General features: G+C 32.0%; 4 protein-coding genes and 1 long non-coding RNA gene across 15 annotated transcripts in view; all 5 read right to left on the bottom strand.

Moving 5' to 3' along the window:
* The window catches only part of LOC105335379 (uncharacterized), a 9,565-nt gene extending 8,120 nt beyond the window's left edge, over positions 1-1,445 (bottom strand). The window contains exon 1 of one of the 6 annotated variants that reach the window (XR_010711200.1): positions 1,047-1,445. This is a non-coding gene — a long non-coding RNA (uncharacterized lncRNA). The remainder of the gene's footprint in view (positions 1-1,046) is intronic. The other 5 variants (XR_010711192.1, XR_010711194.1, XR_004604108.2 and 2 more) reach the window with 5 other exon arrangements.
* A 16,127-nt stretch (positions 1,446-17,572) lies between these two features.
* Positions 17,573-44,178, bottom strand: LOC109618485 (receptor-type tyrosine-protein phosphatase gamma). Of its 5 annotated transcripts, none has more exons than XM_066076559.1 (26): positions 44,009-44,178; positions 43,040-43,243; positions 42,611-42,770; positions 42,169-42,335; positions 41,581-41,808; positions 28,416-28,547; positions 27,946-28,083; positions 27,315-27,476; positions 26,698-26,806; positions 26,171-26,274; positions 25,329-25,567; positions 24,502-24,589; positions 24,094-24,161; positions 23,851-23,887; positions 23,510-23,607; positions 22,672-22,800; positions 22,298-22,455; positions 21,824-21,959; positions 21,548-21,664; positions 21,390-21,447; positions 21,226-21,269; positions 20,654-20,782; positions 20,339-20,458; positions 19,960-20,111; positions 19,027-19,162; positions 17,573-18,654 (listed from the first exon to the last, which is right to left on the bottom strand). In XM_066076559.1, exons 1-26 carry the CDS (start codon positions 44,085-44,087, stop codon positions 18,556-18,558), a joined length of 3,291 nt encoding a protein of 1,096 aa, XP_065932631.1. In that variant the 5' UTR covers positions 44,088-44,178; the 3' UTR covers positions 17,573-18,555. The 5 variants fall into 5 exon arrangements, with proteins under 5 accessions (XP_065932631.1, XP_065932636.1, XP_065932638.1 ...); XM_066076564.1 differs by lacking the exons at positions 41,581-41,808; positions 42,169-42,335; positions 42,611-42,770; positions 43,040-43,243; positions 44,009-44,178 and adding exons at positions 28,642-28,869; positions 29,056-29,222; positions 32,929-33,082; positions 33,403-33,606; positions 33,774-33,975; XM_066076566.1 differs by lacking the exons at positions 41,581-41,808; positions 42,169-42,335; positions 42,611-42,770; positions 43,040-43,243; positions 44,009-44,178 and adding exons at positions 28,642-28,869; positions 29,056-29,222; positions 32,929-33,079; positions 33,403-33,606; positions 33,774-33,975.
* Positions 44,179-45,680: 1,502 nt separating this feature from the next.
* LOC105346643 (multiple epidermal growth factor-like domains protein 10) lies at positions 45,681-50,042 on the bottom strand. Its single transcript, XM_066076746.1, has 8 exons — positions 49,576-50,042; positions 48,874-49,074; positions 48,033-48,269; positions 47,663-47,794; positions 47,116-47,253; positions 46,814-46,954; positions 46,292-46,412; positions 45,681-45,952 (listed from the first exon to the last, which is right to left on the bottom strand). Exons 1-8 carry the CDS (start codon positions 49,634-49,636, stop codon positions 45,904-45,906), a joined length of 1,080 nt encoding a protein of 359 aa, XP_065932818.1. The 5' UTR covers positions 49,637-50,042; the 3' UTR covers positions 45,681-45,903.
* Positions 50,043-50,486: 444 nt separating this feature from the next.
* On the bottom strand, positions 50,487-65,639 carry LOC117688025 (multiple epidermal growth factor-like domains protein 11). Its single transcript, XM_034465659.2, has 30 exons — positions 65,563-65,639; positions 65,263-65,466; positions 63,731-63,890; positions 63,055-63,224; positions 62,094-62,327; positions 61,693-61,827; positions 61,414-61,551; positions 61,169-61,309; positions 60,789-60,926; positions 60,439-60,579; positions 59,794-59,931; positions 59,478-59,618; positions 58,766-58,903; positions 57,994-58,134; positions 57,530-57,667; positions 57,180-57,320; positions 56,727-56,864; positions 56,158-56,379; positions 55,717-55,854; positions 55,490-55,630; positions 55,218-55,355; positions 54,855-54,992; positions 54,293-54,433; positions 53,713-53,850; positions 52,912-53,052; positions 51,983-52,123; positions 51,642-51,753; positions 51,260-51,372; positions 50,909-50,978; positions 50,487-50,703 (listed from the first exon to the last, which is right to left on the bottom strand). Exons 1-30 carry the CDS (start codon positions 65,636-65,638, stop codon positions 50,640-50,642), a joined length of 4,209 nt encoding a protein of 1,402 aa, XP_034321550.2. The 5' UTR covers position 65,639; the 3' UTR covers positions 50,487-50,639.
* A 1,699-nt stretch (positions 65,640-67,338) lies between these two features.
* Positions 67,339-71,750, bottom strand: LOC105346636 (uncharacterized). Of its 2 annotated transcripts, none has more exons than XM_011455313.4 (4): positions 71,600-71,750; positions 69,577-70,224; positions 69,078-69,150; positions 67,339-68,465 (listed from the first exon to the last, which is right to left on the bottom strand). In XM_011455313.4, exons 2-4 carry the CDS (start codon positions 70,193-70,195, stop codon positions 67,835-67,837), a joined length of 1,323 nt encoding a protein of 440 aa, XP_011453615.3. In that variant the 5' UTR covers positions 70,196-70,224; positions 71,600-71,750; the 3' UTR covers positions 67,339-67,834. The 2 variants fall into 2 exon arrangements, with proteins under 2 accessions (XP_011453615.3, XP_011453614.3); XM_011455312.4 differs by lacking the exon at positions 71,600-71,750 and adding an exon at positions 70,872-71,075.
* Positions 71,751-72,089: the final 339 nt, after the last annotated feature.

The raw sequence follows: 72,089 nt of genomic DNA, 5'->3' as shown, positions 1-72,089 counted from the left end.
AGATTAGCACAATAAATTAATATAAAATACATTAGCTTCACAAACACAATAAATACAAAAATATACTGTGTGTATTAGCTAGATAATAAAACTTATATGTGTTATTTGTTAAATTTCAAGCCGTATTTTCCATTTCATACGTGATAAATTTCAGTAATTACATGGTAAGTGCTTCATCCCATTGCAAGTTGTAAACTGTCGAGTGACAAAAATTTTAAGTCATATTTAAAAGGAAACATTGATTTAATAATCAAAAAATTTAAGTCATATTTAAAACGAAACATTGATTTAATAATTTATATAAGAATGGAATTAATCAGAAAGCCACTTTAGATATCTTGAACCCCTTGATACTTGTATCTCGAAATTTTGTTGAAGTCACCTCAATTAAGTTCAAGATACCAATGTTTACCTGTATTTTCAATCTATTACCATTTACAATTTTCCCGAAATGTTTCTATGTTAGACCCCAAGAAGTGGTTATATAGTTGATTTGGAACAGCTAAAGAAATTTAATCATTGAAACAATGTCAATTTTTAAGACAAAAAGTTAATTAAACAATTAATCACTATGAAAAAAGTATTAAAGGGACAATGTCACGATTTTTGTCATAATTTATTTTGCTGTTTTGAATGCACAAATAAGGCATTTAAAATGATTAATCGAAATAATTGTCAGTTGTTAAGTTTTATGCAAGATAGTTCACTGTGACACAATTTAAGGCTTTGTAATGTAAACAAGGGTTGTGCAATGATTTTGTTTACATACATTAAAGACCAGTTTTAAAACTGAAATCAATGTGTAAAACGATTGGAAATGAAAATTAATGCCAAAAACAAACTAGCAGATAGAAAAAATCTTCTTGATGGAAAGTTTTACAATAAAACTTCTTTATAACAAACACAAGAAGCATTGACAAACTTGTTGGGTACTTAGACTAATTCTTCCATATCAGTAGTGTTGTTTATGATTAAAATAGATTTTGTCAATATATCTTTAGAAATATGAAAAGAAAAGAAATATATAAGACTTTAAAATAACTTACATTCTTATCCAGATAGCAATAAGGCCTTGAATGAGTTTTTTCTAGTTCCAGGTGATATGTTCATCTAGCATCTGTTTCAGTAGCCATTGCTACTTTCTGATTGGATAATCTTATCACATGTCATAGTTGTTTGGAACTCTTCTGAATTCTTCATTGTTGATGATAAAACCAAAGGCATTCCGAAAGAATTTGATTTCAACAAACAGTAAAGTCCATTAGATGGACTAGATTTCATAGACAAATCTCAGACAAACATTTATTGGGTTTGTGTTATCCAATACCCAGTTAATGTCTCTGGAACACAATGAAAGCAATTGGATTATTGGGTATACCCAATAAGTCAAAAGTACCCAATAAGTGTTCCAATGACATAAATTGAACCCAATAAATATTCTCTCGTGAACACAGACGGACAGACGGACGACAGACAAAATGTGATCAGAATAGCTCACTTGAAATGAAATCAAAAATTATGTTCTAAAAATGCTTACTTTTGCTCTTTTTTTTGCTCTATCATTTTTAGGCTTTATATATATATATATATTTTTAAAGTTAATATAGAACAAAAGTTGGGCAAAATCGAAAATTGTTTTCAGTTGATACTATTAAAAAGGGACTGTCTTTTAAATATTAAGAGGTCTGGAGCCCTTAAAAGGGTTTTTTAATATCGATAATATGCTATGCTAGATAATTGTTGTTTGAGATTACAGGAAACTGCTCTTTTTTTGTTGGGCATTATATATATTATATACATTTATGTTATTTATGTCTCTGGTAAAAGTATATGGCATAAATATTGATTCTGACTACATAGCATTATACAACTCATCAGGAAAAGGGCTTTATTATGTGTCCTGTTATTATTGATTTAAGGTTTTAACGGAAGACATTTTGCTAATCTATGACTTCTTTTTATCATTATTATTTTTTTCCAACTGAAATATTTAAGAAATTGTTTGATTGATCATTTTGAAATTTGCAAATTCTAAATTCTAAATGATCTCTTTTATTTCAAAACAATAGCATCACGTTCGTTATTAACTGACGTTTTTCAAATATTGAATTTTTATAATGCTATTTTACAACACACCTCTGTGTTTCTCATAGATACAAAAGTACGTTTTACCCGGAAAGGTAGTTTCTGATAGAGTATATGTAAAAAAAAATAACACTTGTAAATCATCTTTTAATACGTTTAATTGTCTCTAAAACATAACTGTATGCTTCAAGCATGTTTAAAGGTAAATATTCTAAATGACGACATCATTTACGACCTTTGCTATGTAGACACATAAATTTCAAATTTAATTACCATTAAGTTTGAACACTGGTGATGGTTGACTTCAAACGTCGGGTCTTGAGTATGAACGCAACACAATTTATATATTTTTAAACAATAGGAGGTTGAATTACAGATAAATAAATTGGCGTCATTTAAATTTAATTTTAAAAGTTATCAAAATACGCTCTAATTTATTTTATATTTGCATTGAGTAATTGATGGATATGATTTAAATAATGAGTTTTTAACTTACATACATGTTATATTGAACAATTATTTTGTGCATATGAGAAATGGAAGACCTGAATGATTTTTTTCATGAGTGTTTCATGCTTCCTTAATTGAAATGAAATGAATTTGAAAGGAAATTATCAGTGTAGTTAACATGCAAATCTATGTGGTAAATGTAATAAAAAAGTTTTAAAATATTTCAATGAGAATAAAAAGAACAGTTTATGTGTAAATAAATATTGTTTTCTTATACATGTATTATAATATAAAACCTCCAGATTTAAGTATAGTTATGTATAATTAGTTTTTGATTAGGCATATTATTAAGCGTTATTAAACTTTTTTGTCTTTCAATGACATTAATGAAGAAATTAATTTTTTATGTACAGTTTTCTAATTTTATCTTACAAGCTTTAATTATATTGATGAAATAAAACAGTTCACTTTTATTTGTATTTCGTAATCCAAAACGTGACAATAATTGAGTCTTACATTTACAAAGAAGCTCTGTCCTACTTCCAAAATCATTTATTGAAGGACAACGATGACTGTTTCTTGGACAGTCATTTATGACTGCTTCAAGTCCAATACAATCATAATTAAAGTTTTCAATATAATTTCCAAATTTTCCTCTTTCTTCACCAATGTATCCGTTGTCTCTATTTGTAGAAAAAAAAGTTCAGTAAAGAAAAATATGATATGAGATTCAAAACAGTCAGCTCCCATACAGTATATTTTCTTTTATTTTCTTATGTTTATTTAATTAAAGGTGACTTTAAAAAAAAAAAAAACAATTAAAAAATAATAATATACCTTATCTATACGAAGTCCCTTTTTTTATGTTGAAATTAGGGGCAATTGATCAAAAATCAAACCTTTTTTTACGTTTAATGTTTGATAATCTGAAATTATACTTTTCACTTTAATAATACCGATTTACATAGCAAAAATAGTATGTAAAATGTTAAAAGATGATTTAAATTAAAGATATATATATTTGTAAGCAAACAGTTCTATATTAATAGATCTGAGGAGAAAACTAACGGTAAAAGTCCCCAAATCAAACACACAACTTTAGCGTCATTGTCGGTGAAATATTCATAGCAGATATATCTGTTTCCAACGGGGCTTGTTTCCACTGTGCTTGATGTTCCACTTCTATATATACCCGATGTTGTATAATAAATCGGTTTCGCATTCGTTCCTACTGTTAAATAAAGGAAAGGATATTTTCCTGAAACAGTAGTAATGTAGTCATAATTTATAACATTTTCCTTGATAAAATTAAGCTTGTGATTAAAGAATTATGAAAATGAGATGTGAAAACCGACTTCCAATATAAAACTTACAACCGCCATGTGTGAATGAAATAGAAGCAATGTTTTTCTCCTCTTCGAGGTCCACGGTAAGGCACGCTACTTTCTTACCGGAAGCAGTTAGTAAACACTTTAATAGGTCCGTACTGTGGTTACCATCCACAGCGAGGCTGGGGTCAAAGTCTTTGTTGTTGTATCTCTGACTCACTGTCACCGTCTTACCGAGAGCTAGGTTTTCTTAAACAAAATGATGAAACTTTAGTATTTTCTTTAAAGAAAACAAATTGCGTTGTTAAGATTGCAATTTCGCATCTGAAATGAAGTTGCAGCTTATATCAATTACAAATGGTATTCCGTTTGTATGTAATGTTATAAAAATAGTTTAAACTTACTGTATTGATAAGCATTTTGTATAACTATGTTATACGTTATTGTCCAAAATATATTGCGGTTATCCATTAACTATTACATATAATGCTAAGATATACAAAGTTTCACTTCTATAAAATCAACCCTGATCAACACAAACGCTCTGTATATCCACCTCGATATAAGGCGTTTTCAAATCGGGACTGTAAAAAAAAAGTTTGTAATTGTTCCTGCGTATCGCTTTTTAACAGTTTCACTCAGGCGTAAAACTACCCTGTATCGTTCTAGTCGAATAACCCATCAACTATAGTGTTCTATAATCTGTTTTCATTGATGAAAACTCAAAAGGGAAGTAATTTAAAAGAAGGGCAGTATTTTATTATATCTTGACTTACTATTTTGGTGAAATACTGGTATGTTTCACGTTATTTTAGCTAAATCTAGATGAGCCCTTTTTTAAAAATTTGTCTGTATGTTTTCGTAGAAAAATTGATGTGCGATAAAATTGTCTTCTTTATACTTTTTTTTTGGCCAGATCAAAAAAAAATACACCATTCTTTTGAATACGCGACCGGGTCATACTTTATTTTTAGCTCCGGGCACGATCTACACTTATTATAAGATCCGATGATGTCTAGCACAGTTTTTATCTCTTAATATATATTCTAATTTTAAAAGTTAATAAAACTCATTACACAAGAACGGTTAACTTTTGTCGTGCAATTGCATAAAAATACAAATAAATATTTGAAACATGCTATCCTGCCAATGGTTTTACTGTTTTTTTTATTAGCTAGTGCCAATATCATTGACCCTGTAATAGCAGCTTAAATTTAGAAGTGATCAAATCTTTTATATCGACTCGATATATCCCAGTGAACTTGAAATGAAGATACCACAGAGTCTGCATCATCTGTTTCATATTTGGATATTTTACTTGATATAGACATTGATAATAACCTAACAACAAAACTTTATGATAAATGCGATAACTTCATTTTTTCTATAGTTAACTTTCCTTACTTATGTACCTTCATCACCTGCATATGGGGATTTCGTCTCTCAGTTGATTCGATACGCAAGGGCATGCTCTTCGTATGAACAGTTTCTATGACAAAGCAAGCTACTTACAAACAAAATGATAAAACGGGACTATCAACAGTCTCAATTAAAGTCATCTTTTCGTTAGTTATATGGTCGATACAATGACCTTGTCAGCAATCTTCCACTAGGTCGCATGCTAACTGACGTTTTCATACTAATTGTTAGACCATAATTAATCACCTAATAGTCTACGGACTTTTCCAATTGTTTTTCCCGATTACGACAAAGAGCACACGGCGGTTGTGACCGGTCAGCCGAGGATGCTCACTCCTCCAAGGTACCTGATCCTACCTCCAATATAATGGATGTCCGTGTTGTCTTAATGTTTGTATTTGACCATGACATACGTTTCGTTTCGTTTCCCCCCCCCCCCCTAATATGACATTTTCCAGATTTTGACATTTACTTTGATTATGACATGCCCAATTGTTACAAAGAGCACACGGCGGGTCTGACCGGTCAGTAGAGGATGCTCACTCCTCCTAGGCTACCTCTATCTTTTTAAAGGTCCGTGTGTTGCTCTGCTTTCAATTTGTATTTCGTTTTATGGATTTTTGAGATAGTTCACGGTTTGTTATTGTCATTTTTTCATGTATGAATTTTCAGAATTATACATATTACAGGACTTTGAATGCAATTACACTGGATGTTTTTGCTATGACGTGTCATAAGAGCATTCATTAGCCATATCACACAATACCCGAGGCTATTCTCGACGGCGTTATAGCACTCAAATTAATTTCAGGTACAAAGAGACAATTCTGATGGCCCAGTAAAAAATGTTGAGTAAAAATGAATAGTTAGTTGAATTCTAAAGGTGTTAGAAATAAGACGATATATTTCGCAACGATTAAATTTCGTTCGTTTACCTTTGCTTAGAAACGGGTTTTTTTTTTATCGAACCCGACTAAAATAATATGTAGAATACGTAAAAACATACGAAAAATAACTATATGGATACCCAATTCAAATGATTTGGCACCCCCCCCCCCAAAAAAAAAAAACAAACTCCAAAGACGGCATTTCCTGTTGACAGTCAGCAGTTTTCTTGACAAAACACATGCTTTCATGCACTTAATGTCTAAATAACCTTTACTGTGTAACTCTACAATTATTGCTGTTTTGAGATCAATACGACGAATTAGCTACCCAAGAGGAACAATATTTTTTAAGGGTAGCATAGTTATCACATTTATCAAAAAGTAAATTTATTCAATATATATTCTGCAACACATTAATACATGCATATAATACTGAGTGTTATCGAGCGAAGAAAACTGTATTTCTTATTTTGAAGTCCCAACCGAACAAATGAAAAACAGGGCGACCTGAAAAATGATCAATTACTCATGCCATTGTGAAATTTACTGATTTATTTTTAGTTCAATGTACAAAAAAAATCTAATTGACATTTTAGATTTTGTGCAAGTAAATTTTAGGTTTTATTTTTTTCTTAGATAGTTAAATATATAAGCAAAAAAAGACACTAATTAATCATAAATGACTTTGAATATCAATGAAAAAAACCACTATTCGCTTTACACACGATTTAAATTGTATCACATTGTGAATAGTATATGTGCACAAGAGTCTAGATTCAAGCCTAGGCTGGCTTTTGAATAAGTAATATGGTTTCATTGTTTGCCAACAATAATGCTAAAATGTATTTTTAGCAAATTGTATTTTTAAAGGATATATTATTAAACTGTACTATGGGAAATATATAAATGGTGCTTATGTCAGTGTATGATCTAATCTGATTATCAAAAAGTGTAATTGATATAAAAATGATATTCTATGCAACGTAAATGATTATTGAAATTAATACACAGTTTCACAACAAGATAGTAATAATTTTGTCGAAATAATTTTTCAATAGAAAAGAATAATGAAAACCGCCCCTGGCGTAGTTTTGTGTTCTTAAATGTAACAATTAAAATCCATCACACAAAATTTTGTTCTCATTATAAACATCATTTGAATTACATAGGACAGGTGTGTCGCCATTAACAAATCAATGCTCTACTCTTTATTGTGTTTACATTTGACTTCCTTTTTTAATTTAGTTTATATCAAAGGTCGAAGAGAAAACAGATACAAAATCATAAAACTTCAAATCATATTTGTTGTTTATGTGCTTCAAATAGACTATTCCATGTTCAAATCAATGTCGTCAGAGGTAATAGCTGATATTTCCATGTACTCTGTTGCTTTAACTCTGTCTATTTCCATGTATTCCCCCGGTGTGTGGGTGTCAACTTCACATGTGACTTTCTTTCTTTGTAGTGTTTCATATTTACTGTCAACAGTTATTACCTCCGAAACATCGTTATTTCGTTCTGCTGTTTGTCTTGAAGACATGTATTTCCGTTTCAATTTGTACAGTGAATATGCAACAACTAATGCTGATAAAAGAACAGTTGTTGCAATTAAGAATGAAACAGTATCAATACTTGCTGAAAAAGGAAAGAATGTTTGAATTATTAATTTTACTGTTCTTTTATTTCATATAATTCAACTTTCTCTTAATAATATATCAAGTTGCATTCATTTAATATTCACATTCAAAACCTGAATGTTTACTCCGAATAATAGAATTAATATTTGTACCTTGCAGGAGTTGTTCATTTTCACATAAATTACCAAGGCGAGCTCCATTACACGCGAAACAATATCCGTTTGACTGATTACATGTTCTGTTTTGACAATGTTCACTACAAAACAAATTACAATTGGGTCCATAGAGCGTGGAAGGACATTCTGGAAAAGCCAAAAAAAAGTTAAATAGTTTTTATGCTGTTCTAGTACATCAAGGCATCAGTATTTGCTAGTAAAACTAGGAAATAAATGCATAATGAGCATGTTTAGAAATGACAACCGTTTGGTTTTATTCCCCAAATGAGTACAAGGCTTATTAAAGATGCATCGTCTGCATCGATTGTAAACAAACAAACTTTTGAAATAGTAGGAAACAAAATTTATAGTGGTTTATTTGATTTCCAATCACTGTATGGCTTTATTTTTAGCTATATCAATGTCGGAATTCAATCATATCCACCTCGACTTCGGAGGCAAATGTAATACAATGCAAAATTACGCGGTTCCTTTCATATCAAGTTTGTAAACAAATTGTCTACATCATTCTTATTTAAATAAAGCCTAACTGACCAGAAATAGTGCTGCAATATCTATTATATTATACATTCTTAGCATAGCCATAATTCAAAAGCATACACAATTTAAGATTTGATATAAAATCGGACCAAGCAGCTTTGAGGGCTAGATGGTTATGACGATTTTTGTTTAAAATTGGTTTGATCTTTTTATAAACTCGATTAAACAATATAGGTGAATATTTACATTTGCAAATATGTTTCCTTATATGAACCTATAGAATAGAAAAACATTCAACTATGTATGAACATTTTCGTGACATCACAATGATCATAGCACGCGCTAATCGCTTGTCGTTTGGATTATTGTAAACCTAAAATCTCGGTAATTTTAACATATCTGAACGATTTGTCTATTTCACACGTAAATAGAAGTAATTAACAGCAATGTTAAAAAGTTCACCGGGATATAATGTTGGTTGATACGTGATCAAATCCACAGAGAAGCCTCCCGGGCTTCACAGGCTTTGGTCACGTGTCCAACCAACTTCATATCCTGGTGATATTTTTTAATTGCTTTATATTTCTTAAATAAACGTTTAAAGATACATGTAAAGCATTTTGATTTTTTTTTTCGACTTAGTAATAGTAAATAGCTAAGAATTATCGGTTGAAATTAAAGTAAGATCTTGGGGTTTATTTATTGATTATCCAGTTTTCTTAATATGATATAAATCATTGGCTTTTTTGGACAGTAAAACTCGTTTAGTACAAACACAGATTCTCGGATATAAGGAAGTTAATTTAAGTCCAAAGTAAAATGCTTAACAAATCTTTGCATAATTGTACGGTTATAACAAATTCGGATATAACGAATTTACGAATATAGCGAACTAATTTTGAGCCCCGTAGAGGTGAATAATAACGAAATTTAACAGTTTTAAACGAATTTCTTAACAATTTTAAAAAGTTTGCACTACCATTTTAAAAAATAGTTTGAAAGAACTTATTTTCATATATTTTTTCAATTCACAATCCAATTATTCAAGGTATCATAGTAATGTATTTTAATTTAGGCATCAATTAGTAAAAGATACAGTCTGGTGAAAGAAACCTGTATATAGTGAATTCGCTAAAGATGGTATTACGAATTCGTTATACGGCTATAACGAATTACGGATATAACGAAGTAATTCCATAGGTCCCTGGGACTTCGCTATAACCGAGTTTTTCTGTACCTATAACTCGTAGTAGATTTATTACTCACTTTGCACACATTTATCACCCGTCCATCCAGAAGAACAACCGCCATGACAAGTTCCGTTGAAATAATTACATGGCATCTGATTTAGACAGTTTCCACACTGAGAGGAACATGCTTTGCCATATTGGCCATGGGGACACTCTGAAAAAAAATATAGTTTGTTTATTTTCCGGCATTATTTTGAGTACATTAATGCAGTTTAAAGCAATATGAATATTAAATATTAACATAATGACTACAAATAGTGCCCCACCTTCGTCACACATTCTGCCGCTAAATCCATCTTTACAACAAAAACAATCTCCGGTTTGAACTTCACAAGTTTCATTTAAGCAGTTGTCTGGACATTTTGTGCAGTTTTCTCCATAAAACCCAACATCACAACCTTATTCAAAATATAAAATATACTAGTACATTGATCTTTTTTCATATATTGCAGTATATTGAGTAAGAAGCATATTACTAGAGTTTGTTATTTTTTTAAAACTAGAACAAGTGTTACCTGTAATATTTATTTCACATATATTGATGTAAGCAAATTCTGACAAAAGAGGTACAACTGTAATGTTTCTTGAATTATAAATGGTGACGTAACGACCAGAGGTAAAACAGTCGACAATGACGGTATTATTTAGAGGTTGTTTAATATCGTGCTTATAACATAGTGTTCCTGCTTTCCAGTCTGTTGTGTCAGAAACATGCACTGAAAATCCTGCCAACGTATCTCCTTCTGTAAGGAAATTCAGAGATTGATATTCAAGCGTAAAGAAGTATTGTTATAAGAAGCTAACCAAGATTTTTTTACCTATTCATCTACACCTTCAGATTACATTGAACAACCCCCCCCCCCCCTCGAAAGAAAAATACAGCTTTTGGGGTTCTACAGCAAAACTCGTTTAGTACGAACACGGATATAGCGAACTCTCGGATATAGCGAATTTTTTTCGAGTCCCCGGTAAAATGCTTAACAAATCTTTGCAAAATTTTATGGTTATAACAATTTCGGATATAACGAATTTACGGATATAGCGAACTGATTTTGAGTCCCGTTAAGGTGAATACTAACGAAATTTAACACCTTTATAACGAATTTCTTTACTGTTTAAAAAGGTCTGCACTACCATTTAACATAATAGTTTTGAATGAATTATTTTCATATATTTTTTTTCAATTCTCAATCCGTTTATTAAAGGCATCAAAGTAGTGTATATTTAATTTAGGCATCAGTTAGCAAAAGATACAGTCTGGTTAAAGAAAACATGTATATAGTGAATTCGCTATAACTATTATAACGAATTCGTTATACGGATATAACGAAGTAATTCCATTGGTCCCTGGGACTTCGCTATAACCGAGTTTTACTGTATTTGTTTATATATCAGATAGTGCAAATTGCACTTGTGTATTCAGATTCAAAGTATGTTGGCATTCGATGAAAATGCGATGCGTGTTTGTGTTTAGTGGAATTTAGTAATGTTGTTACCAGCATCGAATAAATCCTTTTGAAATGAAATTGTGATAAAAAAATTGTCTAAAAACTTAACAAAACACAAGCTTTTTGCGGGTTGTTTTTTTTATTTGCATTGTTTATGGGAGTTGTGGGTATCTTTGTGGGTTTAAGGATGTTTTGTTTTCCAAAGGGGGTTATTGTACATTGTTTTGTTTTCGAATTCGTTTTTGCTTGTAGTAGGGTTGTGTTGTTTTGATTTGTTTAGTTTTTTTTCGCAAAATGTTCTTCTTATTATGCCAGCTTCTTCTTATATTTCAGTAAGAGAAGCATAAATAAGACATTGTGAAAATTTCTTATGCATTTTGAAAGTTTTAGACAATCAACATTTAAATGACTTAACCAATATTCAAAACAAAATTGTTCTTACGTGTACAATTTAGGTTAGTCCTTTTCATCCTTCCACTTGTTAAAGAGGAAGGACATGATTTAACATTATATCGACATTCGCGTATGGTTGCTTCATTACCGACACAATCATAATTGTGTATAGCAAATAAATCTTCAGCTGTTGAAGATGCAAATGAGATGCGGCCGTTGTCTCTGTAAATGAAGATTAAGATTAAGTAAATATGCTTTAGAGATACAATGTGATAAAAAAGAACAATGCTTGTCAGGCCATTTCGTTTACTTATATTAATTAGATTAAATTCAGCACTACTTCAATTGTTATACAATACGGTAAACAAGCTATCACTTGCGAGCGAGACATTTTTCGAGATTTGCTAATGTTGCTATGTTGTGTGATTGTATTATCAACTCGAGTTTTACTTGCGAAAACAAGTTTATGACCAATACACCGCGAAATAATGCCGTTACTTATAAAAGTTAACAGTAACAAATTTTAATCATAAAGTCATTTTGGTAAAACTTGGTTTTAAAAAGAAAAAAAAAGAAAAAAAAGACAAGTATAACATTACAAGCAATTGTCCTATAAATGTATAACTTATAAAAAAAAGCACATAAATAAATTGAAATATACAAAATAAGTAAGCAAAACTTTTTTAAACAAGTAAGATTAATATAAACTCACGGTAAAAGTCCCCAAATCAAACACACAACTTGAGCGTTCTTGACAGTAAAATGGTCATAACACAGCCACCGACGACTACTTGCGCCTGCGTATACTGTGGTAGAAGTCCCGCTCCTATATATGCCTGATGTTCCGTAATCTATTGGTTTTGCACTGGTTCCTACTTTTTTAAAAATAATATACGTTCTTTATTATTAACTTAAACAAATAAGATACAACATTGTATAAAAATGCCTGTTTGGGAGGGTAACAGATGGAATTGACACTCAGAGAAAACCATTGTCAACCGACTCAAAGCGAGGGGTCAACTATTTATTATTTTTTTACTGGTTTTATTTAAAGTGACATGAATTCTTCAACGAACCGTACGTGCATACTTTACGTGCATGTAACAAATTTTTGTGTTACCAGTTTCCAAGTGTGTTGCTTACGCTGAGGGTAATAGAATAAATTATAAACTGCGTCTAAACCATTCAGATTTCAATATTTAACATGAAAATAAGATAGAAAACAATGATACACAAGTATCATTGAAAGCAAAAATGCAATATTTAACAAAATATCTGAATACTTACAACCACCGTGTATGAAAGAAATAGAAGCGATATTTCTCTCCTCCCCTAAGTCCACAGTAAGCCACGCCTCTTTCTGACCGGAAGCAGTTAGTGAACACTTTAACAGGTCCGTACTGTGGTCACCATCCACAGCGAGGCTGGGGTCAAAGTCCTTGTTGTTGTATCTCTGACTCACCGTCGCCGTCTTATTGAGAGAGAGGTTTTCTAAATGAACAACATTTAAAATCTATTCCCTAAGCTACAACGTCTTTTTGAGGGCCGGATTTTCTAAACAAAACATTTATCTACAGTTTGAATGTTTGGTTTTTTTTATTAAAAAGAAAATAAATGATTGCAAAAGGAAACTCTATATAAAACATTTTTGTTTTCTGTTCTAATACACTTTATGTTTTCTAAAAAGTAGCCACTATCTCTAATACTAACCCCCCGTTTCGTTTAAGGTACTAATTATTAAACGTCATCGCGAAAGTAATTACAGTTCTATTTAGTTTTTATGAATATTTAATAAAAAAGTATCTTACCATACTGGTCAGTTTTTTGTATCAATATAAAACTCAATACCGTGACAAATATATGGCCGAAATTCATTATAAATAGTGACTCAATTAAAAATATACACCGAAATGTTTTTATGAAGAAGTGCTGACTATATAAATCCCAATGAACATAGACACGTTCTTTATCCACGCTGATGTAAAATTTCTTTTAAAATCCCGACAGTAGATACAGCCAATTTAACCTATAACAATACCCTCTGTGATAATGAACATTGCTTTAAAAAATCATTTGAACCTTGATTTTTTTTTTTAGATAACCCCCTTGCGGTTATTTCAAAGGGAATTTTCTATTTGCAATCTACTGATTTACTTTTTGATAAATTTAAGATAAATACAAGTAAATCTGACAAGGAAATAAGACGAGTACAAAGAACTGGATACACTAAGTATTAAATATCGGCCCTGTTGGAATGTATGTGAAAAATCAAACCCAGGATATCTTCAATATGTTTGCCTAAAAATATGTATGACACCTCATGTACTAAAAGAAAAAAAAACTTTTGTCATTTTAAAATTCATTTACAATTGATGATTGTTATCTTTGTAGTAGAACTTTGTAAAATACTTTTATGAAATAAATGGGCGTGTGTCTTCTTTGATCTGATATTTCTTTATTGTAACATTTAAGTACATACTTCTTAATTTCAGAAAAGCACAATTTTAGGGTGTTATTAATATAAAAACGGAATTAAATATACGAGGGCTGTCCAAAAACTTTATGGATATTCGCGTTTTTGTCATTTCTAATGGGTTTATCTATTCATATTGAATGTCGAAATCTTTGTCTTAAAATTTCAAATCAAACTAAAGTGGTTTTGAATGTTTTCCATAGAAATAAACTAAAATTGTCATGTATCAAAGGATCGCGGAATATATGCACGGCCCAGGGTAAAAATTGTTCAAAATTTGTAATTGAGTTCTTAGATATGAATATTTACAATTAATCTTCTATTGTGATGTAGTCTGTATGGTGTACGTCATTTTTCATACGTCGTTTGAAAATATTTTCAAACCAGCAGAGGACTTTTAAAAGCAATTACTGAAGAATATGTGTTTAAAAACGCCTGGAAAGGCAACGTCATCTTACCGCACGTAACATCATAACATTGTGTCGACTGAGGTAAAACAGCGATAGAAACAAAACAAACGATTAAGGAAACAGGAAAAACATCAAAATAGTTCGAGTGTACTTATCCACAAGTGGCACAAACACCCTCTACCCAAACGCTGAATGCGGAATATTACCCTCAGGTAGACCCAGGATTACGACGTTATAGAAACGTCGTTATAAGTCAACGTCAGACTGGGCAGTGTGGCCTGTATAGGCAATATATATACATTGATAACTCCATCAAAAAATATACATTGCTCTGATTTTAATGCATATACATGTACATTATCATACTCTATATTACAGTATTATAAAAATTTTCTGACAATGGCGCTGTTATTTTGAACAAAATTACACGTGTCCACGGACGTTTTGGACAACCCTCGTGAATACAAAACTGCAGCCAAGTTTATTGAATTGAAACTGTTGATACAAGGTACAAAGATACATTTTCAATAACTTACAGTAGATTTAAGTAGATAATCAAGTGTTGTTTGACAGATAAGTTGCGTAAACATTTTTAACCACAATACTTCAAAAATACTGCATCCATGTACATTTTTTGAAGGGTTAGCTTATTGATAACAGTTTCTTTTAATATCGGTAATATTGGTTTAGCTCAAAACATAATATTCAATAAAAAAGAAATTAGAGTTTAAATTGCAAAATAAAATTGAAGTCACATAAAATACCCGTTATAAATACGATGATGCTTCCGGCTCTTTTATTTAAACAAACCTGCGGCAGACAATGTTGTATACTGCGAAAGGGTTTTTTAAGAATTCCTTGGTCTGTTGGTTTGTTTTGTTGGGGGTTTTTTTGTGTATGTGAATGTTTCATAAAATTTTAGGGATGATTCTGTTCTAAAAAAAAAAAAAAAGTGTGAGACTCCTTAGTTTTAAATCTAATCATTTTGTGATATTTCTTGAACGACAGATCATTTTATTTCACTTTGTCGAAGCAGCCGTTGTGTTGTTTTAATAAGATATAATAATATACAGAAGGGTACTCTCTTTTTCTTTAAAAACATAATTCTCTCTTACGAGGCCGTTTTATTCAAGCTTGCCTCTGTCAACATTGACAAAATATTCTGTCATATGCTTAAAAAAAGCATTTAAAGTACGCAGTAGTTTAGTTTTTCTTCTCCTGCCTAATCATTTTAAATAACAAAGTCTTTGTGAGAAAGTTTTTAAGATTATAGAAGTTGAGATTGCTGCTGATTTGCATTAAACCAGCGATGAATCGGGAGCGTGCAAAAACTGCTTTATCAAAGTTTCAGATATCTGTCTGTCTAGATTATGTAATCAGTCTTTACTTTTTACCTACGCTAAATGGCTCTAGCATAAAAGTTTGAATAATAATGTACTAAGGCATTTGATATCTATATTGAATATTTATTGATTTGTTTAGACCTAAACAAAACTGTGTGTTTAGGGTAACACTGATAAAAAAAAATAGGTTAAGGAGGGAGGGATTTTTTTATCATTTTTTTTTTCTGCATAAATCCTAAAAATGTTTGTTTGTGTCATATTTAAAAATGGATTTTTTAAAAAATAAATAAATAAAATTCACAATCGGATAAAAAACAGACATTTAAAAATGGTATGATCGGCGCATTTTTGTGGATTAGGTCGGGTTACCATAAACACACAACTTTGTTTAGGTCTTATGTTTGTGCTTTTAGATAAAAAGTAACTACATTTATTCCATTTATCTTTTGCCCGTCGTTTTAGTTAGTACATGATTGTCCATCAGAAGTTGACCGAGGTGCAACCTAAACTTGCGTAGAAATACCTCTTTTGAGAGAACACAGAGCACTTTGACGATGATATACAAATTTATAAATAATCACAGACTGTATTTAATGCTTTATTGTAAAAAGCAAAAGAATAATGAATAGAATATGTCCAGAAATAAATCATATACCAGCGTTCAATTTCTATCATCAATATTTGAATAACGAAAAACTTAGTACAGTTCATGACGTTATGATGTTATTAGTTAAGTGGATAACTATACATGAGGCTCTCTCTAGATTATACTTTTAAGAACCTTAAAGATACTGTGAAATATAAACTGTTTTGAAACTTTACTTATTCCAAAAATATATTATTAAAAATTGAACTTTGAAAACAGGGCCTATTTTGCCTTTTACCCTACCTAGGTCTTTGTTACGCTTTTGAGCAGACCTTAAAAAGTGTTTGAATTGGAAGCACTAAGCGACCTTATTTTTATCTTTGATTTTCTGAATACATTCATTTTTGCGCGTAAGTAAGTTTTCATAATAAATACGTTTGTCTGCATTAAAATAACGAAATATGGCTTCGACAAATTGCAACATTAAACAGTCTTTCTTGTTTTTTTCTTTAAAAAATTATCACATAACTGATTAAAGATATTTTCCCAAAAATAAACGCGAAATTTAGTTCCCGTTAAACTTTTGCAACATTTGCCCTTGTTCTCAGCGGGCAAATCCAAATCTTTCTAGTTATCACTCTTTAAAGACTACTGCTTCTGGGCGAATTCAGGACGGGTCGAAGCAGTTTGAAATCGTAGAAAGGCGATTTTAAAACGGGACGAAAATAGCCCCGTGTACAGTATCTCATCTGTAAGGGGAATTACTTTCACACAATACACCAGTGGGTGTTTAAAGGCCTAAAAACATCCGTCTTGCAAAATTATTAATAGTTTTTACTATAAGTTTAGAATCTGTTCATTTTTGTTTAAAGAATAAAGATTAAATTTGCAGATTATTGGATTTGCCTAGTGTTTTTGGATATGATTTCACAAAGATCACCTAATGTTTAAATAAATTGATGTGTTGAAACAAAACCTGTATATTTAGTTATCTGTTTTGATCAAGACATAAAAAAGTCCGTGCAACATGAATGTTTCTAATGGAAAGCAACCAACCATTACTTCCTCGACCGGTATATATTCCATAGAAGTACTGGTGGAGCGACTTTCACTATCGACCACAATGATGCAAAATCCATACCGTTTCTTTTCTTTCAAATTATTGCATTGACGGACAAGTAAATATTATGTAAACACACATGTAAAAATATATAAAACAGGTTTTTTCCAGAGGTTTTTATTTAAGTTTAGCGTATTTGGACAAACATTCCATACATATATAATTAAATGTCACAATATAAATTGAATGGGATATTGGCCCCTTCAAAAACTGTTCATGGGCCCAAATCTTATTCAACAATTTTCATTGGACATATATCCAATTCGACAATGGTTAATAAGCCAATACACTGTTCGGTAAAAAATCAAAGCACAAATGTTGAGTAATAAAAATTACAATGCACCATAATTATGCAAACTTCATACCGTTTTGTATTATCTTAATATAAATCCGTATTTGTATTGACACTTAAAAACCGTTGTTGTTGTATAAAAAAGAGGTAATGATTTTATCGACTCTGGATTGTTTGTTGCTGAATATATTAATGTCATTATGTGCTTATTTTTAATAGATATATACAATATTATTTATCCAATATATTCAATTAATGCCAACTCTATCAACATCATTAGGATTTTATATCTTAGAATTTCAATCAGTTATCGATAAAATGTAAAATGCTACGTGATGATACATCAAATGTCTACAAAACATAAAAAAAAAATAAGGGGAGTTAAAGAATTAACATAATGCTGCTAAGTGATGATATATCGAATGTCTACAAAACGTACCAAAAAAAAAATAAGGAGAGTTAAATAATTAACATCATGATTTAAACACAAAACCCGTAGAGATACCTTACAAAGCTAATTTATTTATTAACTGTCTCGGGTCTGTTGTAAATGTTAATCTATATACGCAGTAAATACAAAAATATCTATAATACTTTAATATACCAAACTCTAATAAAGATTAATAACGTCTGAAAATTATCAAAAATGTTAAAAGTACTGAATATATGTGAAGACATTTTAAATAGAAACCAGTTCTTATAAAAGACACAAGTATTCAAAAATTTCGTCTTCAGCAAAAGGCACAGGACTTTAAGGTTTTCGTCACTGTTGAAACTCTCAATTTGCATAAACATGCTCTTCCTGTAAATTGAGTTCTGCTGAAAAATTTCGTGTTGCAAATCGATGAACAAGTCTGTAACATTTCTTATAATCTTCCTAAAATGAAAAAAATATGCCTGATAATCACCATTCTGCTTTTCTGGGGTTTTATTTTATTATTGATAAAAGGTTATAGAGTGTGACATGATTTAATGATTAAACACTTTGTGATCATTTAACAAGCATTTAAACATATACTGAAAACATTTTTTTTCTTACAATATGTGTTTATGTTACTTATATTAAAATGATATCGATGCACAATAAACTTTCTTTAGAGAAAATTGCTGCATGATAAAAATTAACCATATTTAGATATCAACCTGTGTGTTTTGGTTTTATTAGTATCTACATATTCACAATTCAGTTATACTACAGATACAGTGATAGTCATAAAATACATGTTACACAATGTTTGAGCACACTTACAACAGACATGGGTTCTGATGGCTGAAGTGTCAGTAGATATCTAGATATCAAACTGATATCTGTCTCTCCGTCAAACCACAGCTGATGTAGGGCATTCAGAACGATCGTTGTCACAAGAACTTCTACGCTATTCTCACTGCACACAATTATGTAAAATATGAACATATGGTATGTTTTAAAAAATTACGTATTCATTTTGTTAGAAATATAATTGAAACTCTCATTACCAATTACAATATTAAAAAATAAAAAGTTATGTATAAATGTTAGAAACATGGCAATAACTTAGTATGATTGGAATCGATAACGAAACAAAAGTTGTTGCATTGATGTCAAATTAATGGCTTACTCAACTCTTTTTATATAACACTTATAGTTCTGTAAAATCTAACGATAATAATTTATTTCCATACACTACTCTAAAACTTTTGTTCAGAAAGTGCTCTTTTATTATTCTAAAATTTTAAAATAAGACAAACTGTACATCCAAGCTGACATTCATATCCGTGTTAATATTTAATCAATGACTTTCAGGTCTAATGGGCCGGATGCGACAATAAATTGTTGTATTATAATCTGAATTGGTATATATGAAACACTTTTCACTTTAATAAATGTAACTTGCTTACTTTATAACTTAATTGCATCATCACCATGTGAAATGAATCGTGACACATGCTCAAGAAATATAGTCCATCTCTTTAACAATTTACAATGTAATTTCTCTTAGAATTCTAACATTATGTCTTGGCTATGTAAAAAAAACAAAAACAAAACAAAAAACAAACAAACAAACAAAAACTTAATTATGTTTTCTAGTTAACACTGACTTCTATTTAAGGTAAATTCATATCAATGTCAGTGCATAAAATATGAAGTAAATTGTCAAAACTGTCTTTATTTAATCTTATGTAATATTTCTTGTAAACTTACTTGTTCAGAATGATAACTGGTTTGTCTTTCGGAACAGTAAGACTCGTGAAGGCATCTATTATATCCGATAGGGGAGTTACATTCGAGTAATCTGAATCTTTTTGTGCCACAGGCTCGATTAATCGAATGTCGACCTCTACATCATCCCCGTGCTAGACCGGAAAAAAAAATAATGAATGAAATTTAAAGTCGATTGTGTGTGCTTATTATCTAAATAACATGCGATGTACGTCAGAAGTAACGAGTGTTTCTTTACAGCTGATCTTATAAACACGTGGAGACTACATGTATATGGTTATATTTTATAATATAAACCATGAAAGAAACGATGCTTGCTTAAATTATATTAATGTCACATGCACATATTCCCCAGTATTACCTGAATAGCTACACCAATGGTCGACATTCTTTTATTAACACTGGTCACTCGACTCTTGGTTTGTTTTACGACATATCTACCAACAACCAGAGTGCTTCCTTCCGGTATCCATTCGTCAGTCTTTAATATTGAGGCAAGAAGAAATTGTCATTGGTTTAAGTTAAAATGGACGTGGGTTTTTACAGCACAAAATGTACAGTGAATATTAATCATTGTAGGAACTTAAACATTATGACTCTACAATATCACGTATGATGAAACAGACAGGATAATACAAAGACAGTTATTGAACAAAAAATGCAACGATATACATACAGTTGACTGTTCTGAATCTAGGACGACGACCACAGATGGAGAAACGTCAACCAACAAGGACAGAAACTGGGGGAGGTTCTTGGTAGATGGATGTCTCGATAATAGGAAACCCTCTTCAAGCAAAAGTGACTGAAGTAAAAATATAAAACTTTATCGTTAGAGAGCACATAAAAAATGTTTCGTTTATCTAAATAATGTACTTTTTAATACAAATATTTGGTTTGGTTTTCTAAAACTGTAAATTTTATTTAATTATTGTCTTGGCCGGAGTAATTCATTTCTTTTTTTTTTTTGGAGTTGCATTTAAGTCACGTAAAGACAGACAGAAAGATTATAAACATATTTGAATTTAATTCAAAACGCATACGCGCCAGTTTGTTCCTAAATAAAACATATTTAATCCCTGTGATATTTTGAATTGTTTCACTCGTATGGCATTGCAAATGATTAAGATGCTTTGTACTTAAGGAAATTGTATCAATAACGTTTTTTGTGTCATTATATCCCTGTACAATCGTTGAGGTCCAAAGACAGATAAAACTAGCGTCGCTTGTCAATTGTAACACACTTACAGGAAATTCAGCGACTATCAAGCGATCCTTTTTCTCAGTTTCACCTTGAAAAAAAAAAGAATTGCCGGTACAATCGTTTGCCTTAAAACATAGAAATTGTTTACGCTGAAAGGTGAATTTTGGCTTAAGATAAAATCAATCAAAGTACAAGTGAATCGTTTTACCGGGTTGAGCATCCCAATCATTTAGGTTCCTTTGTTCGTTAATGTATCTGCACACTTCCTGATGAAAAAGAAAGGTGTAGTGTTATGTACAAATAAACTTATTTTGAATGAACAAATAAAGCAGGAACACCGTGTTTAAAAGCCGCTAGTATTAAAACCTGAAATTCTTCCGTCAAAGTTGATCCGATTTGCTCGTTAATGATGTCCCGGCAAATAACGTGGCGTGGATAATTGAAATATTCGTCCAGGCATTTGTAGACAGTAATATATTGGCCCTTAAACACAGGAATTAAACAAATACACCCTTGGTTAAAAGTGTTCATCGTCAAGATGTTTCTTTAAGAAAACTTAATGTTTAAGAGGTAATTGGTTTCAATTTTTTTTTCAAACACAAGAAATTGGCTTTTCCTTTTCTCAAATATTATCTTTTTTACCGTAGTCTGGATCATGTGCATTCTGTCTCGCCTCATAGCACTGACATATTTTGTGACGTTCACTGTTCCTTTCTCTAGTCCATATTGCACAAGCGCGTCAATAGCTATGAATGTACCCGTTCTACCAACACCAGCGCTACAAAAAGAAATGATATGTTAAAGTAATTTTACAATTGAGGTTTTTTTTTTAAATTTTGAAATACAACTTTTTTTTCTGTTGGACGAAAAGATATTTTAATGATTTAGGTGTGCATAACCTGTAGATCTTATTTGCGTTATTTTTGGTAGAGAATAGCAGATATCATGAAACAAACAAACGAAAGTCATTCATGTTTGAATATTACCAGCAATCAAATTTTATTAAAAAAGATGCGTTTGACGAAAACGTTCACTTTCTTCCCTAATGCTCTAAAAGGTTCCATTTGTTAATTTGCAAATAAATGTTGAAAAGGAACAGAATTATGATTAATTAACCTGCAGTGGACAACAAGAGGTGATGAATTCCCATCGTTTTTAATTTGATCTTTAACCCGGAAATAGAACGAGAGTAGCTGCAATGTTGAAGGAATTCCATGGTCTGGCCACCCAGTGAAGTGAAAATGGTTCTGGTAACGAATTTCTTTGTTGTTGTCCTAAGATGTATATTTGCGTCAGTGTGATTTTTTTTTATCATTTTGACATATTGAATATATTCAGAGTTTTTTCTATACCATACTGGTACAGAAATCAAGGAGATGACCTACTTTGCCACAACGTCAATACTTACGATATGCAATTACAAATAAAAAAAATCTGTTTGTTCTTTTTTTCAAATGTATTAATTAGATTAAAAAATATTTAAATCATACCTTATCATTTGTTATCTTTAAGCGTCGAATGGTATAAAATGCGTAGGTCTTTTCCTCCAATGAAGTCACTGATATCTTTCCATAAATGAGCGTCCTTCCGAGAGATGGCCAATACTGTTCACATTTCCGCTGTTAAAAGTTACAAAATATATCCATATGTATGTATATATCACAATTTTCAAATCCGTTCAAACAGTTTTTAAGAAGTCAGTTTTGATATGGATGTGTCTTTTTTCTAGCCTTAATAAATGACCAGAGTCATATTGCTATATGCATATTATGATGTTAAAATCCTTATTTATTAACTTTCGTAGGTCAATTATGATATATAAATATATTTACATTTTCTGTGTCTCTATGTGATTACACTACGAATCAATTATGTAATGTACGTTTCAATGCATTCAAATAACGTATTGTTGTGCGTATGTTGGGCTGCATAATGATTGTAGAGATATATTTTTTAAAGTCGATTATGTATGATATCTGCATCAATAACATTAAAATTCAATTTAAAGTAAATCTGTCAAGCAAGGTTAAAAAACAGGGACACAAGTATAAATTGAAAAGAAAAAATATTACACACATAATTATTTTTTTAAGTTTACTAAGGATGTTTTTTATGTGGGTTTTTTTTTCGAAAATTAATTTGTCGGTTTATACAAAACTAGTTCGTGTCTTTTTCTGCTCAATTATTATAATAACTAGAATATAAATGACCTTTTTTAAATAATGACAAGGAAAAGATCCATCACTGCTTTTAAAATGTAAATGCGGACGTTTTGTTGTATTTTTATGCTGTAATTTTATGGTTGTGTTTTTGTTCTGACAGACTCACTTTCTTCCCTTCGATAATCCCCGTCAACATCACGATTGTGTGAATGTTTTCCTGCCATATCATCCGCCAGAAATCTTTCACTGTTGTAGGTTTAGGGCCTTATGAACCAAAAAAAAAATACTAATTTAGATTTACCACATATTTGAGCATTTTTTTTTTACATGTAATAGTAAAAGTATATAAATAAAATTCTTATAAATAAATAAGAATGTGTTAAGCATATTTCTATACATTATGTAATTAATAAAACTTTTCAAATATAATTGTAAAGATCCATTTACCATTTATTCAATACTCTTTAGTATAATAATTGTTGTAAGATAATTCGACTGGAAACCTACCTTGACATGCGATATATTCCTGTTTACCAGATGCATCCTACAAATTTTAACGAAATAACAAAATAGCACAAAAACAGCCTCAAATTTGAATGACATGATATAACCATTCTTGTTTTATATATAAACAATCATAACCGATATAATGCCCAACGAACCATTGTAAATATTTATAGTATTCATTAAATATTATTCTCATGATTACCTGTGTTGTTTTATTTTATTTTTTTCACCAATAAAACTTACAGAAATATAGCTAGCATTTATATAGTCTTCACCATTGCTGTCTCTTAATATAACTCGTGTGTGGTCATCTAGAAAAATAAAGCAATATCAAGTGTAAATGCATTTTTTTAATTTTACGTTATAGGCATATGGAGGTTTTTGAAAAGAGTTAACATTAAAATACTCTTTTTTATATAAACGAAGAATAAGGACTTTTGTTTTGACATGTAATTAAATTACAACAATATTCATTCATTCTACAATGCATTTTCTTGTAAACGTTCTTCTTGTTACAATGTTTTCGCATTTCTATAATTTGTTTTACTTATCAGGCAGAGTACAATAAAATGTCAAAAAGATGTTTTTATTTAGTTTAAGTAAAGATAAATGTTGTTGACAGAGTGCGCTGGCAATAAAATATTCACATACAAGGTAGGGTGTTTTTGAAGCGGTTTTTTAATATGTTTTTATCTTGGCTTCCAACGGAGCATCGAGTTATGTCCCCTTCTGGCAAAGCCTATAAAAGATAAAATCAGAATAAACAAAACTGAAAGATATTTTGAAAAAGCTAACCTACAATTCACATAATTTCCCTATTTTACTCTCAGTTTGAAATGACACTTTAATTTCGATGAGATGAAAAAATTATAACAATTTACAAAAAGAAAGAAAGCTGAAAGCATTCCACAAGGTCAAATTGATAGATTAGGATGTTTTCGTAATTTATTCATATCAAGATCAAGTCAGGTATTTTTTTAGCTAAACGTATTTACATTCAAGCAATGTACGTCGCTATTTGTATTATCGAGATTGCTGAGATCTGGAAATCAACATAAATCAATGCATTAACTCTTTCAACGTTAAAAAAATGAATTGTGAGCATAATTAATTGCTTTATCATTCTAAAGGTCAAATATTATAATATTTTCTTGACTCCTTTAAATGCAATACAATGGTAATGTTAAAACATTAAACTTAACATCACACTTATTTGCAAAATATAAATGGAAAAATGACAAAAGTAAATAGATATTGCAAAAAAAAAAAAAAGAAATCTATGATTGATTTACACAGCGCATTAAAAATATTGTTGCAAAGACTTTTATAAAAATCAAATTAAAAAAACATTATTCTAAGCGCTGTAGGCATGATAACTTTATCAAACTGTTTTTAAGTTTGACCTTTAAGAAAGGGATTTTACAGTAGCAAATAAAGATAAAGCTGATTAAGGAAATGATAAAAGCAATCTTTCCTACTTTAAATTCTGCCTTGAAGCCCTCGTCCATTAATTTATGCTTCCTCAAAATATAGTCATGGAGGTCTTTAATGGAAATGTCACCTAAATTTTCGCTGATGAGCTCAACATCATTTAGATCCGCCATTGAACCCCCACTTTTGGTTTCAATATCACTTTCTGTGTCTTCTAACTCTGAATCTCTTTGTTCCTCTGCGTTTGTAATATAGCTGACATTATGGTAACTCATTGGGTATTCTTCTGTGAAACAAAGACATATGCTATTTATAAGGAAATTGTCACATTTAGTTGAATATGACATTAATTTAATTTTCCTTCAACAATGGTTATTTTTATTTGAAAAAGAAATACGTTTAAAAGTTTAAAATATTTTTTAGTAGAGCTGCAAAAGTAATACAGTAAAAAAAACAAACTAGCAAGAATGAATTAGTATATTATTAATACAGGTACATGTAGTGAGTTGAGATAACGTTTCATGTGAAATTGAGATGAACCGAATGGCCAGATATTGTTCAGAATACAATGAAGTGGAGCAGCAACTGTATTGGAAGAAAGAGAGGTATTTGAACAAAAGAAGTACTGATATTTTATGAAAACTTTTTGAGAACAAATGCTAAAATCAACGTGTCTTACTTGGCGGTCAAATAAAATGAACTTTATTAAAAGATCTCGTATCTACTATTCAACTTATTTGCTATACAGTTCTAATTTTATTATGTTCTACTTAAAAAAAAGTTCAGTAATGAGATAAACTATTTAATGTAACATCTATGCAGGACACAGTCTTTAGATTGCATTAAATGCATTTCAAACGTATTGATATTAAAATGAAAATAGATTTACCGTCTGTGTCGTCAAAGTAAACATTTGCTTTTCTCTCAGACATCGGCGTCTCCATCGGTTCAAACCCAATGGCGTCTTCTGATTTTGTGTCCAGTCTTCGTTTTCTGTAAAAAAGGGGTAACATTGATTTTTTAACATACATAATAAACATATTATTATACTTTAATAATAAATACTAAAGTCTGATTTGTTGAGACGCATTTTTATACCGTTTTTTTACCCTCAGCATTGGCAACACGCTTGACAACGGGTAACACATCGAATTGTTACAAGCGCGTAAATTTTGCGCGCACTGCGACTCATGTAGAATTCACGTGAGCAACAAAGTTTTCTTTAAAGGTAAGACATTCGGTGTAATAAAATAAACAGTGCCTGTTTTGGAGGGCAACAGTAGAAAAAAAATTCTTATTACCTTTAATAAGACCATTGATACAAGTTTAAAAATGCTATAAAAAAAGTAAATCCTGGCCGATTGTTTGAAATATAGTTGGTTTGCATACGTTATTTTATCTTACTTAATGACAAACCTTCTAACAAGCAGACACACTACTAGGAGGGCAAGCAACACGATTACAAACACCCCGACAACAGCCCCTATGATTGTGAAAGGGATATCTTCTACTGCAACAGAACTACCTATGGGAAAATGAAGGCACTTTTAAAATTCACTATCATTCCGAATATTTAACATCTTATTCCAATACAAAATATTAGAATAAATCCCCGAAGCTGTTACATTATTGATACAGTATGAATTTGGTTAAAAAGAAATGCAACATGATGTCATAAGATCAAACATTAGATATATACCATCGTGTAATTAGTGCTTTGCTTGATTATGTAATACTAAAGCAAAGCGGTTTGTTTCCAATTTAGAAGAAAAAAGCAAAATAGTTATCATAAAAGTTTATGCAAAGCAACAAGAGTAAAACTCAACTCTATCTTTGTTGCCTGTCTAGCTTTGATTAAGATTATGGGGTTTAAAATACGCAACCAACAAGTTCCTGAACATCGATTTATGATGTTTTAATTTATCTATCAAACGATCAAACATATTGAAGTTATCTTCATTTAAACTGTTATTCTTATTAACTCTATATTTAATAATTAAACAATTTAAATAATTTTTATCTTAATCTCTTACCTAAACCTTCACTTTCAGGAATTATTTCATTTTCACAGAAAAGACCAGATCGTGCTCCAACACAAGCTACGCAGTGTCCAGAGGACTGGTTACATATTTTGTTTTGACAGTATTCACTACAAGACGTGTTACAAAAGGGTCCATACAGAGTAGAAGCACATTCTGAAATAAGCAAGAAAGGAAAAAAAGATAAGCATTCGATGTTTATATCAATTGATAAGTATGACAGAACATACATGGTTTAATTCTTGATGAGGTATGGTGTAAAAAGAAAAGCATGTTTCATGCAAATAATGCTTTAATAAGTTCAAACTGTTCGGAATTTATCTATTTTATTATTTAAAAGAGTTTAAAGTAATTTTCAACATGGTTACTTTGTGACAAGCACTAGACTGTCAAAGACAGGTAAAAAAGTTTATATTTAATAATGGTAAATGTATATTTATGATTTAGGGTAAAACGTTTGCGTTAGAAGTCAATGATGATAGATACTGTAGATGCCTGGTGTGGTTTAAAAGGGCTATACGATAGCATCCTTTTGAATAAACAGCAGTGATTTACTCGAGGGAGTTTATATCAAATTCAATTTGAAATGTATTTGTAATATGCTTGTTTTAAGTTTTTGACTCACCTTGGTCACATCTATCACCCGTCCAACCAGAAGAACAGCCGGCGTGACATACTCCATTTATATGGTCACATGACCCCTGATTTAGACAGTTTCCACACTGACGGGAACATGCCCTCCCATAACTACCAGAGGCACACTCTTCAAATATAGTACACAAAAGTGTTGAAAGCTTGTTATTAAAAAAGTGTTATTTCCATGGAATTTTCATATTAATATTTGCAAATATTTTTCAATATATTATCTTCTTAAAAAGAAAAGTCATTTTGGGTTCACATGAACAATATTGTAATAAAGTGACCAACAAAATTCATATCTTTTTAACCTTCTGATTATTTTTTTATTTTGCAGAAAGCCCTGGTGCAATATATCAACATTTTTTAAATTATATTAGTGCAGCTTTAAAAGACAGGTAGGCAAAACTAAATCAAAATACGAAAAAAGTAAAAATAAACTATCTAATGACTTCCTACCTTCTTTACACATTTCACCTTGGAATCCATCTTTACAACCAAAACAATGCCCGATTTGAAATTGACAGGTGTCATTTAAGCAGTTGTCTGGACATTCTGTGCAATTTTCTCCATAAAAACCGATGTTGCAACCTATAAAACGAATACATAACATTTCTTAACACATACTGCAATGAAACTACTTCTAGTTGGTTTCCGTCCATGTCATATATTCTTAAGCTTTTACCTGTTATATTTAATTCACAGATATTGATGTAAGCAAACTCCGATACAAGAGATGCATCTGTATTGTTCCTGGAATTATAAATCGTAACATAACGACCGGAAGTAACACAATCGATATTGACGTTGTTATTCATAGGTTGTTCTATGTCGTGTTGATAACACAGGGTCCCTGATCTCCAGTCTGTTGTATTTGACACATGCACAGAAAATCCAGACAACGTATCTCTTTCTGCAAGTATTTGGGACAATTTGTTAACCAATCTAATACAGAAATAACAAACATTTTTTAAAGAAAAAATCCATTATTGGTAAACAGTAAACTATATCTATATTTGATCGGTATTTGATGTTGCATTAAAGACGAGTAAAAGAAAAGTACAATTGCATATATTTGTATGTATTCAATACGTCTTACGTTTACATCTAAGTTCGGTCCCTGGAAGGAACATTGTTGTAGAGGTACACTTTTTTTCGTTATCTGGACAATCATGTATACTTGTTTCATTCCCAACGCATTCATAATTTTTGCTTGAGAATGACCCAAAATTTGTTGAGCCAGTCGAATCAATAATACCATTGTCCCTGTAAGCAAGAAGCATGATTTGAGAAATGAATCCTGTAGTTTTTTTTTTTTGTTTTTTTTTTGTTTTGATATTTTTTTTTCCTTTGATGGACGTATCAAATAAAAAAATGACAAAAAAATTCACAAATTTGAGTATCGCAATGATGAAAATTTGTTCGGTCTTCCATTTTTTTAATGCGTCGATCAAACAAAAAATCACTCGATTCATGCTGCACCATTTGATAAAACAATTTAAAATCATAGTATGTAAGGTGTCATTCATCAAAAATGTAATTGATGTAATTAAAGTTAATCATCCTAAAAAGTTTAAAAAGCAACATTCAATGTTACAGAGTATACATCACATGATATTATGATTTTTTTAACAGATTGACTCCCAATAAATGTTGATTATAGCCTCAAACAGACACAATCGTAAGAAGAAACTCAATTTTCTTTTCCGTGAAATAATTAGCGTGATGCTTACATTTCAAGGTTTAATACCAAGACAAGTATTACTCTTATATTCATGTTGTTGCATTTTGTTTGATTAGAATCAACAAGCAATAACATCACAATCTGTTTAGTGTTTAGTTTCGAAATTCCCGTTCTAAAAATTATGTTAAACTAGCACAGTAAAGAAAAGTAGACCCAGCCAAAATTTTGTTGATGCAGATATCAAAGTATCGTTTTGACCAATGAGAATCGCCTATATCCCGTCAAACAAAAAATATAGGGTAAGAGGAAACACTCTTGAATAAAAGATATTTAATTTTTCTTGCTCAAATTTGCAAAATAATGGATAACTGTTATGTAAAGAATATTTTTTTTTATCCATTATCGTAGGAAAATGAAAAAAAAAACACATTAACATCAATTACTTAAAACAACAAAATAAAAATTAAAGTACAGTGTATTTTGATAATTGTGAGTCCTAAATTTGACTTGCTTTCGTTTAATTGTTATGCAATTGGGCTTTTTATCATTTAAAATTACAAACAGGGTGTCATACTTTATGGTGATCAAATTTTAAGTTAAAATCAGAAGGTCAAAGGTCAAGTATGATGGCGTCATTTGAGTTCTTTATCAATTTTCGCATCCGTAATATATACTTTAACCTTAAATAAACTAAAACTAACAGTCAAATTGTATTTTAATATAATTCATTGCAGGTTCATACCAATTATGCTAATAGATTTTATTTAATTTAATTTAAATATATATTTAGAGACCATAAAACGTTGCAAATTTTCGTCTTAAATGATGATTAAGAATTACTATTTACAGATTATATAATTTAGAAATAACCTCGAAGTACCAGTTAGAATGTATAGCAGTGTCTGTAAGTAACAAAAGGGAATGTTGTACAGATAGCAGTCAAACACTTGTAATATCGTAGACATGGAATAAGCCAATGACCAACTGTCAACCATCTCAAAAATCCATTTAAACGAAATACAAATTCAAAGCAGAAACACGGACCACTAAAAAGATAGAGGTAGGGTCAGTAGCCTGTTTTACAAAGATTTCCTAAGATGTTTCCTAAGATAGAACTTAAGATAGGAAGTTCCTAAGATGTGTCTTAGCTGTTTCACAAAGCTTTCTTAGCGTAAGGCACTTTACTTAAGATACATCCTAAGCCACTTTTATAGCATATTGTTAATTCGAAATATGTACCGATCATGTAAATTCTTTCCAATGTGACACGAATGTAAACTTAATTAGTGAATGTAAAAATTCATTCCCTTATTCACCTGGAAACATCCTAGATGAAAAGGTCAATATGTAAAAAAAGTGTATTAAGTGTAGTGTCTATGTTCATGTACTGAAACTCTGTATGATTTTTTTTACATCCACATGCCTACACGGGTACATAAAAATTAGATAATAATAAATAATATTCTAGCTTTGAAAACGGTTTTTAAATTTGAGAGAATGAATTGAACGTAGTATCTTGTTTTTGCCATATGCACATATATTTCCTTTCTTTAGATATTATTTAAATATGACCGCATGAATAAATTGATAACATTGGTCATTGCTATAGAATTTCTGTTATTTTAATAAATGATAGAGTGCATTTTTTGTCTAGTTAATCCATTATGAATAGCCCGTATTGACATATACAGTAAAGTTTATTTCTAAATTATAAATGCTCGGTGAGGTACATGTATCCTTATATAATTTTACTATATGAAACGGTACATGTATATTCCAAATGTAATAAAATAATCACATATAGTGACAAGTATATAGGATTTATAATTGAGGGATGTGGAACTTTTAAACCAAGTTTACTATAATGCATATTTTCTTGTTAGGTTTTGTTTTTGTTTTTTTTTTAAACAAAAAGAAAACATTGCAATTCGCAAATACACTCGGTAAATGCATCTCGGTTGAGGAAGCGAGGATAAAAAACAAAATTTTTCTGTTTCTGATCTGAATGAAACAGCATTCTCATGAAGGATTGAGCGTCGAGATTCCTAAAGCACTTCCCGATCCCCCCCCCCCCTTATCAAAAAATCACATGAGCACCACAAGAAAACCCCTAAAAATTCTCCTGTTAAAGAAAATCTTGTTTTGTTGAGGGATAGGACAAATCGTCATTCTGTTATTGAGTATTGTTCAGTATTTATTCCTGTTTTATCAAATTACTTAAGAGATCAGTGATTCTCGGGCACGAATAATCTAATTATCACCAGTGCACCAGCTATAACTATACCCGCTATCCACCTGCACGTTCGACCAGATAATATAAAAAGATTTATTGTAAAAAACTGAAAAGAATAGTTCTGAAGTTTTCGGTTTATAAAAAAGTAGAGTGATGTGTATCAAATTAATTTCAATATAATATACACAGTCGTCATGCTAAGTTTGTTCCTAAGACATCGAATTATCTGTCTCATAATTGAGGAATTTCATAAAAAAAAAAGACAAGAATAGTGAAACAGATAAGTACTGAACTTAGGAAAAAGTTCTTTCCTAAGATATAACTTATTCCTAAGTATGCTTTGTGAAACGGGCCCCTGGTGCCTATGAGGAGTAGATATCCTTTGCTGACCAGTCACACCTGCCGTGTGTTTTTTTGTCTTAATCGCGAAAAAACGGAAAAGTTCGTAAACAATTAGGCAATTATTATGGTCTGACAAATAGTAAAATACTGATTGATAAAAAAATGCTATGAAAAACCAAAACTATGATAAACAATATTAATATATAATATTATATAATATACATTATATTATATATTATAATTGAATAAAAATATATACTATAGAAAGGATTAAAAAAAAGTTATGAAAATTACAATTAGTAAAAAAAAATTATTGACTAGCGAGTTCTAACATTGATTTTTTTTTTTATTTTACACTCCACTAAAAGGAGATTCTAATAGTAGATTGATGCAATATGGGCAATAAGGGTAAGGTCGGATGTTTTTTTTTTATTATTTTACATATTTCAAGATTTCATTCAAAATATTAGCTATTTTAGAAAAATTGAACTTAAACAAAACTTTGCCTTATCTGTTTTGTCTTACCTTTATCGATTCAATAAAAAAACAAGCGTACGATAAATTGTGATAAAATATCAGTAATATGCCGTAGTAACAATGTGCATCTTTTTTCCTTTCTTATATCTTAACAATTATATTGAGTTCATCAACAGTTGTTTTAACTAGCAACAGTACATGGTTTTTTTGAAAAGCGAAACATGACTTTAACTTACGGTAAAAATCCCCATATCAAACACACAACTTGGGCGTCATATGTTGTAAAATGATTACGACAGAGCCACCCGGAATCTGTTTTTACTAAGGTAGAAGTCCCTGTCCTATAAATACCCGATGTCCTATAATCTATTGGTTTTGCATTCACCCCTACTGGTAAATAAATAATGAAATAAAGGTTACTTTTGTCACAAAAAAAAGAAAATATGACATCAATCATGACATTACCCCTTGATTACTAGTTAAAAGTTATATCGGCTGGAATCATTATGTAATGTTGAATGATATTTTGGGGAGCTATTATAAAAAAAAAAACCTTAACAACCCACTTAAATGAAGGTTATGGAATCAATAATTATAGTTAGAAATAGATACAAAGAATAATCATTTTCGTTTACCTATACATTTATATTTATTCTCTATAATGGACTGTCTTGCTTTATAACAAAGGTGAACTTCAATTTAATACTTACAACCACCGTGTATGAAAGAAATAGAAGCGATGTTTTTGTTATCCCCAAGGTCCACAGTAAGCCACGCCTCTTTCTGACCGGAAGCAGTTAGTGAACAATTTAACAAGTCCGTACTGTGGTCACCGTCCACAGCGAGGCTGGGATCAAAGTCCTTGTTGTTGTATCTCTGACTTACCGTCACCGTCTTATTGAGAGAGAGGTTTTCTGAAAGAACAACATATCGATTAATATGGTTAATTTTCAAACATGTAAATATCTTTTTTGTTTGAATAGAAGTAATAAGAAAAATTTAAGGTTATATATAAAGAAGTTTTAGAACGGTTTTAAATTCATGTTTTGACTAAGATTAATTCAAAATAATATAATCATACCATATTGGAAGGATTCTTTTATCAATGCGTAGTTCAATATTGTCACAACCATAAGGTGGTAATCCATTATATATCAAACTACAATTTAAGATATACAAAATACACTTCCTGATCAACAAAAACGCATCTTAAATAATTCAGCTATTTTAAGTGCGTCTAAAACACGACCGTAGAAAAGATGAATAAATACTCCAATGATACTCTTGCTTGAATGTAAACAATTTTACTCGGGCGGAGATATACGTCGTTCATCGTTCCGGTTGACGAATCAAAAGGTACATTGTGGTTTGAAATAAGTTTTATATTGAGGAAGATGACGAATTTTAAATAGATTTTAAGTGAACAGTAATAGGAATGTTAGGGATCTTAAATAAGCACTACAAATGTCGATCAGTAATCCAGGCTATGTTATAACATGTTAGTTTTTTTATTGTCTGAATTAATGCCGCTTATACCTACAGGCATTGCATTTCATGTTTTCCATTTGGTTTTACTGCACTGCTTCAAGAAATCAGTTAAGATATAAAGTGTATATGACTCTAAAAAATCATTCCAAAATTCTGTTGAATTCGTTTGAAATTTGATTCATAATTAGATAAATCGTGTTGATTTTTATTTCATTATTGATCAAAATAAGTAAAAATCCCTATTTAGGCTGCTTTCTTTTACACATACATGTATATGTATTTGTGTTGCAAACGCAAAGACAATACATATTGATGATTTATAACAGTCTGTTACAAATAAATGTAATTATGGCCAAGATCTAGTAGATGAAAGATACCTAAAGGTTTATGAAATTCAAGATAAAAATTATTTTAATGATGCTTCATAACAATATCATTGTTTCATAGGACGTTCCGGGTCTAAAAGTTTGGTAGTTTGGTAGACACAATGAAACATCATCTTTTAAACAACCACTTTCAATGAAATATAAAGGATAAAAGTAACAAATCTCGGAGTTTTGTCCATTTTTGACGAATTATATATATATATATATATATATATATATATATATCTAGAATGTCTACAGTCTCTCCAGAAAGGGCATTTAAGAAGCTCGTGGCCTCCTCTTTAAAATGATGTTAAATTCAATAAAGGTACTGGAATACATGTAACCTTTTCCAGTGATTAAATATAGAATGTCAAAATATTGTTTTATTTTCTACATAAGTCCTTTAAAGCTGTAAAATACGGGGAATATTTATCAAATTAATTATGACGCCATAATGGTTCTAGCATAAAAAAAGACAGTCTGAGATCATTTCCTATATCTTGACCTTAAGCGGTTACCTGTTATTATAAGGAATTAAGCAATCATTCAATATTTATTAGTTTCAACAAAAAGCAGGATTATATGATTGCCGGAAATCGTTATTTCTAGTATATTACAATAACATGTAATTAGCATTATTCTGAAAATGTGAAATTTCGTAAAAAATAATATCAACAAAATGTGAAGCATTAGTGTTTGTTAATTTTAGTTGATTTAAAAGAGGACACCCTTTTTCTACGTTCTTTTATTATTTGCTTAAAAACAACTATATAGAACTCTCTTTATGCATCCATGTGCAACATGCATTAACTTTTGCATAACTTCAAATTTGATAAAATCAGGGTCCCAGGGGGTCGGTACGGGGCACAATAGGGGAAATGATGTTTTTCATAGAATATATAGATACAATCTTTAAAGAGCATCTTCTTAAATTTTATTTGACCAGAAAAGGTCAAATTTGTTGTAGAAACATCCTGAGGTATATTAGATTTAAGATTGTTACTTTCATTGTTTCCAAGGATAGGGTGGGGCCACAACTAGGTGATTAAGTTTTACATCAAAACATATAGACACAATTTTTTAAAATCTTCTCAAAAACTAAATTATCAGAAAATCTCAAACTTGTGTAGAAGCATCTTCATTTAGTTGTGTAGATTTAAGTTTATTCAAATCATAATCCCCGGGTTATGATGGAGCCACAATGGGGATGTCAATTTTATACGTAGTAAGATAGAGATTAATCTTTTAAATCATCGGGGAAAGCATTCAGCCAAAAAAGCGTGAAAGCATTGGTTGTGCAGATATTAACTAAATTTGATCAAACTATTATTTCCTGGCAAAACATGTGGCCAAAAATAGAGAGATTTTAAAGCACTATTAGTTCAAAGACATGAAGATAATTTTTCTTATAAATACTAATTGAAAACAACAAAAGGGTCTTTGTATTTGTCAAAAAAATATGTCGATAAAAACTGACAGATTTGTGTGCAAGATTTACTGTATTTATATGTCAACATATATTGTAATGTATGCTTAATAATCAGCGGTTTTTTTGTCATGTGAGCAATGTGAGCCTAAAATCACTTGTTTTATTCATATAAGTAACCTTGTCAACTCTTGTACAACATGACAAAATTAAACTTTGATGGTATATTAATAAAAATACACGAACAAAAAACCAATTAATTGAAAATATTTCAAATATTTAAAGTGATGGGCCAACAATAATTTAGGAAAAAACGGGTATCTATATTGTTCAATTGTTTTCATTTCAAAAAAGCATGGCCGATCACCAAAATATTAGCCCAACATTTTGATATTACTTGTGAAACAGTGTGAAAAAAATAAAATGACCTTTTTTCACAAATTATATACATGTAATTATATAAAAATCAATAGCTTGTAGTAAAAAAAATTTTAAAAAATAACAAGTCTACGTACAAGTTGATGTTACCACAACTGAAAAATCGACTTCGTACAATTTAATTTTTTCAACACACATGTAATTATATTATTTTCATAAGAGTATTGATTTTTCTATCAATAATTATTCCAAATTCTTAGATATATTACATTTCTCTGTTCACTATCCGTTTACGGGTCACTGAGCGGCTTTCAAATGAATGACACTCATTGAGCCTGTTAGTTTATGTTTATTATGACAACAAAAGGAAATTGAGAGAAAATATATGAAGACAAGACTTTATGAAAACAAATAAAATGTATTATTTACTGTAAAACAGAAATGGATTCCATGAACTCAGTTTAGTTTTATTAATGAAAAAATCCCCAAGACTATTATATCTATTTCAATTATGATATCATTTCCCTACTTTTGTAACAAAACTGAAAAGAGTTAGAAATCTTTATTTTATATCAAATTTTGTTTTTATCCTAATTTTTACGCCAGTTTAAAGCGTTTTCCCTACTAATGATAATTTTTTCCTTATGATTTTATTGAATAATCAATAATCAATAAAACGAAAATATTTAAAAAATGAAGATAATTTTTCTATTGATCGACGTATCAAAGAACAAATTGACCGGAAAACTTCATCAATGCGCGTAGCATTGATTAAAACATTTTCAAAGAAAAAATGTGAAGTGTCTTTGATCATAAATGTAAATAACGTAAATGAAGCGGCGCGTATGAATACAAAACAACAACAGCAACAATATACAAAATAGATGCGCCTTCAGCTGATGCAGAGCTATTGAGCTGAATTTAATGGATTAAACACAAATGGTGAGTTAAAATCTGAACCGGCTGAATTTAAAACGAAAGGAAAATACATGCGATAGCTTGTGATATTATTCACTGTGCAGAAAAACTCGTAATAAAAATAGTTTTCATGTGAGATCGCTGGAATATGCAACTGGACATAACTATCCAAGTAAAGGCGATCGTGGACGAAAATAGCTGATATGTCGACAAAGAATAGTATGTATAAGCGGCTTTTGTAAACGGTGTGGTAACTAGATAGCCAGTGATGTACTTAAATGGTATATCTGCCGCTTGGAATGCGCCGAAGGAGTTGATGCATTACTCATAGCTTTTCTTTACGACGCTTATTCTGATGACCGATCATGTACGTGTGTAAATTTATAAATTATCGTTACCAAACTTGAACAGCAGTGTTACCGTGAAATTTTATAGGCATATATGTTCGTTATAATATTCCTGGAAAAGGAACAGCCAGCCTCGCTGTAAATGTTGATTGATCTCAAACAGACGAAATCGTGAGAAGACGCTTAATATTCCATTTCGTGAATCAAATAATGTGTTTTGTTTATTTTTGAAGGTTAAACTTTCAAGTTTTTATATTCACAAGGTTGCATTTTGTTTGCTGACAATAAAACAGACACAACTTTACATTTTGTTGACAGTGTTTATCTTGGAAATTCCTGTTCTATAAATAGTGTTAGATCAGAACAGTTGAGAACATTTTTTATTGATGCAGGTATCAAAGAAATTTTTCGACCAATCAGAAGCGCCGATATCTAATCAAACGAATAAATATTAAATGATTTTACGTTTACTTAACAATTTGTTCACCGAAACAGATAATTTTAGTTTTTATGTTATATCAATGCTTGACCAACTTTTAATGCACTGAATGCAATATTTCTTGCAGTAGTTTTTATCGAATCAATACTAACATTTTTTAATTTGAATTCTATTTGAATATGTTTTCTTGTTGAAGTAAGAGTCGGAGGATAACACCCGAGTTGTTCCGAACAAATCGTTCATCTTGCCTACCCTGTGCTTTTACCGTTCATCTTGTGATCCTGTTTACGCTCTGGTCGCGTTCTGTACGCGCTCATCGTTCACCGTTGAAAATTGTCCACCTAATTCTGTTCAGCGTTTGCGCACCATTCACTCACAGTGCGATCTGCGTTTGCCTATCGTTCGTTTAGATTTCGCTGACCGTTCATTTATTTTTCTCTTACCCTTCATGCGGAAAAGTAGAACGTTTCAGGAACTACAGCAAATTGAAAGCTGAGACTTCCTTTGATGAGATTTTTAATTTTGAAATATAAATTGATTTATTAATATGTTACAATTTTTAAATCAACATCCATATAAGTTAACGGGTTATTTTTCTTTTATACATAATGATATTAACATAGTAATAATATTTTTAAAGCATTACAGATAAAATTCCTTTTGCTTTCTTTTGTACAGTCAGAGATTAAAGCTAGGTTTAAAGTTTGATGCACTTTGACATAGTGCACTGTTGAAACATTCCCTTCAAAAACTACCAAAATTTAAAATTGATATCCAGTAGAAATTATAAGTAAATTAATATAAAATATTCTCAGTGGAAATATGTTCAATACAGCGAATAAATGCAGATAAAAAAGATACATGTTTAGTTCTTTGATATATTTATACATGACACAGGTTGTAATGTATTTTAAGTTAAAATCTGCTGGATTCTTTTTATGAAATAAATGTTTTTGTTGTTGATACATGTATATAAAAATAATTATGTAAGGCTGAAAAACATTTTATTACAGACACATTCAATGCATTTTCATTGTATGATGTGCGAATTTAATCAATTAATTATTATGATTAAAATTTGAATGATATGTACAATCCTGCAATAGGTAGCAATATTTTACAGCTTATAAATTTACATTATTTGTATCTTGAATACACGTATCATTATGGTTTTTGTCTCTAAAAACAAACGACACGAATCTGAAACAAACTCTCTAACACAGCAACACAATAAATAAATAAAAGGGAACTGTTGCAAAGATCCTTGTATGTCATTATAATCTTAACACTACAAGAATCATAGTTTGAGTGGAAAAGCAGAAGAACTGTAAATTTGACATGTATATAAAACTTTCAAAGGTAGTACCAATAATAATTTCAAAAAAATCTGAAACAAGACACGCACTTGTTGTAATAATCAATTGTAGTCTACTTGTAATAAGTAAACATTAACATTTCTTTTAATCTTTAAACAGTCTAACAATAAGGAAATATGTATTCACTTAACTTACAAAGAGGGAATAAAAAGAGACGAATAAGAGCTTAAAAGTATTCAGTGCATTTCAATGCAAAAGATAACAATCAACATCAAACAAATTGTTACTTTTAACGATAACAGTATTTTATCAACCAAAAAATGAATATTATATAACAGCTATTTGCAAGGCAATATTTTCTATCTGTATTTCGTTGTCAATTTGTATCCTGATTGTTTTTGTTTTCCAAACTTTTATATCGTTCATAATTTTTTTTTTATAAACCATATTTTTTGGTTGTGATTTCATTTTTCCTTCTTTTTATTTTCTTTTTTGGGGGAATAGGGGTAGTGATATTCGAACATATTCTTTGATTAGATGTGCAAACAGTGTTTAAGTCAAATAATTATATTTTCAAATTAATGTCAGAGGTAATAGCTGATATTTCCATGTACTCAGCTGTTGTATCTGTTCCAGCGTTGTCTGCTACTGTCTTCCTTTGAAGAGTCTCATATTTCCTGTCAATGGTTTTTACGTCCGAAACATCGTAATCTAGTTTTGACGTTTTTCTTGAAGACATACATTTCCGTTTCAAAGTGAAAAATGTAAGTACAACAGCTAATACGAATAAAATAGAAGTTGTTGCGATTAAGAACGAGACTATTGGAAAAGCTGCTGGAAAAAGACAAAAAGCAGTTTATAATTGAGGCAATTATTCAATATTTCATTTTAATAATTTCATTAGCACAATCTTCTTGAGAATACACTCTGTGTCTTTTTTTTTGTTTAAGGTTATCATATACCTTAACATAAAGTGATCATTCCCAATTTTATTTCTTTCAGAAAGCAAAATCAGCGTAACAAACCTGATGTCTTACCTTGTGCAGCTAATATATTTTCACAAAAATTACCAATGCGAGCTTCAATACACTCTAGACAGTAGCCATTTATATGATTACATATTCTGTTTTGACAGTATCCACTGCAAGTCGTGTTACAATTTGTCCCGTAAAGCGTAGAAGGGCATTCTGGAAGAAATTGATTGAATTATACAAATTCATGTTTGTTCTGGGGTGTTCGTAAAGTAATTATTCTTTTCAATATATGTTTATAGTAAAGAGCAGTTTGGGTGTTTTATCATATACATTCTTTTAACAAGTAGCTAATGGCATATTTGTATTTCATTGTAAATATTGAATTAGCAATCACTGTGGTAAACAAACATCATTAATAACTATTTATATACACCCCAATAAAAAGTTATTATTAAATGTTATTTCAAAACTACCATTAAGGATATCCAAAAATATTTCATGATTTTGAATAAATTTAAGTTATAACAACATTATTTCAATAACTTATTTCAATATTAGCAAGTTTGTTTTGTCGAAACAGCATAAAAGAAATTATCAAGCGAGCGAACATACCCACATTCGGTGAATAGCCATCATTCTTTAAATTATTTTTTTTTACAGTTTTGGAAATTCGAAAATAAGAAAAATATTTTTGGGTAACTACAATCTTTTGTAAATTTTAGACTCACTTTGGTTACATCATTTACCCATCCAACCAGAGGAACAACCACTTTTACAAAAGCCATTAATATGGTTACATGACAACTGATTTATACAGTTTTTACACTGAAAGGAACATGTTTTCCCATATCTACCTTGAGGACAATTTAAAAAAATAAAAAAAAAACCATAAAGGAATGTTATGCTTTTAATTTATTTTAAAAGGAAAACTTTAGTTCAACAAAAAGACATGCTTGAAAACTTTTAAGTGTAGCGTTTCATCGGGCTAACAAGTAACTTCTCACCTTCTTCACACATTTCGCCGTTGAATCCATCTTTACAATTAAAACAATGCCCGATTTGAAATTGACAAGTGTCATTTAAGCAGTTAGCTGGACATTTTGTGCAATTTTCTCCATAAAAACCGACGTTGCAACCTATAAAACGAAAACATAACATTACTTAACAAATACTGCAAGCATTGAACTACTTTTAGTTTGTTTCCGTCCATTTCATATATTTCAAAAGCTTTTACCTGTTATATTTAATTCACAGATATTGATGTAAGCAAACTCCGATACAAGGGATGTATCTGTATTATTCCTTGAATTATAAATCGTAACATAACGACCAGAGGTAAAACAATCGATAGTTACGGTGTTATTTAGTGGCCGTGTAATGTCGTGTTGATAACACAGGGTCCCTGATTTCCAGTCTATGGTGTTAGACAGATGCACTGAAAATCTCGACAGGGTATCTCCTTCTATTAAGAAAATTGCTACATTTTCATTTCATTTAATTGTATATAAATATTTAGGAAATAATGAACCCATAAAATATGTTTTTTACATTCCAATTTTAACATTTTTAAATGTATGCATATAATGTTTGTGCGATGTTTATATGTGTCAACCGGTATTGTATCTCCAGTTATTTTCAGTATGACTACGTTCTTTTGAAAATGAAACTTTAATAACATATTACTGCATTAAAAACGATACCAAAGTTTACAAAGATAAAAATAAAACATTATGATACCTTCCAATGCATTTTAAAAAGTTCCAGACAATCAACACTTGAATTAATAAACAATTCGATAATGATAAAACACGTTGTCCCTTACCTTTACAATTTAGCTCAGTCCTTTCAAAGAAATCTCTAAAAGACGGACACTGTTTGTCATTCTTTGAACAATCAAGTATACTTGTTTCATTTCCAATGCATTCATAATTTTTATCTGCAAATGAATTTTCATTTGTTGATATTCTTGCTGAAGAGCGACTGTTGTCTCTGTAAGGGATAAGTATGATTCGGGTAAAATATGTTAGAATAATAACAATGATCATCACTAGAACTTGGTTTTCAGGAGAAATTTCATAAAAATCATTATAAACAATTTGCTCAAAATAACATATACTATTAAAACAGGTTGAAAGTTTGGTATTTTTAACCCTAATCATGTACATGAATTTTGTAAAGCTTACGAAAAGGTTTCTATGCCATTTGTGTTTATCTTTTATTAGCATCATTATTTTTGTTTAAACAAAGGATGAAAAAAAACTCACGGTAATAGTCCCCAAATCATACACACAACTTGAGCGTCCTCTACAGTAAAATGATCATAACAGAGCCATCCGGAAACTGTGTTTGTTTGAACTGTGCTAGAAGTTCCGCTCCTAAAAATACCCGATGTGGACAAATCTATTGGTTTTGCATTGGTTCCTACTGTTTACGAATGAACAAGATAACGATATCATTATTAACCAAAAGAATAACGACAGAAATTTTTATATTAAAGGGTCATTGATCAAAAATTATCTCTTCAATATTAATGTTTTAATTGTATATTGAACCTAATAAAGTTATGTAAACAAAACAAGGCACGATCCTTATTTACATGACAAAAATTGTGAGTCCTATATCTTGCCTATAACTTTACGAATCTCTCTATACGGTAGCTAGGTTTAAAAGAATACTTTGAATGTAAAACTTACAACCACCATGTATGAAAGATAAAGATGCAATATTTTTCTCCTCCCCTAAGTCCACGGTAAGCCATGCCTCTTTTTGACCGGAAGCAGTTAGTGAACACTTTAACAGGTCCGTACTGTGGTCACCATCCACAGCGAGGCTGGGGTCAAAGTCCTTGTTGTTATATCTCTGACTCACTGTCACAGTCGCACCGAGAGCCAGGTTTTCTGTATGAACAACAGATAAATTTGTTAATTTTAAGTAAACAGTAAAAGGAATGTTGGGGATCTTAAATAAGCTCTACAAATGTCAATCAGTAATCCAGGCTATGTTATAACATGTTAGTTTTTTGATTGTCTGAATTAATGCCGCTTATACCTACAGCCATTGCATTTCATTTTTCCCCAGCACTGCCTCATGAAATCAATTTATATGTTAGGTGTATATGACTCTTAAAAAATCATTCCGAAATTTTGTTGAATTCGTTCAAAAATTGATTCATAATTGGATATAAATAAACCTTAGATACAAAATCATATAGAAAGGCATAGCTATACTATGAACTGACAAGGATCTATTTCTCTTTCTTTTTTCATTTTTTATGTTGATAGTGATTTTGTAGCCTTAAAAGAATCGTTCATGAGTTGTCAAGCTATACCCGAGACGTTTAACGAACTTAAGTTGATTGTAATAATGGTTTTTATTTTTTACTTTACAAAACTATCAAACCCGAGTCTTGGTAACTATCAAGGTCTTTATAGTCCCATATCTAGCGAGTAGATTGACAATCGACATTCAAATGTGTACCAACTATGAAAAATAAACTTTTAAAATTTAACTAAAACTTAAGTACGACAGCTAGAAATATGAATATACCCTGACCATGCCACTTTAAGATATCTATATGTGCATTACTATTACTTCAAAATGTAGTTTTCAACAATGTTTTTAAATTATTGGCTCGATTTTTATGCTAGTATTTATTATCTTACCATATTGTTTAGCTCTGTGTATTATTATGAAATACATAATTGCCACCAAAATACGTCTATAATCCATAGTGCACAACATTCACCAAAGAAAATTCAGCAAACAATTTAAATAAAGCATCTGTGTTGACCAAAACTCAGATGAATTCAGTTCTACCATCCGTGTTCCTTCTACGCAATTGTATATCAACTGATAGTTTTGCTTATGTGTACGCATGCTGCAAATTCATGTTCATGTTGCATAGACACAATTTGAAATATGAATATTAACATTAGTAAACACGGAAACAAAAATTACATTTAAATGGGGGAAAAACCGCTAAATTCCCTTTAACTTACATATTCTATAACAATTCTATTCATTATATAGTTATCAAACGGGGAGTTTATGCCATGATCTGTGTCACTTAAACCTCTGTAGCACTTCCGATCTTTGTTTTCTCATTTCTGACAATTGATCTTTAGTTCAAATCTAATGGGCATTACTATTGATGCGACCACATACTTGATGAAAAATAATAAATGTAATACAACGTGGTAGTTTCTAGTTTGCCTTTGATGAAATAATGCGCAATTTATTTTCATATTATGTTAATTGTTCTCAAGTACTTAAACGAATATAGTAATGTAACTTTAGGTATTTTGATAAGAAATCAAATATTATATTAATTATTCTCTCAAAACCATAATAATAGAAACAGAGGAACTTGTCATTTAAACATATTCTTAAACATTAACGATGATTGGGTTTTTTCTCATAAAATAATCGCTCAATAAGCATAATTCAAAGGTCAAATCACATTTGTATTTGTTTGGGGGGATTTTTTTATCGTGACAGTAAAATGCTAATGCGCATTGTTTGCAAAAGGTGGAATTTATTCTTTAAAAAAGGGAAACTTCAGTTATCGCCGTTGACTGTCTAATAAGACGGTTCAGACAACAGAAGTTTTTGTTTATAAAACTCGACACTCAATGGGATCATTTCTTCCCTATTTGAAAAAAATTTAGCTGCAGGGATTACGCACTCTCACAATGTACAATTATCGTTTGTCGTGATTTTTTGTAGTTTTAGACTCATTTATTCCTAATAATATTTGTTATATGCTAAGCATATTATTGTTGTTTACTGTTTTGAAATTTTCGTTTGTGTTTGAGTAATGATAAAAAGAATAGTGCATGCAGCCAATAAAGGATAATGAGAGAGGAATAATATTGTAACCATCTTTTGCATTGATCATTTTATTGGTTGAGCAAAATAAGTCATCTTCGCTAGAGCGGTGGGGATTCTAATCCCCACCGCTCTTGGCATCATATCGTGTTCTTATAAGTCGGGATTTTTTTCCAGGATTTTGAATGGTGTTTTGGAAACCTTTCGACTAAAAATGCAATACAGAAGTATATCAGGTTGCATGGTTAGTCTCAATGATTAGACTGATGAACTCGATATGCTTCTGTAGTTGGTCAGTAACAAACCTAATAAGTAATACTATTGAGCAAAACATGTAATAAACATGAATATGTTTATTTTCAATTATATAATATGTAAATATTTGAAAGAGCAATGGATTTTAGAATATGTCTATATCATGATAAATATCATATCTTAATGATAATGATCTTAAAAATAAAAATAAAAAAATATACAAATACCTCTCTCTCTCTCTCTCTCTCTCTCTCTCTCTCTCTTTCTCTCTCTCTCTCTCTCTCTCTCTCTCATAAATGATACAGTACATATAACTCTTTCAGTTTTTGTACATAGAATTACATACAGTCTGAAGAATAAATCGATCATGTTCAATCAATAACAGTTCAGTTGGAAGTAAATTCATGAATTAAATTCGATTTCCGTTCAAGTAACGCTTATTTTGAGCACCGGAGTCATTCAGTTTAACATCATGTCACTTCTTTTGGTGGGCAATTATTCGAGAATCTGATCTTTGAATATATCTACAAAAAAACACCATATATTGAAATTTAAATATTTAAAGATGATTTATGTCTCTGATAAAAAAAAAACAACGTTTCTTTTGAAAAAAAAATGCTTTGGTCATAAAAATGAATGTTGTAGTTCATTTTGCGCACAATTACACACTCATTATCGGTCAATTATTGATCAACAGAAAAGTCAAGACAAGCTATCAAATGAAATTAATAATAATATTGATGCAAATAGCACATTGAATAAATTTGAAAAAAATGCTTTTGGTAATATCAGTGGTGAAAAAAAATTCAAAAGTAAGAGTACGTTCTCAATGTGTTAGTAGTTACATTGGTGTATTGACTGACCTTATAAAGACAACAATGACGACAATGGCAATGACAAGAACGAGAACTCCTACTATAACTCCTACCACTATCTCTGTTGTGTACGTGTCTTCTTCCACCGCCACAGCTGACGGGTTTGTCTCTGTCAAGATCAAATTCAACTAAAAGTTACCATTTTTTAGATACTCAAATAATTCTTAAAGAAATTGTTAGTAAAGAATACACAGATACCGCGTGGTTCTAATATACTTGTAGTATTACGGATTGTTTAAATGCTAGCGCTAACTTTCTATCGTTCACGTTTACAGTTAACATTTTAAATTAAAAAAAAAAATAACTAAACAGTGAATATTTTTACAAGTGTCCTTTACTAATAAACAATTTTTAATTGTCATAATTATAGTCATGGACTCATTGACAATTAAAAATTGTTAATAAGTAAAAGACACAAGTTAGCCTGTTCTCAAGAATTGTTTGTTTTAGCCTCCATCAATTTTAATCAATATTTTAACATAAGAACAAAAATCGGCAATGACATCTTACGCTGTGTGCAGAGATTCCCTGACCATCCATCCATACAACCGTCCACACAGTACCCGGTGACAGAGTCACATTGCATTGGGGACCTACACCTGTCACTGCAAGGGTTGTCACAAGTTGAGCCATAATACCCAACAGGACATGCTATCAAACAAAAGAAAGAAGTTGTTAACTTTCAATTGTTGCGCCATTAACCATTTCACATTAAAATATATGCCAATTATCCAATCCAGAAAATTTTGGTGAAACCTAATTCGTTATGAATCACAAACCTGGGCTGTAAATAGAAAAAAGATTGTACTCACTACTATTGCAGAATGGTTCTAACCAGCCTGTCTGGCAGCCGTCTGTGCATGTACCGTTCACATGTTCACAAGTAAGGTCATTCGCGCAGTGTCCACATCGTCCCGAACAGTTGGACCCGTAAGTTGAATTTTGGCATTCTGGACATTAGAATGCAAGGTAAAAAAATATTCATATTTAAAACAGAATAATGTATTTTTTATCTAATTTCAGTTACAGAACAATCGCCATGAAAATAAAGTCGTCATAAAAATATCTCATTTTATCTATTACCTTAAGTCATTTTTAGGGCTACGTTAAATACAAAACTTCGATGTGCATGTAATACCTTTTAATGCTGTAAAATCAAATCTACGTTAGTATCAAACTAATGATTCATCATTACCAATTTGATCTAAACTGCATGCAGGTATTGTTTCCAAATCCAATAAAAATTAGTAAGATTAATGTACAATGATTTTGATCAAAATGTAAGAAATGCTAGATATATTTTGTTAACAGTAAATAACAATAACATATTTAAAGTATGAAATAACGTTATGAATTTACCTTGTGTACAATCCGGTCCGCGGTACCCGGCATGACACTGTAGACATTCTGACGTCTCTATGTCACAGGCCCCACCCTTACAGCTCGTGGAACAAGGGAGACAAGTGAATCCACCCTCGTCTCTCTCACAACCTGATTACAGGCATAATGTATAACTTACTTTACTCGATCTGAACTTCAATGTACAGGTTGTAATGATTCATTATACAGCTTGACGATATTTTCAATTTTAAAAAATATGAAAATGGCAAATTGTTGATTCCAATGCAAATTTTTACGAGGAGTTATTTGTTTTAATGTTGATTTCGACTACATGTAGATATTCATTCGGAAGAAAACCTCATTTTCAGTATATTTAGAATCCATTTACCTAAGATTTCCACTTCACATAGCTCTAAAATAGCGTACGTCGAATAAGCGTCGGGATATTTGACGTCTTGGCGTCGCTCGTTGTAAAACGTGAAATATCGTCCGTGAACTCTACACTGGAATTCTAGAATTAAAGCAGGAAGTGATGATGCGTTGTGATGGAAACAAAGATGGCCCTTCCGGAAGTGGGTTGAGTTGTCAGATACGTAGACTGAAAACCCACCCATCGTATCGGCACCTATAAATAACAAGGGTTGGGCTAAGATAAAATCAACGGTTAAAATGCCAAAAGAGTGAATAAGTTAAGTCCCTATATACATTCAGTCTGAATATTGATTCACTTTATTAAAATTTTTATAACGATATATTAAAAAATTTAAGGTAAAAAATCACAAGCATCATTAAATATATTCACCAAATGTTATTAATAATCATCGATTTTTTTACAGACAGTAGAAAACTTCGAATGCATATAGAGTGTGTCACTGTTACTTTGTATGTTACCCATGCACATTTATCCCAACCGATATCACTACCTTATCCACATTTACCGCCAAAGGTCTCATGGACGTTAAAAGCAGACCAATGGCATTCATGAAATTTGAATATGTATAATTTTTGATTATTTTTATGATAGTGGTCATTGGCAGCTAACTCTCTATTCTCCGCATATGTGATTCGTACAGACGGAATACTCGATCGCCCCTTCTAGATCCAAACCCTCACCCAATTTTCCGTTAAAGCTCTTACGGATGTTTCAGATCAATTGCATTTTTTAAGAACCAAAAAATAAATATTGCTTATTATTTTAATTATTATTATGGTCATAACAATGTACTTACTATTGTCTGCATACGTGATCTGTACAGACAGAATGCTCGCCCCCTGGAGATCCACCTGCCACCAAGCCTCGGTGTCATTCCCTACCGTCTGGGTACACTTCGTGTCTACTTGACCCCCATCACCATCGTTAGCCAGTTCTGGTCTGCTCCAGAAATGTGCGCGTGAGCTGATGCTTGCATGCTTACCAAGAGCTAGATTGACTTAAAATAAAAACAACCATTAATGTATTCTGCTCTTATTTTTCATCATTTTCTTCATTCCTGTTTTCTTAATTTTCAAATTAATTATTTCATGTTTTATCGAGCACAAAATTTTTTAAAGTATTTTCTAATACAAAGTGTTTGAAGCAGAGAATGGTACATGTCTTAAAAAAATTACTATTCAAAAGTTTTATTTTGATTTAACTTAAAATATAACAAAACATTGCAATTAGATACTTGTTTACCTGTTGCATGAAACGTATCTATAACCATTAGACTTTAGAATGAAATAATTACATTGATTTCGAGGGTTTTTTTTCTATTTAAGGGCAGTAAAAAAAAATTAACCAACCAATTTCACATAAAATTAATTTAATTTTATCTCTGTTTATCATCGATCATGAATATAATATCTATTGTGTTTGTTACAGATATATCTGATGTTGCGAATCATGTTGGTATTTTTTCTAAGCATTAAAATAAAAAATGATTAAAACTTACCATACTGATGTGAAATCTGACACAACGCAAAAAATGTCACACAAATAAATACAAACTTCATGATTGTATAACAAATCAAAAAAACATATCTTCATGTTTCACACACATTATTGAAATTCATTTTACTCTTTACAAAAATTCTCACATGACAAAGATGATAGTGTTATACTAAAAATATGTAAATTCGCTAAACGAACTATTAAACTGAGGTATTTGACCGGAAGGAAGTCAGAAGCTATAGATACCATCACGTGATTTAAATAAAATATAGGTGGCTTGCTGGGTTAACATTATGAGTTCGTAAATTCTATAACAAAGAGGTAGTGACTAGACACGAGTATTAGCTTTAAAAACTTTATCTATTCAACGAATCGCCATTTTCACCAAGGGGAGTATTGCTTTAATTGACTTATTAGAATATCAGTCAGCAATCTAAAACACTGAATGGAATTATACATTTATGTGGTGTTTACCCTTTTTTGGGATGTTTAGCTAATTCATAACGGTATTTTAATTGAATGGGTGAAAAATAAAGATATACACACTTATGTACAGTCACGTATTGGTCATCCACAACGCGTGACTTACGGTGCGGTTAGACAATACGATATTCCATCAAATTTTCTCATTCGATTTGCTTTCGACTAAAATCGTACCGTGTGACCACCTAAGTCGAAAATCGAAAGCAAAGTCTGAAGTCGATTGAAAATCTAAATTACGTCCGATTTTCAATCGACCCTCTGATGAGAATCGTGACGTCATAATGACTTTTTTTCGTAAAAAAAAATATTGAATATGTTTTATATATCAAAGATACATATTTAAAACACAAATTTGAAAATTTAGATATATAGTCAAATAAGGATCATGAAGTCTTTAGAGACAGAAGAAAAGACAGAAAAGACAGAACGTCCTTGAACATTTATTTTCGTGTTTTACTAATTGTATACATGTGCTATGACGCCAAATCCAAAATCAATTTATGTATGATGATGATGTTTGATTATGTAACAAATCCCGAGCTATGATCAAAAGGAAATAATAAGTGCTCTTTAAAACATCGTTTATTCCCAGGAGCTAATATATCTATCATCTTTGGTAACATAACCTCTGTTCTCTTGATAGGACCTGAAAAAAATAATATTTAATATTGATTTTGTTTGCGTTCTTTATCTCCAGAATTACAAATGTTTTTTTCTTGGCATTTTACCTTTACAATCATCATTCATCTCCATTTCTGTTTGTTAATTATAAAATGTTATTTTATGAATATAAACCTTAAACAACAAATGGTGTTAGTTTATGTCATAAACAAGATATCTTTTAAACATACTTGAGATTCTGATTTTGGTATGGTACTCTTGGAAGAGATATTGTTTCTTCAAGTTCATTTTGGGTGTCTTCTTTAAATATAAAATCAAGCAATATTTATTAGATACATCTAATAAGGGCTAGCAATGTCTCACACAATTCAATGTATGAAGCAGAACATGACTTAAATAAATGAAAAAGAATCGATATGAGCAAAAAACAGGAACTTGTATATTTGTTTTTATTTTCAATCTTTATACGATTACGTATGAACAATTTCATTACGCATTTGCGCTTCAACAAAGTGACTTTGAGACAATAATTCATTGTTTGTCATATCAGTATTAAATATAATGGAGTAACGCGTCTATACCCTGTCTGTTTGTTTGGTGGTTACTGCTGTGGACATCGGCGTAATAGTTGACACTTAGAACGCTCAGCCGGCGACCTTGACCTCCGACTTTTAACCTTGACCTACTTGTGTGTCTAAAAACATATTAATTCTTGTCCATATTATCACATGTGTAAAAATTGATAAAATTGTTGTAAGATTAAGCTATCATTTTCCTGATATTGAAAACCAAATACAGAAATGTTTTAATGATTTTTTCCAAAAATTCAGTGAGGTATTGTGAGACCGTGTACTGTGAATTATAATAATCATTATTACTTACATTATGATTGCTTCCAGAAAAAAGAATCTCTATTTTGTTCGAGTCAATGTTTAAAAGTATCACATTTTAAGGCTGACTTACCTGGCTATCAATATTACAATAACGATGTCTGCAAGAAGAAATACCAGACCTCCGCCAATCCCTACCCCCAAAACCAGACTAGCAGGAACCGAAACTCGTGTACCATTCAATTCTACACAAGTTAAAAGTTGAACAATGAGTATTCTTTTCAAATGATATTAGAAATGTGTTTGTTTTTATATTTTGATTCTGTTATAAATGAGTAATTAAAATGTCTTCATACTGCTACGTATGCAATTAGATGTTTGCTTCTTCAAACTATTCCTTGGTTTGTGGTCATACATTTGCGCCTCAAAAATAAAATACTTATTTTGTTCATTCATCAAAACAAAACTGTCTACCTAGATTACATAAATCTCCACCCCATCCAGTTGCGCATGCTCCGTCGCAAGAACCGTTGACGTTGTTGCAAGTCGAAATGTTTAAGCAATTTTCGCTGCAGTTATATAAGCACTGGAAACCATAAGTTCCAGCAGGGCATGCTGTAAATAAATGAACTGAAATTGGACAGTATTTGTTTTATGATTTCAAATGATATGTGTCACCAAACAACGAAGAGTTAATTCCTACCGAACGGTTAGCCTGAACATTTGAGTAAAACGTTTATAGTAAGTATTATACAAATGGTATACAAAAAGAATAAAAATCTAAGGTAAATCTAAGGTAACTTTTCTTATACATATTGATTTAGAATATATGTAGTGCAAAGTGCAATCTTTATTGTTTAATGTCCATATGTTAGTATCTGGATTCTAAGGAAAACATAGCTTACATATTTTAATTTTGAATGAGCGATGTGGTAGTTTCCAAGCAATACATACTAATCAGAGCGAAAAGGATTGTTATCTCTGTTTACTTACGACTTCACCAGAACTCTCCTATTATCCTAAGATATACTTACAACTGTCACAGAACTCTCCTATTATCTTAAGATATACTTACAACTGTCACATAACTCTCCTATTATCTTAAGATATACTTACTACTGTCACAGAACTCTCCTATTATCTTAAGATATACTTACGACTGTCACAGAACTCTCCTATTAACTTAAGATATACTTACGACTGTCACAGAACTCTCCTATTAACTTGAAATATACTTACGACTGTCACAGAACTCTCCTTTTAACTTAAGATATACTTACGACTGTCATAGAACTCTCCTATTAATTTAAAATATAATAACGACTGCCACAGAACTCTCCTATTAATTTAAGATATACTTACGACTGTCACAGAACTCTCCTATTAACTTAAGATATACTTACGACTGTCACAGAACTCTCCTGTCCAGCCTGCCTTACACCCTCCTATACAGACCCCTGAGGATTTATTACACCTGTTGGTCATTAGACAGTGAACGCTGCATTCCTTGATACACATCTCTCCAAAATAACCGTCATCACAGGCTATAAGTATACGATAAAACTAGTCATCGTTTACGTCACTTTTTATTTTAAAAAATATGGAGATAAATATACATTACCAATTTTAAAGATTTAAGTAACACATATCTTTTGGTCATTAACATGAAAAAGTTTTGTGGTCAGTTAGGTTGTATAGGACATCTGTTGATATAAATGCGGATAAAAGTAAATTACAATTTAAATACTTTCGCCGATTTAGAACATTCTAATTTTCAATATTGAGCCAAACAATTTTTTTTACAGACGGGTAGTTTAAAGCTCTAGCCAAATGCACTAAGCTGATCGGTAAAAATTTCAGAAAAAAAAAACAAATTTACAAAATATACTTGATTTTAATAATTCTGTTGATAGGAAGTACGTCACAATATGGAAGTGCCCCCATACCACCTTAACTTTGATGAAAGTAGAGGAGTTTCATATGTTTTTTACCTGGCCTTGTCTTACATATTGAACTATGCGTTTTATTAAGGACTCCCAGCAGCTTCATAATCGTTTAAAATTGATAAATCTTAAAATAAAAAATAGTGATGGTTTCATCAACTATCCAGTCATATATTATACACTTTATCATATCACCTGTTTGCATTATTCGGTATATTTACGTTGATGACAATACTCTTGCTTTGATTACAGTACACTTACTTTGATTACAGTATCTGCCGTGCCAGCCTCTAGAACACCCCGCTGGACAGCTCCCGTTGACATGGTCACACACCACCCCTCCTAAACAGTGACCACAGAGGAAGGAGCACTGGGGTCCGAACCTCCCCTCTCCACACCCTACAAAGTATTTGGAGGACGATGCCTGTGTGACTGTCCTTACATTTAAAAATCTAAAAGAGCATACAATTGTTCACAAATGTGTGCGTACATGTATATTGTCCAATAATTGCGTTGGTTTGGATTCACGTTTAAATTAATACAAAAAAGAAAAAGAAGTGTTGTTTTATTTTTTGTTTGTTTGGGTTTTCTTTTTGTACAACCTGGTTTCGAAATAAAAGTAAAATTTACAAATTGACAAATTCATTGTATGCAAATAAACGTTAATAACGACTATGAAAGAAAATATCAACAAAATTATGTCGAAATAAAATGAATTGAAAATACAGAACTTTAATCAATTTTTAGTTACTTCATTTTTTGGAAATTCTTGACTACTTAGCATTTGACGTTGAATATGTATAAAAAGCTAATTGTATAACAAGTATAGAAAATTACACACTTTGATCGCAGTATTTTCCAAGCCAACCGTCAAAACATCCATTAGAACAAACTCCTGTCACGTGATCGCAGTCGTTGGCATGGCGACAATGTTCACTGCACATCTCTTTACAACCCTGGCCGTAATATCCAAATTGGCAGGCTTCATAATAAATCATAAAAAAAAGTGCAATACCGTATTTTTAAGCATCATTGGTTGAACAGTATGAAAATTAGAAATTATTTTTCTAATATTGATTTTAGAAATATATGATTTTTAAATTGTGTTTAAAACAATATCGCCAAGTTTAAGCAGAGTGAGAATAAGATTGGTTTTTTCTTAAGCATGCGCGGATCTAGAGGGGGGGTCGGGGGGGGGGGGGGTCCCGACCCCCCCTGGAAAATGAAAATTTATTAAATTTACATAGTAAAATTATCGCGAAAATATGCCTCGGACCCCCCCTGGCAAACACAATTATCCTTCGGACCCCCCCTGGAAAAATTTTCTGGATCCGCGCATGTTAAGGCCTATATTTCAAAAAACAATGATCGAAATTGTAATTTCAATATACAAGTAGTTTTACCAATATTGCATCGACTTCCTATCCAGCCCTCTGCGCATCCTCTAGGACAAATTCCGGTCACGTGGTTACATACGTCACCATTTTTGCAATTTCCACACTGCTGTTGACACTGTGATCCAAAGTAGTTTTCTGCGCAAGCTATTGCAATGTACAAGTTAATAACAACATTAAGGTCTTTATAAAGATAAAAACTTGTATCAAAATCATCAAGTAGACTCTATAAAAAAAGAACCAGGTATGAGGTTATTGTCAAGAGTCTTACTGCAAATCAGTAACAATGTGTATAAGATAAAAATAGAATTGCGTCATCGATCAAAAAACACCTTATTTATAATTTTAAGGTAGTTTTTTTTATTTGCTCACTTTTATTGCAAAAGTTGCCAACCCAACCATCTTTACATTCCCCCGGACATTCCCCCGTGATGTGGTCACAGGAAGTGTCGTCATAGCAACTCCCACACTCCTTCCGGCACGCCTCACCGAACGATTGGTCATCACACTCTTAAGAAAACAGAAATAAGAATTTCAATTGCAGTAAAATCATATTTATTGTTTTTAAGACGATAAAAAGTACATGAAAGTGTATATGACATATTTGAAACTTTAAGTTTCAGATTTAATAACGTTATAATCACTTCTATCACATCTTGGTCCTGTCCATCCGGCCAAACATCCACCATTACAGGCACCGGTCACGTGGTCACAATCTAGTGCGTTGAGGCAATTGGAACTACATTGATCCTTACACATTATTCCATAAAACCCTTCTGTGCAGGCTATAAAGAAATGTTAATCATCTTTTCTTTATTATATGTCTTCTGCATGCATTTATCACCAATACTTTTGCTATTGAACAATATACTTTTGTTGCAAGTGTTTCCTATCCAACCGGAAGCACATCCGTTGGCGCATGCTCCGTTGATCTTGTCACAGCTTTCTTCATTGTAACAATGACCGCATTTGGTTTCACAGCTTGGACCATACCAATCAGTCTCACAGCCTTAAAAAGAAAATTGTATCGTGATTTGGTGATATTAACAGATTTCAATTTAAATGAAAACAGCATTGATTTAAAATGTGTTGGAGTTTTAGTCGTTTAGTCATTGGCCCTATATCATAATGTCAAGTATTTGACAATAACTCTATTTTCCTTTCATTTTTGACTAATATGACACTGCTTGCATGAATTATAATGTTCTATTTCTTTGACAGTTCAATAAACCGGTTCAGAAATAGATCTGTATTTGCGGAAGTGCATTATGTTTTTCTCAAACAGTACAAAAAGAAAGATAATATGTCTTACTCTGGTCACACCTTGGGCCGACCCAGCCCGCCAGACAGCCCAGGTAACACTCCCCGGACTCACTGTCACAGTCAGAGGGGTCGAGGCAATGCGGGCTGCAGGTGTCCTTACACGACACGCCATAGAACCCGGGACCACATGCTGTGTGACAAAAAGGAGGAAAGTTTAAAATACAGTCAATGAAGCGCGATCTTAAACAGATTATTATCATTAGAAAAATAAAAGGTCAATTATTTTATGCAATCAGTAAAATTTTAATGATTTAAACCAATAAACACTTTCTATGATTAATCTTAATCTATTAATTCTCTCAAGAATTATAGTCTTTTGACATGAGATCTGTGCCTCACTTAGCTCGGATATAGGGGCGTTTCAAACAAAATCTTGGGATCTTTTCCTTTTATTAAATGAGTATCGTTTAAACATAATGAAGTATTGAGGTATTCAGAAAAATCGAATAATTAAGAAAGTTTGCAGGATTGATATGTTGGAGCAGAGTTCAATATTTTATAGGTGCATGGTTGAATGCAACATAAGAATAAGGGGGTATCAAAAATCCGTTGTCTTGCCCTCCTTGCAATCCAGTCCCTTCCATCCGGCGGAACAGCTGTCTGGACAGGAACCGTCCACGTGATTACATACGTCATTGTTGGAGCACCGCCCACACATATTCTCACACCCCTTACCGAAGTATCCACTGTCACACTCTGAGAGCGATGTGGAAAACAATTATGAATATCATCAATGATATTTCAAATAAATTATTTATATAAAAAATAAAACAAAAGATCTTCATATATTAATAATCATCAATTTATCTAAAAAAAAATTAATATAATAATGAAGTTAAATTTGAGTTTAGATTCTCTAAAGTTGCAAATAGAATAAATTAAATGAATAGAACCAGTACTGACGGCACACAACATTATATGTAATTCATCACTTATAAAATGAAATAAACAAATATATTTCTTTGTATCTCTCCCACTATCTTTCTTTCTACTGATAACTATATCTCTTACCTTGGTTGCATTTATCTCCAACCCAACCATCTGTGCACCCTTCATCGCATTGTCCCGTCACGTGATCACAGGTCAAGAGGTTACGACAATTCGGACTACATCGGTCTTTACACATGATTCCAAAGTACCCCGCCGGACACTCTATCAGAAGAGATCATCATTTAGTTTCAAAAACAAGAATTGTTCTGCATTCAAGTAGTATCAGCAAAGAGAAACTACATGTATTAAATAGATTGTATGCATATTTGTAACCTGAGCAATTGTGCGAATAAAAATCAACATTATAGTTCCAATATATGCATGATGACATTATAAATGCTGTGAAAGAAATTAAAATCTTATCCTCTCACTTTCATTGCATACAGTCCCAGCCCATCCTGATGCGCATCCACTCGCGCAACTTCCGTTAACATGATCGCATGCACTGTTTCCATAACAGTGTCCGCATGTGAGTTCGCATTCCACACCAAATGTACCATTTGAGCAAGCTGCGAAAACCAGTGATAATAAGCAATACAGATGAATTATCTCATAACAAAAACACTTTCCTGAATATCACGCATACGATTTCATTCAAACACAACTACGGTGTTGCTTACATAACAGTATACATGTAAAATATAGAATCCACAAGACAATAAATTATACTGAAACACACTTTATTAATATTACATAGACTGAATATAAGCATACGCGTAAATCTAAGACTGAAAAAATCTCCTAAATGGATATGTCAGGGATAAACTGAATTTTATGACATTGCTTATTTAGTGTGATTTCCACTTTAATCAGAATCTATATTAATACCCTTTACCTTCCGTACACTTCTCGCCGATCCATCCGTCCGTACACCCGCCGTCGCAAGCCCCACCCACATGATCACATGACTGTTGATTGACACAATGTGGACTGCACTGATCCTTGCACATCAAACCGAAGAACCCTTGATCGCATTCTAAAACAAAATGGCGTTATAAATATCACATATGTTACTGCATGATTTCGAAATTGTGTATCTACGGTAGCATACCCAGAACACTCTATCGTGATTTGAGCATGTCTATTCCAATTTAATAAAAAGACTAATGAAGTCGAGCGCTAGCAATAAATCTCTGTATTATAGAAATCAGTTTTCGTTTCTGTGAATTTTTCCGAATTAAAATGACAATGTGTGAATGAATTATCTTCGATATTTTCGCTTTCCTCTATTGCTTATGCCCTACTTTCACAAGTATATGTATTTTTATTAAAAATAAATTAAATGTGCTAGATAAATATCTCGTGGCAGACCATTTATTTATAGTAGTTTAGAAAACCAAATAACATTTATAGCTGTTTTTTTAATTCTTCCCATGTTCTAACATTTTTACCACTTGTTTCTCTTTATTTTCCTCAACAAAATGTCTTCATAAGTTTCTTCTCCTCCATTGACCCAAAAGCATACTGTTTTTTCCTATTGACTATATGTCTTCAATTCAATTCTCTCTCTCTCCTCCCTCCCTCCCCCCTCTCTCTCTCTCTCTCTCTCTCTCTCTCTCTCTCTCTCTCTCTCTCTCTCTCTCTCTCTCTTTCTCTCTCTCTCTTACTTTTGTCACAAATGGTACCGGTCCAGCCCGGGGCACACCCACTAGGACACGTGCCGTTCACGTGATCACAGATCTCTCCATTAAAACAGTGACCACATGTGAGCTCACAGTTCCCGCCAAACGTCAACTCTTGACAGGCTGTAATCAAGTAAAGATTTAAAATATATTGAATGTGCACACTACGTAATTTAGAAACATGTTTGACAAAGCACAGTTCAATATTCTCATATTGAGCTTATTCAGTTACAGATATCGAAGCTTATAAGCCTTTGAAATTAGTCATATTACATCAAATTGTGTGATTTGCACGTATTGTAAAAAATTTCAATTTATTAATTTAGATTTTGTTACGACAGGTTTCAGTGAACGTTTAAGGTGATGTAAGGGTGTACGAGTTACCTTTGCTAGCATGACATATCATGATAATTGTCGCTGGCAGTTCGACGGGAAAAATGTGTAGTAAGGAGAAGAACTTAATTTATAAAGAAGGATAAAATCAAAGATAGGTCTGGTTTATCAATGTATAGTTAACGTTATTAATCTGTTAAAAGGTATTTTCAATTTATATCAATTTGATTGGTAGTGTTTCATAAAATAAAAGCTTTTTATTGTTTGAATGGAAGAATTTTGTAATGATTCATTATTTTCATTATTTTAGGTATGTGCTTTCTTCTCTAAATTAAACAAGCTCCAAGTCAATAATGGTCCGTACCCTCCCTACATCTGGACCCTATCCAGCCATCTTGACACCCGCCGTCACATGACCCTGTCACGTGATCACATGATAGAGGATCCAAGCAATGGGGACTGCATTCATCCTTACACATCAGTCCAAAGTAACCCAGATCACACTCTGCATAAAGGAAAGAGGAGAGGCATATAAAGGTGCAAAATAACGTCAGGTTCTGTAACAATTTTTATTTAATTTATCATGGGTTTTTTTTCTTTCCATTTTTTATGCTGGAGGACGGAGTTAGAATGACATTTTTGAAGAGTAGTTCATATAAATTGAATCAGTAAATGCTTACTCTTTTTGCAGACATCATTTTCCCATCCCGCTGCGCAGCCGTTTGCACAGCTTCCGTTCACGTGATAACACGTTTCATTATTCACACAGTGACCACATAATTCGTTGCATTCTGTGCCATACGTTGAACCCCCGCATTCTACCGATATGTAAAAAAAAACATGACCTGATTGTTGTACATGTATTTATATTTCCAGACTTGCACAAATTTAGAAACACGGGAAAATATACATTCTTATATAGTTCGATTAAAATAAAACACCACTATGAAAATGAACTTGATATGTTTTGGTATTTCAGGGCTTTCAACAAATTACCACAGTTCAAATGAATTTGAAATCTAGCAAAATCAATAGAGGCATTGTACTAAAATGAAAAAAAAAGATTTTAAAAATGTTACCACACAAACAGAGAAAGTCTAGTCGCCATAATATGAAATCGTTTTTGATTTAATCATATTCATAACATTCATTTCTAACAATAAGTGATTACTTTTACTTTACATTTAGATATTATTTGTTTTGACAATGCACATTATATTCCATCTTGACTATTGATAACCAAGGCTGTTTACTATTGGTTATAACGATACTCATAATACATGTACATCTTATATATTATAATAATCGTGTCTATAGCTACTTACGATCGGTGCACTTTGACCCCAAAAATCCGTCTTGACATCCGGTCTCACAGCTGCCATTGACGTGGTCACATGACATAGGGTCGGTGCAATGCTCACTACAAACGTCATTGCACATAAAGCCGTAAAATCCTGGATCGCATTCTGTAAAAGTTCAGATAAAATGAACCTTCGTTTACGACTCATATATTGGCTTATATTTACCAGATGTCTGCATAAGAAATTAAACTTCAAGATGTTGACAACATTACGCAAAGCACTGATGAAAACCAAAAATACAGTACTTTTAGAGAAAATGAGTGCCGTTTTGTTCAAGATAAAAACATTTAAGGTTGTATTTCTAAGTTACCTACCTTTTTGACATTTGTCTCCGACGTATCCTGCAGCGCATCCGTTAGAGCACGTGCCATTCACGTGGTGACAAACATTCCCATGGAAACAATTCCCACACATGTATTGACAATCTTTTCCATAAGTTAAGTCGTCACATTCTAAAACATTTTTACTTTCAATTGCGTTTTTTTTTCAATGAATGTACTGATATGTTGAATTGTGCATAACTTTTTCCTTTAAGAATGCAATTATTGGCAATATGTACTTGTTCTGTTTCATAACTATGCGAACAAGTAAAATGCAGTTAGATATGGTATTTATTCTAGATAATTATGCTAATTAATCTTTGTCCTCCTGTTAGATTAATTGTTGTTGCTTTTGTCGGTAGATCTTGACTTACTGATGTCACAGTTATCTCCCTGCCATCCGTCCTGACAATCTGCCTTACAGCTTCCAGTCACGTGATCACATGATGACGGGTCAGTGCAATGAGAGCTACATGTGGTATTGCACCTTAATCCATAAAAGCCAGCACTACACGCTAAAATTGTGAAATTGTTTTTGTTTTCATTTTTAACATTGACATCAAATGTATGTAGATTATGTTTTTCTTTGATCATAATTATTCTATATTGCGGTGTTTACTTTCGTTGCAGTAATATCCCTTCCAGCCAGGAGCACAGCCCTCTGCGCATGCGCCATTGATAAAATTGCAGGCCGCCTCGTTAAGACAGTTTCCACACATATTGCTGCACGCTTTTCCAAACTTCCCCTTGACACACTCTATAGAACATGTTAAAATTTGTTCAAACACAATTCATTGTATATAGCATCATGCATCAATTTACAAACTATGTGGCTTTATCTGCACTTTGTTACTTTTTTACAAAGGGTAAACAAAAATAATGTTTGTGTTTATTTTACCAGCATCACAACGCTGCCCTGTAAAGCCATCTTCACAGTCAAAACAGTGTCCGTCCTCGATGTTGCATCGTCCTTGTTTACAATTTTGTGGACATTTGTTTTTACAGTCCTTCCCGTAGATGCCAACAGAACAACCTTATAAAATATTATCATCATCATCATCATCATCATCATCATCATCATCATTATTTTCTCTTCACCATCAGTTTGATATTAAACGTCAGCAGCAGTTACACTGTCATCTTGATATGCTGTCTTTTTCATTTTGCAGAAATTTCACTTACTTTGTTCATCACCATCGTATTTTATTAAAGTTTTTACCAAAAGAATATTAATGTCATATACTATTTTATGCTGACCAGAAGAATATATTTTAAACTGACAATTTAAGTATTACGTACCTAGGACCTCCAGTTCACAAAGCTGAATGTAGGCAAACTTGGAGTAGGTTAGGGGGTAGACGTCAGTGGCGTTCCGTTCATTGTAAAACGTGACGTAACGGCCGTGAGCAGGACAGGTGACATCCATGACTCTAGAGGGCGCTGTTAAGTCGCTATGATGAAAACAATTATGGCCGCCCCACCAGTCTTTTGTATCAGATATGAATATTTTGAACCCAGCCATAGTACTTCCTCCTATTAATAAGAAAACAATAAACAAATACATTTTGTTACATGGAGTCATATAATTTAAGTTTTATCAGGGAATTTCTCTTTGCGTGTTTCGATTATGGGAAAAACTGACATTAAAAAGTTCTAGACTTATTTTGCGAGAGAAAAAAACACATAGTTAATCTGAATACGTATCCAATGTTATAATTGGTCTTTTGTCATTTCCTCCCATTGTATGACTAGAATAGTACTTTTTCACTCCTTCCATTTCTTATTGAATAAGTTCCTAAATATAATTCCTTGTACGAATTGACAGACAGACGACTATGGGTAATCAGAAATGGTCTCTTGAACTTTTGTTCAGGGTGAGCTAAACGAATTATTTTAAATCATTAGATATGAAAAGAGAGACCCAGTTACTATAAATAAATTTATATTCTCTGCTTTCGGAAAAAAGGTATCGCTTGTCATTATCCTCAAACATGATATACTCAGTAATAAAGATATTCCCCTGCCTGTCGAAAAGGCCTAAGAAGTAGCAAATGTCCTCATCCTCACACAATGGCCCGAGAAGTATCGAATGTTCTCACACGAAAAGGTCCGAGAAGTATCGAGTGTCTAGCTCAACCTCACACGAAAGGGCCGAGAAATATCGATTGTCTAACTCACTCTCATACGAAAGGCCCGAGAAGTATCGGATGTCTAGCTCACCCTTACAAGTAAAGGCCCGAAAAGCAACGAATGTCCTCACCCTCACACTCCACCCCCACGTCCTCGTTGTGGCGACAGTTAGGCTGACTCTGAAAGGCGTTCCCGCATGACGTCAAATCAGTCTCGTTTCCGATACACATGAGGTCATCGAGCAAGATTGGGCCCCTCCCGGGTCCATAGTACGCCTCCTCGTGGACTTTAACATTGTCTCTAAAATAAGACCGTACTTCATGTTTTCACTGCAATATTGACGTTTGCTTGATTTTTTGCAATATCTTTTTTTTTCTACATGTATTACTGTATAAGATATATATATATTATAGATTAATCGAGTTATTTTACCTTGCTAGATACTGAACATTGTAAAATAATAATGCCATAGACCTCGAGTCAAGGGACCATGTATTTTTACAAATATGCTTATTGTGACAGCAGTTTGGCATTGAGAATTCATCCAAAAGACTTGTTTTTTCTCACTTTTTTGGGGATGGTGTACAGTAAAACTCGGTTATAGCGAAGTCCTAGGGACCGATGGATTTACTTCGTTATATCCGTAATTCGCTATATCCGTATAACGAATTCGTAATAATAACTCTAGCGAATTCACTAGTATATAAATTTCACCCACCCCTTTCAAAAAGTCTGACATATTAAAAATAGCTGTTATCAATAAAAACTGTCCAGTATATTTCTCACATAAAGCAGTGCCGACTTACGGTAGGAATCCCGCCATCACACACGCGACGGCCCCGTCCTTGACGTCAAACAGGTCGTCACAGACCGTGCCCCACCCCGAGTCACCCAACAGTTCCACCCTGCCGCTCCCCGCCCTACCCCCGCCCACCAAACGAATCCGGGACTCGGTGTCTGCCTGTCCTGTAAAACACATAGAGACAGCCTTGTGTGAGTAAACAAAGTACGTATGTATAATGTATATATAATGTATCAAACAAACAACACATGTAGATGTGCATTAGACAGATTTAAATAACCTAAAAATTATCTGTTTTCTATTTGAAATGACTTCGATATATGTATACATAGATATATATTTATTTTAGTTTTGTATGCCCCCATTGGGTTCATAATAATTGCATAATAAACTGTTCTTTATTTTTTCTTCTTTTTTTTTTTTTACAATATCTAAGATTTTTAAATAGCATTGTGTAAATTATTTCCCTTTGTCGGAAGATTGTGGTATGACATATATTTTATCGAGATGTCGTATTAAAATAATGCGCGGATCTAGAGGGAAGGGGGCTTCCCTGGAAAATGACAACTTATTATTTTCCCATACTTAAATAACCGAAAATAAAGCTAGGACCCCTGGCTCCCCTCTGGCATACACAAATATCATTTGGACCCCCCCTCCCCCCCTCCCCGGCAAACACAACAATCCCTTAAACCCACCCCCTCCTCTCCGACAAAAATTCTGAATCCGCGCATGAGTATTGATATCAAAATATACTGACTAGTAACGACAACTGACGGATTTTGACTTCCGTGTATGTCAACTCTACATGACAAATAAAATCAAGTTAAAGATAGATAGTCTTACACAGCGTCAAATCCGTGCAAGTTATAAAATTCCCTTTGATGCAATGAAGTTTTCGTATATAGTGACACACATTTATGACAAGTTGGCGACATAGGTAAATTATTTTTGCTACATCAACAAATATGAAGAATCATCGCTACGGAAAGTACACGTTTATGAATTAGATAAGAATTAGATAAGAAAAGAAGTTTAACATTTGACAGGACTTCCTTGTAAAAAAAAATTATTAAGTGTACAAAAAACTGTTCGAAAATTAAACCCGGAAGGAAATAAAACTGAACAGATGGAGTTTTCTGCTACTTGAGATGCGATTTCATCATCGAAAAATACTAACTATTAAGTAGAAAATACTAAACAACGGAAGAAGTCATATTAAAGAGAAAAGTGTTGAACTGATGGGATTACTTTGAACTTTAACATCACTTATTTAAAAAAAACTGCCATCGGAGTTTTCTTTAACTTGTATAAAACCTCCTGAGGAAAGGGTTAAAAGTAAGACACAGAAGACGGAATGGCAACCCTTCAGAGGAAAGGAATAACAAAGTAAACGCAAAAAAAGACACGCCCCCTTCCCCGTCACAATTGCAACTACACTTTCTGTAGTCATAAACACGCTGATTTTCTAACATGACGGTTTTGTTTTAGGGGATTTTTTTTAATGGATTGTAGAGTTAAAAAATGGCCACGTACTCTCCTGGTAGAGGACACGTATTTGTGACACACTCTGCTCCACGCCTAGGTCCACCTGCCACCATGCTTGCCGCTGACCGGAAGTTGTCATTGTACACTCGGGCATGCGCTGTTCTTTATTTCCGTCAACTGCTCGCGTGCTGGAGTCTTTCGATATTTGAAAATTGGAGCTTAGTCTTGTACTTTTCTTGAGAGACAAATTCTCTGAATGAAAAAAACTCAATATTCAATAATATTAGGATCTGTTGTAAAATTCACTATAGAGAGAGAGAGAGAGAGAGAGAGAGAGATTTCACTTACCGTAACCAAAAGATACATGTATCCAAATGACAAACACGAAAATCAGTGTTTTACCTAAGTCCGGAGATGACGTCATTGTTTTCGATGCAGAAACTATTAATGAAAATTACATAACTACCCGGTATAATGAATTTAAATTATCGTTGAAAAAGGTACAGTAGGTACTCAATATTTTGCAAAATTATCTCAATTATCAATGATGATTTTATAATTCTATGTGTAAAATTTTTTCCCATTTATTCTATAACACAATATCTTTAAAAAGAAATGTACTTTAACAAAACTATGCAAGTCAGTTATAAAAACCCCAAATATTATGTAAAATAATCCATGTTTTGGTCAGATTCAAAGCCCTTATGTTGAAATAAAAACAGAATTTAAGCTTAATATCTGTACCTTTCGTTTTAATCCTTCTTTCCTAATTCTTCTTTCAATTAAGATCAAGTTTGATATTAAAACCCTGAGAAAAGCGGTGTATTAATTTCGAATGTTAGGAAGAATTTCATTTGAATTTTTAAAATGATTTCAATGTAGTTTACAAAACTTTACAGCGGTGTTTGACGTTTAAGGTTATTTTGAACATTATATGATTATAGATTGTGAAGCTTTGCATGCATCTAGGCATAAAATGACTGCACGCGCTGACATAAATTACTATCCGTCTTAATTAATTAATGGACGTTAATTGCCGACCGCATTTTAATACGCCTGTTATTTTGATCGTTTCTGGAGGTAATAGTTTTTTTTCCCTTTTGTGTGATGGATTACGGATCGGAGCACAAAACACTGTATTTGTTTTGATGAATAAATGAGAAATATTTTAGTGGAAGAATATTGACATTTTTTTTCTTTCTTTTTTTTTTGATATGAGGAAAAAAGGAAGCCCAATTTTCTTGTGAACTGTTGTTGTGCTGTGTTTTATACGGAAAGCTGAAATGGGGTGTTAACTTGTGTATTTCATTTTTATCAGTTTTCTTTCAGTTGTAAATATTACAATGTATGAAGAAAAAGCAATAATAACTTGTATAAGCCATCCTTAATATAATCCTATAAAAGAAAACAACTAATTCTTAATTGATATATTTTTTTTAATTTTCAGAATAAATATCACAAAGACAATTTTAAAATGTATTTTATCCCCAAAAACGTATTATAAAACTGTTATAGCATATCGAAGGCATGCGAAAATCTGGAGGGGGTTGGGAGAGGCCCCACCGCTCCCAACCCCATACCGCAGGAAAATTCAATTTGTTTAAATTTACATAGCAAAGTTATCGAAAATATTACTCGAACCTCCTTCTCCCCCCTCTCCCCCCCCCCCTTCCCGGGGAAGAAAAAAAAGATAAAAAAGAAAAAAATCTGGATCTGCGCATCGAAGAAATGTGCGGTTTTTTTGTGTTTTAGGATCAATTTGATGCCCTAATTATAAAGGCTTTTTTATTCCTTTGACCTCTTAGTGCTTAGAAAATTCACTTCTCTCGTCCAGATTAATTAATACCTATATAGAGGTATCTTTAAATACAAGCGTATAAGTTGATGATTTTAGTCTATCAGTTCATCCAGAGTTATCTTTCTTTTCAGTAGATAACGTCGCAAAAAGATTTCCTAAAAAATAAAATATTGTGGAATTATTAAAAAAGAAAAAAGTTTCCCCTTAAGCTGCACGTATCAATGCAATAACTGTATATATGACCAACATATATATCCTTGATTATATTTTGTTTTACTTAACGGATTTAAATAATTAAATTATACATTTTAACAAACAGTAACAAAAATGTTTACAAGACGTTTAATTTAAAAAAACTGAACAAACAAACAAGATATTCTAAACGATCCCTTATTGTAACATGTATGTTAGCAGGACGTGTACGATTCAAAATAAATAAAGACGATAACAAAACATGATGCAAAAAATAAAGCAACAAGGTAAGAATTGATAAAAAAAAATAAGCCTTAAAACTTGTAAAAAAAAAAAAATCAATGTTTATGAACAAAAATAAATTCAGCTGATGTAAATCTCCATTTTTATGCATTACAAACATTCACTCCTTGCTGTATTGTTCCGATTCGTGCGACCCTGTCACCGGATTACACACTTGAGGTAAACCAAGATTTTGTCGGGAAGTTCAGCGTGTAAACTGTTTTTATTATAACAAACAAAACTTTATATGATATCCATCACAAATCTCGCTTGCTACGCGATTTGTACACCGACACGACAACAATAACTATGCTTTGTGCATAGTTCAAAAAATGCGCAATAAAAAGGTCAAAGTTCAGACACTGGCGTAATGCCATCAGTTTTATTTTCAGAACCAGGTATTGGTTTGTTATCACTTTCCTCTTTACCGCTGATTTCCATATCCTTTGGCTCGGAGTTCGATTCCATCGTCGTCGGTTTGCTCTCCTCGGGTTTTGTCTCCGTACCCGCGACTAATTCCTTCTCCATATTTTCTCCATTAGTATTTTCATTATTCAGGACGCTGTCTTCAATTTTAGTATCCGAACTTTCATTGTTTTCCTTGTCGTCTGCTTTTTCTTTTTCATCTTTTTCATCGGGCTCGGAATTCCCCTCCTCTGAGTCTGTGTCAGAGGCGTGCTCTGACTTATTCGGAACATTCCCATTTTTTTCGCCAAGTTCTTCCTGTGAACCAGTCTTAAAAGTGATTATTTCTTTTGACCCGAACTCTTCTGTGGCGTTATCCAACAGAGCTAAAGCCTGCATGGCGTTATTGTCCGTGTTGGGAGAAGATTCTAGGTCAATGATGGTCCTGTCCATCAGGAATTCCCCTGGAGACGAGGCGTCGTTCAAATTTTCAAAATCCAGTGCCCGGTGAGATGCGTGGAACGTCGGGGGTTGGTTAGCCGTTAATGTCCTGGATTTGCTTTTCTTGTTTCTTCTAGGAAACACAATATAAGAGTTAACAGTGTTGTTTGAATTATCCGTTTACATGCATCCGTTTCAAATTTTCTAAAAGTATTAAAGTATGCATATAGCATTGTTTGGAGGGGTAGGAGTGAAATAAAAGAAATATATCAGCCCACCATAAAAAAAGGGGAAAAAAAATCTAGAAGGGTCACCTTCATTTAGACTGTTTCACCCCCCCCCCCCCCCGTTAATTTTTTTCCTGTTATTATTCCGGATTTCCATTTTCCAGAAACCGATTCTGAAGAAACATTAACATCAGTAACCCCAATGAAACCCCTGTTTTCAAAAGTTTTGATAAAAAATACTGAACTACATTTTCCTATGATTATAACGATTCTCGTGTTTTCTTTGGCACCCCCCCCCCTTTTCAACCTTCACCTGTTGAATAAAGATATGATGTGTATGAAAGGCTTTTAAAATTTGTAATGAAGTAAATTTCTAATTGCTTTTAATTAACAGAATAACGAGGAAGAGAGAGAGAGAGAGAGAGAGAGGTGAGAAAGAGAGAGAGGGAAAGGGGAAGATGATTTACTACATAAATTAAAAAAAAAATACATAAATTTTACACTTTTTTTTAACTAACCTTCTACACACGCAGATCAGAGCAATTGCTACAACAGCGACGAACAAAACAACAGCCACTATGGAAACGATGACTGCAAAAAAAACCAAAACAATAAACATGATCTTCAAAACAACATCCTCCTTATGAAAAGAATTGATACCAATCACCTTGTACCTCACATTCTTTTATAAACAATGAACTGAGCATGAAAAAAATGTCACATGTCAATCTGCATGCCTAATATGTATATGTACCCCTTCCCTAAATGTTACTTTTGGAATAAGTTTCTGTTTTACCCTTAATATGATAAACTTTTATTTTCAAGTTTTAAACAGAATCATCTTCAGTGACGTATAAACATTTCTAAAGTTCATTAGCAACGACTTTTTAAAAATTAATGCTTAGGACACAGTTGTCTACGAAGGGAGAACAAACAAACACGGAAGGCTATCCATAAATGTTTTATTTTTAGAATTTGTTTTTATCTAAAAAAAATATTTTAGGGTATTCGTCTTACTTGTAGCAGTAGCGTTTTGATGCGGAGCGATGACGTCACCAATCGCTTTCATAGTGGTATGAGAATCAGAGAAGGGCAGAATTGTTACCCTTTTTATTGTAGAGTGTTTCATCATTTTTTGTGAGGTCATCATTATGATACTTTTCTCTGACGTCATGAAATCAGTGGAGAGGAAGACATGTCTTGTCGATAATTTTGTCATTAGAACAGTGAATAGTGGGGTTCTAACTCTGACTTCCTCCGTCTGTGTGGGTTTTACACTGCCAGCGTCTGTTGGTAACGCCGATGTTGACGTCATCAGAGTGTTAGATGTGTGTGTTGTAACCACTGTTTTCCCTAAAGTTAAAGACTCTGAGGCTCCAACACTCATTGCTCCTGTTGGTAGCGATGCAGTCGACAAGTTCGTAGTCTGCGTCACTGCAACTGTTGATGACGTCATATCATTTGCTTCTAGAGTAGTTACATTCACTGTATCAGGAGGTCCTATGGAAGAAGTCGAGTTATAGTCCTGCATTGAATTACCGTCAGGGGTCTGTGAAGAGTTGGTAGACATGGAGGAATCTGCTGGTGATGATGACGTCACGTCTGATAAAGACATTGTTGGTATTGTTGTTGTCATGTTCACCTGACAAAACCCGAGCCTGATAACTGTGTAATGAAAAATGATAATTATTGTTACATGTGCAGCTCTCTCTCTCTCTCTCTCTCTCTCTCTCTCTCTCTCTCTCTCTCTCTCTCTCTTTCTCATTTGGATCTTTATCATGTTTTTTGTTAATTTTACACTTTGCAAACATTTCAGGTTTATTTAATGTGCAATGTAATATAAAAATAGTTTTCGGAAGTAAAATGATCATATCAAAAAATAGTTCCCATTTCGAAATGATGTAGCATTTCAAGATGGCTGGATCTACATTGTCATTTTTATACTTTATTAATCTTCTTTAGGAAAAAACTTGTGTAAATTTAGAGGAAGAACTCTAATATTTTTGATATAAAATCTTTCTTTTCCTTGACTAAATATTATTTTTATAATTAAAAAAATATGTTTACAATATTAAGGTTTATCTAAAAGTTGAATTGTTGACCGTCCACCCTCCATCATAGGAAATAAAACACACTTTTCCTCATTTATATTTTATTTGAGTCTCCATCAATCCCCCCCCTCCCCCCTCTGTTAACCTCCCATTCCCAGCGTCTTAAAGAAAAGGCAACTTAATATGTTATAATGAACGGTCAACTATGCTTTTTAGTACAATAATTAAAAGTATCAGTAAAAGTGTATTAGTATTTCCTACCATGTAACAGAAATATCCTAAAAGCAATGCTTCTCTCCCTCATGTTGAGAAAATTTGAAATTGCACAACAGTTAAAGCAACATTTATCTCCTACATTTTTTGTAAAATCTCACATCGTCGTTCAGGTTCGATTTACAATTTTACAAATTAACCGTTTTACACACTTATCCATGTTACATCGGAGACTTCCGGTGTTGACGGAAATAGCTCCTTTATCTTTCATATATGTCGTACGTCGTTCCGATGTTATACGCATTCCCGCTATTTCCGACCCGGAAGAAAAAGAATATCATCGTTGTTTTTATAGAGGTATTCGAAAAAAAAAAAACATTTAAACAACAACATAAACTTATTCATATTTCTTTTCTTTTTTAAAATACATTGTACGTTTCCTCTACCATTCAAAACTATACAAACTATCGCTATTGTCGGAAGGCACTGCTGACATGGACCCATTCATAAAGTAAATCTTGTTTTGGAAATGACGTTATACTCTGGTACTTCAATCTTTCGTTGCGATGATTTGTTCTTAATGCACTTAGCACAACTCAATGCTGTGTCGGTCACACATTTTAAACGAAACCTAGCGGAGAATCGCATAAAGCACTACCATTGGAACTTTTCTGGCCTTTTCAACAAGCAGAAAAACAACATCGAACGATCAACGCAGGCATTTATGACGACCCCCCCCCCCCCCCCCCTTATGAAACTTTATTATAAATACGTACCTTTTTTATTATATGTTGAAGTGTAATCTAATAAATAATTGCTGTTGAAGGGGGCAATACACTTGCGATCGTCCGAATTTTCAGTGGAGAAAGGTATTTTATTATAAAGAACTTTATTTGTCGGCGACGCAGAATTTTATGATGATAAACAAATTAGAGTTATCGAACTTTGATTTCAACCTAGCGATCAGATTACGTCAGAGGTGTTCCGAGATTAAAAAGGAGGGAAATCGAATGCCGCCGGTCAATAGTTTCGATGACTTTTCACCATGGGCAGATAGCACGGAAACTATTTCACGGTTAGATACTATTTTGTATAAGATGTTAACTTCCGGAGATGGTCATACAATTGAAGTGTTTTTTCCGAGCTCTACCGGAAGGAACCGAGAAGTAGCAATATTGAAAAACACTAGACTGCTTCTCTAACTGTAGCCTCTGCAGATTATGATCAGAGAGAGGACAAGTTTATCAGAGAACAGACTCTTAACTC

The sequence above is a fragment of the Magallana gigas genome, chromosome 1, assembly GCF_963853765.1.
Source record: "Magallana gigas chromosome 1, xbMagGiga1.1, whole genome shotgun sequence".
Taxonomy (NCBI): domain Eukaryota; kingdom Metazoa; phylum Mollusca; class Bivalvia; order Ostreida; family Ostreidae; genus Magallana; species Magallana gigas.
This window is presented reverse-complemented; position numbering and strand designations above follow the sequence as displayed.

Coding starts and splice junctions, on each gene's coding strand:
- LOC109618485 (XM_066076559.1), bottom strand. CDS start 44,087: ATGTTGTGCACTATGGATTATAGACGTATTTTGGTGGCAATTATGTAT. Junction 26,275..26,697: donor GTGTGTCTGCTTGTTAGAAG/GTTTGTCATTAA, acceptor CCTTTTTTACAG/AAAACGAAGACTGGACACAA. Junction 21,665..21,823: donor TGCACATGATCCAGACTACG/GTAAAAAAGATA, acceptor CCTGTGTTTAAG/GGCCAATATATTACTGTCTA.
- LOC105346643 (XM_066076746.1), bottom strand. CDS start 49,636: ATGAAGTTTGTATTTATTTGTGTGACATTTTTTGCGTTGTGTCAGATT. Junction 49,075..49,575: donor TCAGATTTCACATCAGTATG/GTAAGTTTTAAT, acceptor TTTTATTTTAAG/TCAATCTAGCTCTTGGTAAG. Junction 47,254..47,662: donor CGGACCGGATTGTACACAAG/GTAAATTCATAA, acceptor TCTAATGTCCAG/AATGCCAAAATTCAACTTAC.
- LOC117688025 (XM_034465659.2), bottom strand. CDS start 65,638: ATGACGTCATCTCCGGACTTAGGTAAAACACTGATTTTCGTGTTTGTC. Junction 63,225..63,730: donor GTGATGGCGGGATTCCTACC/GTAAGTCGGCAC, acceptor GTCTTATTTTAG/AGACAATGTTAAAGTCCACG. Junction 57,668..57,993: donor CGGCGAGAAGTGTACGGAAG/GTAAAGGGTATT, acceptor TGGTTTTCGCAG/CTTGCTCAAATGGTACATTT.
- LOC105346636 (XM_011455312.4), bottom strand. CDS start 70,914: ATGAGGGAGAGAAGCATTGCTTTTAGGATATTTCTGTTACATG. Junction 69,151..69,576: donor TCAAAACGCTACTGCTACAA/GTAAGACGAATA, acceptor TTTTTTTTGCAG/TCATCGTTTCCATAGTGGCT. Junction 68,466..69,077: donor CTGATCTGCGTGTGTAGAAG/GTTAGTTAAAAA, acceptor TGTGTTTCCTAG/AAGAAACAAGAAAAGCAAAT.